At 35.6% G+C, this 60,948-nt stretch overlaps 8 protein-coding genes across 10 annotated transcripts in view; 5 read left to right on the top strand and 3 right to left on the bottom strand.

Moving 5' to 3' along the window:
• Positions 1-437: 437 nt before the first annotated feature.
• On the bottom strand, positions 438-1,823 carry LOC109175391. Its single transcript, XM_019324654.1, has one exon. The coding sequence runs from the start codon at positions 1,821-1,823 to the stop codon at positions 438-440; it is 1,386 nt and encodes a 461-aa protein (XP_019180199.1).
• A 16,577-nt stretch (positions 1,824-18,400) lies between these two features.
• LOC109175814 (pentatricopeptide repeat-containing protein At1g15510, chloroplastic) lies at positions 18,401-21,475 on the bottom strand. The gene is made up of 2 exons (XM_019325173.1): positions 18,701-21,475; positions 18,401-18,650 (listed from the first exon to the last, which is right to left on the bottom strand). The coding sequence occupies exon 1, from the start codon at positions 21,364-21,366 to the stop codon at positions 18,730-18,732; it is 2,637 nt and encodes an 878-aa protein (XP_019180718.1). The 5' UTR covers positions 21,367-21,475; the 3' UTR covers positions 18,401-18,650; positions 18,701-18,729.
• Positions 21,476-23,111: 1,636 nt separating this feature from the next.
• LOC109175821 (probable voltage-gated potassium channel subunit beta) lies at positions 23,112-25,842 on the top strand. 2 transcript variants are annotated; one of them, XM_019325180.1, is made up of 5 exons: positions 23,112-23,804; positions 24,508-24,651; positions 24,949-25,140; positions 25,368-25,478; positions 25,586-25,842. In XM_019325180.1, exons 1-4 carry the CDS (start codon positions 23,235-23,237, stop codon positions 25,476-25,478), a joined length of 1,017 nt encoding a protein of 338 aa, XP_019180725.1. In that variant the 5' UTR covers positions 23,112-23,234; the 3' UTR covers positions 25,586-25,842. The 2 variants fall into 2 exon arrangements, with proteins under 2 accessions (XP_019180725.1, XP_019180726.1); XM_019325181.1 differs by having other exon boundaries at positions 23,113-23,804; positions 24,976-25,140; positions 25,368-25,842.
• A 6,139-nt stretch (positions 25,843-31,981) lies between these two features.
• On the top strand, positions 31,982-36,261 carry LOC109175815 (3-ketoacyl-CoA thiolase 2, peroxisomal). Its single transcript, XM_019325174.1, has 14 exons — positions 31,982-32,171; positions 32,875-32,951; positions 33,172-33,256; positions 33,344-33,470; positions 33,556-33,654; positions 33,749-33,816; positions 33,926-34,033; positions 34,364-34,441; positions 34,541-34,673; positions 34,761-34,857; positions 34,968-35,091; positions 35,185-35,293; positions 35,671-35,754; positions 35,917-36,261. Exons 1-14 carry the CDS (start codon positions 32,076-32,078, stop codon positions 36,024-36,026), a joined length of 1,395 nt encoding a protein of 464 aa, XP_019180719.1. The 5' UTR covers positions 31,982-32,075; the 3' UTR covers positions 36,027-36,261.
• A 1,025-nt stretch (positions 36,262-37,286) lies between these two features.
• On the bottom strand, positions 37,287-41,485 carry LOC109175822 (sm-like protein LSM5). The gene is made up of 5 exons (XM_019325182.1): positions 41,383-41,485; positions 39,797-39,889; positions 39,585-39,708; positions 37,726-37,798; positions 37,287-37,624 (listed from the first exon to the last, which is right to left on the bottom strand). The coding sequence occupies exons 2-5, from the start codon at positions 39,831-39,833 to the stop codon at positions 37,592-37,594; spliced, it is 267 nt and encodes an 88-aa protein (XP_019180727.1). The 5' UTR covers positions 39,834-39,889; positions 41,383-41,485; the 3' UTR covers positions 37,287-37,591.
• Positions 41,486-43,816: 2,331 nt separating this feature from the next.
• LOC109175817 (salicylate carboxymethyltransferase-like) lies at positions 43,817-47,011 on the top strand. The gene is made up of 4 exons (XM_019325176.1): positions 43,817-43,936; positions 44,229-44,633; positions 46,233-46,490; positions 46,617-47,011. The coding sequence occupies exons 1-4, from the start codon at positions 43,862-43,864 to the stop codon at positions 46,941-46,943; spliced, it is 1,065 nt and encodes a 354-aa protein (XP_019180721.1). The 5' UTR covers positions 43,817-43,861; the 3' UTR covers positions 46,944-47,011.
• Positions 47,012-51,447: 4,436 nt separating this feature from the next.
• Positions 51,448-54,899, top strand: LOC109175816 (salicylate carboxymethyltransferase-like). Its single transcript, XM_019325175.1, has 4 exons — positions 51,448-51,580; positions 51,688-52,092; positions 53,348-53,605; positions 54,432-54,899. The coding sequence occupies exons 1-4, from the start codon at positions 51,506-51,508 to the stop codon at positions 54,756-54,758; spliced, it is 1,065 nt and encodes a 354-aa protein (XP_019180720.1). The 5' UTR covers positions 51,448-51,505; the 3' UTR covers positions 54,759-54,899.
• A 3,757-nt stretch (positions 54,900-58,656) lies between these two features.
• LOC109175819 (salicylate carboxymethyltransferase-like) overlaps positions 58,657-60,948 on the top strand; it is a 16,893-nt gene continuing 14,601 nt past the window's right edge. Inside the window, exon 1 of one of the 2 annotated variants that reach the window (XM_019325177.1) lies at positions 58,657-58,719. The gene's annotated coding sequence lies outside the window, so the exon portion shown is untranslated. The remainder of the gene's footprint in view (positions 58,720-60,948) is intronic. The other variant, XM_019325178.1, reaches the window with a different exon arrangement.

The raw sequence follows: 60,948 nt of genomic DNA, 5'->3' as shown, positions 1-60,948 counted from the left end.
ATGATATGTCTAACCCAGAGATTACTGAAACCTGCCTCTTGGAGGGTGTCGTGGATAAAACTCCATGATAACCTATCATAAGCCTTCTCAAGATCAATCTTTAGGAGCATTAGCCCTGTTTTCCCTTTTTTCCGGTTGGCTGTATTTAAGAGCTCTTGGTATGTGATTATATTGTCCACTATTTGACGCCCGGGGACGAAGCTTGACTGATTTTGTCCAATGAGTTTCTGGATGGCTAACTTCAGTCTAGTAGTAAGAGTCTTCGAAATAACCTTGTATGAAGTGTTGCATAAGCTGATGGGTCTAAGCTGCTTAGCATTTTCTGGATTCGGCACTTTTGGTATCAAAGTTATGATCGCATCATTACATCCTTCTGCAAGAACGCCAGTTTTGAAGTAATCCATTACAAAGGACACGAAGCTTTCTCCCACCACCGACTAGTTTTGTTGGAAAAAGCCAGCATGGTACCCATCGGGGCCGGGGGCTTTGAAGGGGGCCATATCGAAGCATGCCAGCTTGATTTCTGCGGGTGTGACAAGGGCGTTTACATAATCCCATACGGTTTTGTGCAAAGTTGGGAATGTCTTACTCCAGGTCGTGTGGACTATATTGCTGTCCTCTTCCGTATATAGCTCTCTGAAGAATTGAGTAATATGATCCAAAATGTCCTCATCTGAATCCAGCCAATCCCCTTGACAGTTCTTTAACCTGGTGATTTTCGAATATGCCTTTCTGACAGCTGTGGCAGCATGATAAAAACCTGTGTTCCGGTCCCCGGTTGCTATCCAGTCTTCCCGCGACCTCTGAAACCAATAGAGTTCTTCTTGATTAGGGATTTCATCTAGCTCCTTATGCAGTTTGTTATTCAGCTTGATCAAGTCAGTCCTTGGGTGACTATCAAGAGCTCTTTGTGTTCCTTTGATTCTTGCTAGGACTCTTCTTTTCCTTTGGAATATATTCCCAAAAGAGTTGCGGTTCCAACTTTGAAGCTTTGTTGCTAGGGCCTTTTTGGCTTGTTCAAGTGATTGGTCCGAGTTCCAATTGTTCTTGATGAAGTTGGGGAACTCCGGGTGTGACGCCCAGGTTGCATTGTACTTAAACTCCTTCGGACCAGACTGCTTATGGCTTAACATCGTGCTGATAAGGATGGGGGCATGGTCAGAGTTGACTATGGGCAAATGGTATACCCTTGCATCCAGGAAGTGTAATCTCCATTCAAGGTTGCTCAGAGCACGGTCCAGCCTGGCTGCCCTAAAAGAGGTTGCACTAAGACCTCTGCGCCATGTAAATTGAGGTCCCTCACAGCCTAGATCAATTAATCCCTCCTCAAAAATCCATCTCCTAAACCCTGCACATCGTGTAGAAGATAGATTAGTACTAGAAACCTCATTAATAGAAAGGACAGAATTATAGTCACCAACTGAGAGCCACGGTCCCTGCAAGTTAAGGCCTACTTGAGATAATTCCTCAAATAGGTATTGTCTGAGGGCGTGATCCGGGCTGCCATATACAAAGGAGAGATTCCAAGGTTGTGAATTTTCCTCTTTAATACTCAATAAAATGAACTGAGGGTTGGTCCTATGGGTCGCTACTTGGAGCACATCTTTCCAAAGGACCCATATACCACCCGAGAAGCCGAGGGCTTCGACTCTAAGCCATTGATCGAAACCAAGATCAAAGCAAATATCATTAGCTTGGTCTCCCGAAACTTTTGGTTCCAGGAGGCACAAAATACTGGGTTTATACTCATGCAAGAAAAATTTGAGGGTACGGCGAAATGTTCTTGATGCCGCCCCTTGGCAATTCCAAACTAAAACATTCATTTAAAAACAAATGGGGGAAAGAGGAGCAAGCTCAATTGAGCGTAGGGGGACCCAAAGCCAGGCTATGCCGACTTTCTGACAGATTCGCAGCATCCAAAGCCTCATTTGGCGTATCACAGTCAAAGAAATCAGCTCCCTCATCAGGAGCCATTTCGACATCAGCGCTTGGTGTATGGTGATCAGAGTCTATCCCGGGGTCAATCTGACGGTGGTTGACAGTAGTTCTTGATATTGGTTGTCCTCTCACCGACCCTCTCACAAGTGTGTGCTCATCAACCGCTGTTGCCCTTCGAGGGATAGACGGCCTTTCCCTTCTGTCCTGCTGGGAAGGTCCCGCCGTCCTAATTCCCGGTAGCCGGTTGGTAGGAGAAAGGAGATTGTTAGGATCCTCACTTCTCTGCTCAACCGATCTTGAAGATCCATCTGTCGGAGGCCTGACAGGACCTCTGTCAACTGGGGTAGTAGTATTCGTGGGGGGGCTTGGTGATTTCCTTCTTCCTTGATGAATGTGAGAGCTAGGCTGCTTAGTCCTCGTTCTTTGTTGGGAGGTGGAGGGATGGGTTGGATTCTGGGCAGCGGCCGGCGGGTCATCAATAGGTGCTTTACCCAGGTTCCTTTGAGTTATGATCTCTTCTCCCAACACTTCCTCTCCCAAGTTGTCGTCTTCCATGTTACTCAGTGGACCAAATCTGGATGCGTAATTATGCTGGTTGGAATTATTCTGGTTAATAGGGGCTTGAGTTCTTTCCTTCGTGTTCTGCCTCTGACCAGAACCTTGGTTGCTAAATTTTCTTGTTGCTCGCCGATCTTTCCTTGTTACTAGCATCCAAGGACCAAATCTCTCTTTGAGGTGGTTTTTGGATGGTTGTTCCTGGTGTCTCTCGTCCGGTACTTGGGGTGGAACACTATCCTTATCATTACATGCTTCCTCGCTCGTAGACTCTGGAATGGGGTCAAGTCGTGTAGGCATATTCAGGCCACAGACTTTCGATTTGTGTCCATACTTGCCACATTTGAAACAGATGAGATGAATCCCTTCATACTCTATCGGATACTCCTCATTTTCGATTGTGAATTTCGCAAGAAGTTGCTTCGTGATATCGATTTCTACACAGATGCGTGCGAACTCTCCTCGGGATGCCAGGCAAGTAGTATCGTCGATCTTGACCGTCTTCCCAATTTTATCTCCCAGTTTAATCAGTGTGTCTTCATCAAAATACTCAATTGGGATGTCAGGAAGTCGCACCCACACGCAGATTTTCTGGATCTTGTTTGTCTGTGGTCTAAAATTAGGCTTCCTTTGCTGGACAACCAAGTAGTGATCCTGGATTACCCACGGGCCCTCGCATCTTGCGATGTCATAGTCTCTCTGGAGCTCAAATCTGGCCAGGAAATAGTCGTGTTCAAGATCTATCAGTTCCATCTGACCTTCAGGTTTCCATAGCGAACGAAGCCGGCGGATTAAGAAGTTGTAGCCAATCGGTTTACCCATGAGCTGGATGATAAGGGTTCTCCTCCAAGGTTTCCTAATTCTGAGTTTCTCCTCCTTTGATAGTCTAATTCTTGGACATTCTGGGTCATCTTGTTCATCTGAACCTTCATCATCCGAAGTGTCGTCCTCGCAGCCCTCAAGGTCATCCTTCTTGTAAGTTATGAACTTCCGTAGGCTCAACTTGTAGCTAGCTGGTAAGGGTGGGGGTATGGGGGTCGATCGATTGCCTTCGGTCTCCGTATCTATAGATTCCGAGAATGCCTCTGTTGTTGAATTCACGTTCGTCGAGAAGGGGTCCTCTGTTGCACTGTCCATCGGTGGTGAGGTCATCGGCGATTCCACCTGATCTCGGGTTCTCTTGGACTTCTTAGATGATCTCTCGCGTAGTAGTGGTTCCTCCGGCGACCGATTGGTCGCCGCCGGTTCCGTCTCTTCAGAAGGTGTGTCCGTATTCATATCGCATTTCTTGGAGCTTTCTTGGGGCCTCTCATACCAAACTATAGTACATTAATGCACAATTGTCGGACCATTATTAGAGTTATGTTAGATTTAATTCCATTTTCGGTAGATTTGCACAAAAAAATGATAAGTTAACCCAATAATTATGAAACCGCAATGGAGAAGATTTATGTTAGATTTAATTCCATTTCCGGTGGTAGAAAAATTTTATTTTTAGTTTTTTTTTTGAAAAAAAAAAAAATCCTCTGTTGGTCCTACTATGCATTACTATTTTTTAATCCTCCGTTTACAAATATGTTTAAATAACGTTAAATACTATGATATTTTAGTCTTTTATACAATGTATAGTAGGTTTACACACTATATCTTTATTTTTATTGAAAAATCTCTAATTGACGGCTAGAGTCTCATGTCTTCTTCAATTGCAATTCACGCCTCCACAACAGAGTCTCTGCAACTTGAGCCTTCGCAGTAGTGGAACGACACATAAATCTAGGTCCAAAAAAGAAATTAACACTCCAAAAAAGAAATTAACACTTAGAACTGAATAGATTAAAATGCTCACATATTTATTAACGCCATTTAAATATATTTGTTGACAGAGACAAAAAATGGTCATGTCACAATAATACTAAGACCAACAGATAATATTTAAAAAAAAAAACTAAAAATAAAATGGCACCTGTAAATTTAAGACCGAAAATGATATGAAATTAACTCTTTATGTTACACTACAAAAAAAATACCGAAATAACGACGGATTTAGCGACGGACGCATTCTGTAGCTAAGTTAGCTACGCAATAACGACGGATTAGAGAGAGTATTTTTTTTTTTGGTTAAATGGATATATAGTGACGGACTAACGACAGATATTGTGACGGACTAATTCCGTCGTTAAATACGTAACTAATTTTAGCGGTAAATTTTAGCATAAATATTAGAGACGGATTTGCGACGGACTTGTGACGGAATTTTCGCGGATTTATTTCATTACTTTAATTGCAACGGACTAGCGATGGATATATGAATCCGTCGCTACATATTCAAGAACAATTTTGTTTGTGTGGATATTGTAGCGACGGATTATATGATCCGTCGCTAGAATTTTAAACGGGTTGTATTTAATTTCAACGTGTTAATTAGTAAGATCATACTTGTAGAGGGAAAAAAAAAAAAGAATTATTAGGATTAAATGCCTGAAGTGAACAAATATTGAAATATTTTGAATTGATTCTTGTATACTAAGGGGGGTGTATTCAATCATGACTTTCATAGAGTTTTAAAGATTTTTATGAACTTTAAAAGTTTGGAGGTATTCAATTCAAACTTTTAGAGAGTCTTTAAAAGTCGGGCGGTATTCAATCAAGATTTTTAAAGAGTCTTTAAAAGTCGTGTGGTATTCGATTAAGACTTTTAAAGAGTCTTTAAAAGTCATGTGGTATTCAAAAAGTTATGAACTTTTGTAGACTTTTTAATTTTAAGACTTTTGAAGACTTTTCCTTCTCAAATATAAATAGTTGAAATCCAACCATCAACCCCAAGATTTCAATTTTTCTTTCTAACAACTTTGAATGTTTTCTCTCTCTCTCTCTCTATTTAAACTCTATTTTTCTCCCTATTTAAACTCTATAAACCTATCTAAATTCAATAAAATTATTTTTTCTTCATTATCCTATATTTTCTTCATTATCAAGTCTTTTATTATAATTTTATTGTTCAATATTGTTATGAATTTCTAATGAAATAGTTTTTTTTTGTTGATGTTTATTAATAATATATATAAGCAATTAGCATATAAGTCTCAGCATATTATGAATAAAAATAATAATGTTGAGAATATTGATGTGGGTGAAGAACTATATAATAAGAAGAATTTTATGATATATTATAAATGTTTTGTAAGAAAATTGTAAATGATAAGAATTAAAATCATTGAAAGTTTGTAAGGGTGTATTCAATTTAGAATTTCAATGACTTTTGTAGACTTTTTAAAATAAAAAAGTTGATAAAAGTCTATGAATGTTTTTTATATAGACTTTTATAGAGTCTTATAAAGTTTTAAAAAGTTTTGAACGACTCTATGAAAGTCCATCAAAGTTTATTAAAATCTATCATTTTAAAAGTCGTTAAAAGTCTACAAAAGTCATGATTGAATACACCCCTAAAACTCTAATATTTTCCATTGTTTCAATCTATTAATGATGTTAGGAATTGATAATTAATTAAGATCCCTCTGGTCGATCTACTAGTTACGGAAGTAGTTATGAATTCCACCAAGAGAGAAAGCTAAGGTTGATGAGAATTTAAATCCCATGAAAGTGAGCTTTAACTCCAAGTTGCTTTATTTTGATAATTTTGAGTATTGAGATTTTTTTTTTTTTTTTTTTTTTTTTGGGTACTATAGACTCTGATCTGTTACAAGGTATTATATGTTCTATACTTTCTCAAACTATTACAGTTCAAAGAGACAAGAACCTACCACCGGGGTTCGGTCCTCTGACCTAGCTTCCCTCCAAAGGAGTCACAGAGGTGCCATCTAAGCACAAGGTACTTGGCAGTATCGAGATTTACTTGTCATGCATAATTGTGGATTCAAGTGGCATGACATGTTTAGAGTTAAATTGGTGAAATTTAATCCAAAATTGCTAATTAAGGTCGAAATTAATCCCCATTTTTCATTATTATATATATCAATAAGCTCTATGCAATTATTTGTTTGGAGCATTAAATAATGGTGTAATATATATTTAATTCTGGGCATCAAATACTTGTTGACCAATTATTTTTGGCAAATTTATGTATTCAAATTTATTGCAACCACCCTGTTGTTCCCATCATAACACCCATTTCATGGTAGCTTGAAATTAAAACACACACTCACACCATGCATGCATCAAAATTCAAAAGTTCACTTATACAAGAAGAACATGCACCATAATATACACATCATTATACCCATCTCATCCCAAATCACACTTGATTTCACACTAATTAGGTATTAATACTAACTACATTTATTATTTACACCGTAAGTTAATTTGATTCACAAAATGAATTTTGAAAGAATAAGAGTTGTTGGGGTGATACTAGTGACTGTGCGATCGGCCTGGAAGCGGTCCGTCGGTCGGTCCATGGTCTTAAAAACTGCTCGGACCATCTGCTCTCGACTATAACAAATTAGTGACATAGTTTGATTAACAGTTGTGTTGGTCAGTAGTGAATTAAACTACCCTTTACTTGTAAAACCTACAAGAGTACTATTCAATTTCTGACATATTCCATGAATCAATGCAAACGTGTTTTCGCTATCTGGCACAAGATAGCATTAGACTTTTGTTTCCCCATTCACAATGTTGAAGTCTTAAAGTGTAAAAGCAAGTAATGTTTGGCAGTGCAGTAGTAATATAGTTTGTTGGTTGTAGGTTTAAGCGGCTACCGCCATGGCTAACTCAATATAATGCATGATTGGTGAGATTATGGATGAAGGGTGGCCCCATGGCCATGGAGGGTTAGTTGTCAATTATATTACTGTCAAGCATTTTACCACTTTACACGCCTTGACAGCCTGCCCCACGAGTCGGGAGGGGGGCCTTAAATTCTACCTTTAGTTTTTTTTTTTTTTTTTTTTTTTTTTTTTTTTTTTTTTTTTAATTACTGTATTTTCTATATACAGAGGTTTTTGTTTTAAATTTTAGTTAAAGAATTGATTATATATTGTACTCAAATATGCTGTTTGTTTTCGATACACAATGGTACCATAAAATTTATTCCCAAAAGAATAATACAATTGTGTACCAATATGGTACATTGCAATTATTTGCAAATCATATATAGCATATATACACCAAAATGCATGCGTATGCAGGTTGGTTTATGAGTTATAAAGTAATACGGAGTAATAAATTAGCTCTTGAGTTACGTTATTAGTAAACTGATGTTTTCTATTATTCTATTAGTGATTTTGGTTTGTTAAAATTTATTGTTATTGTACATAAATCATAGTAATTCAATCAACTAGAGTTAATAATAAAATTTTATCTCTGATATTTTTTTTCATGACTTAGTGGTTAGAAACACAAAGGCCCTGTTTGGTAAAAACAGTCAAACACAAATAGTTTATAGGCTAATTTTGGCTTATTTGACCACTATTAGTTGTTTGACTTTGTTTAAAATCAATATTAAGTGTTTGAATTGGTTAATTAGCTTTTTGTATTTCAAAATGCTAAAATTTAAAAAGCTACTCGATGCAACTTTTTTAATTAGCTTTTTGAGAAAAGAAATTATATCAAACAGCTATCAACTAACAGCTAATTTACCAAATAGCTTTCTACAATCAAATAATGTTATCAATTAGTTATACCCTTTAAGTAACCCAATCAGCTAACAGTCATAATTTATCAAACTTGACCAAAATCTAGATGGACTTTGATATGTATTAAATTAATAGAAAATTTTTAAAAATCAATCTACTAGAGGTTAGTGGTCTAGTATTGATTTAACACATACCTTGACCTACAAGCAAATAAAAGAGCTAATAAAATAATAATATGAGTAAAAGTTTGCATGCAGCTGGGCTGGACAGTTTGTGACTTTGTTTAATTTCACTTTTTGTCAATCACAATTACTACATCTTTTATGCATAATGAAAAGTGAAAGGTGGATTATTGTGTAGGGCACGTTTGGATTGGTAACTATTTGGCTGCTCACCAACTTAAAAAATCTGCTTTTGTAAAAGCAAATCCATCCTGAATCAATAAAATTCGTATATATATATATATATATATATATATATATATATATATATATATATATATATATATATATATGCGCTAATCACTCAACATCATCTAAGTTCCGCTCCTCCTTCCTCGGTAAAGCAAAACCACTAGGACGGATCATATCGGAGATTCGGAGATAACAATATTATTTTGTTTTTATTTTACCTTCATGTCCCAACCAGATCGATGTGAATCCTAAAAACAAAAAGAATGCATGTATAATCAATGACGACAAAATAAGGAATTATAAATTGGGGACAAAGATTTTGATGTTACGAGCAAATCAATTTTAATTTAAGCTAGGTTTATTATTCCTTACGTCCCCCGGTTAACGAAATTTGACCAAAGTTATTTTTAATTCAATTCTTTTATAATATTAAGTTTATTATTAGTACACAAAATTTATATATTGAGAAATTACATTAAAGTACTATCAAACACAAAAAATTAGTCAATAATTTTGTGGTCTAGTGACACCAAGTTGTTCTTTCATATGGGAGGTTGTGGGTTTGAGTCTTAGTGGAGACCGTATTAAAGTAATTATAAACAGATATTATATTGTAACAGAGTCAGTTGTGGGTTCGAGCCTCGTTTTGGATACTTAAAAGATGGAAATTGGGATAACTCTTTTTGTTATCTAGTTTAAGGAGTTGTAAACGAATGCATGTAAGGAGGCCGTTGGAGGTCAATTTTAGGTAATTAAGAGGAGGCGTTAAGGCACGTATAACTCCAAAAATGCAAGTGCATCGGTTAAGGTAGACGTTTACAAACTGACAAAACATTACAACGTAAGACATGTGCAACAGAATACTTTCTTTGGCTAAGCTGATAGGGCTGAAAGGTCGCAATCCAATTTTTTTCCTTTCGTCTCCGATATATATACCGATGAGTATTAGCCGTTATCTATGTATCACATGCCGGAAATTCACACCTTGCATGCCACAGCCAAGGCCGGATTTTAGGCTGTGCAAGCTGGGCTACCGCACAGGGCCCCCAATTTTAGAAGGACCCCAAATTTTATAAGCCCAATATTTAATTATTACTTATCTAGTTTAGAAATAAAAATTAAAGATTTTTAAATAATCTTAAAAGGTTCTATGAAGAGATGGTAGAAATGTGTATTTATTGTATTTTAACTTAGATGTCAAAGGTTCAAAACTTGCATATGACAGTTTTAACAATTACAATTTTGGAGGGCCTCAGTTATTTACCAGAATAGGGCCACAAAATCCTAAAATCCGGCCCTGGCCACAGCTACGACACCATTCTGCTACGACGCAAGACCGTTATAAGGTTGCAAACGACAATGGATGCATATTATAAGATACAACCAAAAAAACGGAAAACAAGAGAATTTCTGTCCACTTTCACTTGTCCTACGCTAGTCGTAGTGACACTTCCACCAGAAAATTAAAAAATTCTCCAAAAACTTCACAACTTATACGATGTACTAAAATTACGGCTTAAAGTTTTTGACATTGTGAACAAGAAAATTTGAATATATATATATATATATATATATATATATATATATATATATATATATATATATATAGGGTCAGGTTCCTGTTGTGAATAATGTTGTGACTATTATTATTTATCTTATTATTATTTGTATTTAGTTTAGTTTAGTCTTCCCTGGTAACCCATTTAGATAGGAGTTATTTCAGCTTTCTATTTCCTATAGGAATGTAACTCTTATCTCTTCTGAACTAAATGAAACAATTACTCTCATATGGTATCAGTAAGTCAACGGTCCTTTTCCTATCTTTACTCTCCTTCCCAGATCGACTATGTCGACTAATTCTTCCGAGTGAACGGTGACTGCTGCCGCCGTTTCTACTCCGGCCACCACCCCAAACACTCTCTCTTCAGCCCATCATTTTGTATCCATCAAGCTCAACACCCGCAATTTCTTGTTCTAGAGAAAGCAGCTCGTTCCCTTTCTCAGAGGACAAGGATTGCTCGGGTTTGTGGATGGTGAAACCCCGTGTCCACCGCCCACGATCGCCATTCCTCCATCTTCCGGCGACTCCGGCACCACGACGACGCCCACTGCTGCCATCACCGGTCCCAACCCTGCGTTCCAAGCGTGGGTACAACAAGACAAATCCATCATGTCGCTCCTCATCTCCTCGCTGTCAGATGAAGTCATGTACCTGGCAGTTGGTCGGAGCACTTCCCGGGAGGTGTGGGAGTCAGTCACAATGGCGTTGGGGTCGTCTTCAAGGGCGAGATGCCTTAACCTGTTAGGTTAGTTTCAATCCTTGCACCAAGGTAATAGCTCTCCGGCGGAGTACCTCGGCAAAGCACAGCTGATCGTGGAGGCACTAGCACTGTAACTCTTATCTCTTCTGAACTGAATGAAACAATTACTCTCATCCCTATGAGGTCAAGTCTTCCAGTGCGGTCAGTGCGACATACACCATTAGGTATGCATAAATGCACCACACAGTGTTCGTAAATACACTATATGTGTGGTGTAATTTTTTTTTTTTTTTTTTGTGGTGCATTTTTGACATTTCATTCTAGTGTATTTTAGAACACTGTATGGTGCATTTATCCATACCTAATGGTGTATGCCGCACTGACCGCACGGGAAGACCTGACTATTGGAGCAGTTAGTTTATGTTATTTATTTTGTATTATGTTGATAAGTGAGTTTGTTTCAGGTTGTTAGAGTCGTGAGCTTTGGTCAGTACTGCTTCACCTTATGTGGTGCTTGAACCTGCTATATATATCTTTGTAATCTTCCGCTGCATAACATAGATATACAATCCAGAATTCTTCACTTCATTTGGTATCAGCCTAAACTTGGTCCTATGGCCAATCCACCTACCACCACCCTCCCAGCCGATGCTACCACCACGGCAGTTGATATCTCCAATTGCACAACCGACGTGGTGCCTCCTTCCGATCATCGGCCTACCAACGCACTTCAACAGGCGCATCATTATGTGTCCATTAAGCTGACAGCCACGAACTATTTGTTCTGGAGAGCGCAGCTAGTGCCGTTCTTGCGTGGGCAAAACCTATAAGGTTTTGTAGATGGGACCAATGCTTGTCCACCGGAGTTTCTCGCAGCCTCCGCATCGTCTTCATCTCCGACAGTTAACCCACTCCACGCCACCTGGATTCAACAAGATCAGTCGATCTTGAGTATGCTGATTTCGTCGTTAGCTGAAGAAGTGTTGTACTTAGCTATCAGCCATTCCACCTCCAGAGGCGTGTGGGTGGCGACAGAAACAGCCCTCGGCTCCACCTCCCGTTCTCGTACATTGAGTCTTCTCACTCAATTGCAGAGCCTTCAACAGGGAGATTCCTCGCCGTCTGACTACCTGGGACGTGCGCAAATCCTGGTGGAGCAACTAGCGCAAGCCGGCCGTCCAATCGGGCTCGACGAGCGGAACCTGCACATCTTCAGAGGTCTAAGACCGGATTACCGGTCATTGGTGGCGTCTCTCACCACCAAAGCTGCCCCGCTAACTATTCCAGAGGTTGCAGATCTTCTCAACACTCATCGTTACCTATTCCCCGAAGATACCATACCGCATGTTCAGCCTCCGCATGCTTCACCTCCGTCCGTAGCCATGGTCGCGCATCAATCCTCGTCGAACTCCAGGGGATACTCCGACGGCGGCCGTGGGCGTGGACGTATCCATCGGGGCCAGTGTGGGCGAGGCCAACGTGCTCGTGGTGGTATTCGCTGTTAGATATGTGATATCCCTGGTCACACGGCTCTCACCTGCTACAGGAGATTTGAAGACTTCGGCGGTCAACGTCTTCCCTCTTCGCAGCAACCAGTTCGGGTTGCGAATCAGCCTCAAGCGCATGTGGCGTATCAACTTCCTCAAAATGATCTCACCTCTGCACCTTTTTCAAATGTCTGGCTACCGGACACTGGTGACAATTCCCATGCAACTCCCCACGTTGACGGCTTAGGAGGTGTGGAGTCGAACTCGGGAGGTGAGACGCTGCAAGTCGGCGATGGTTCAGGTTTGGTCATACAAAACACTGGTTCTATTTCTCTTAATTCAAAGTCTCGGTCTCTGTTTCTAAAGCAAATATTGCATGTTCCACAATTGCGTGCATCTCTTCTTTCTGTACAAAAATTTACCCAAGATAATGACGTCTTTTTTGAGTTTCACCCGACTTATTTTGTTGTGAATGACCGTACCACCCACCAAACTCTGCTTAGAGGCCCTAGCACGCAAGGGATGTACTCGTTGAATCTGTCCAAACCAGTTGCATTCCTATCAGCCAAAGCACCTCCAGAAATATGGCATGAGCGCCTTGGACATCCACACTCCCGTGTTTTAAAACAAATTTTGTCTACGTGTCCAGTAGTAGGGTCATTTAATTCTTTAAATAAACTATGTACCGCGTGTCAGATGGGAAAGTCTGCGCGCTTCCCATTGTCACGAACTGAACGATCGAGTAAATCTATCCTAGATTTAGTTTTTTCAGATATTTGGGGTCCTTCTCCTGATCCGTCAATTGATGGGCATAAATATTTTGTGCTTTTCGTTGACGATTTTTCCAGGTTTATGTGGATTTACCCCATGAAGCTCAAGTCCGATCTTTATTCCATATTTGCTAGGTTCCGTGCGCTGTTGGAAAAGCAGTTCTCCACCTCGATTAAGAGTGTTCAAACAGATATGGGGGGTGAGTATCTCAAATTAGGTACGGTTTTTGCCACCGCAGGTATACAACACAGAAAATCCTGCCCCCACACACACGAACAAAATGGTCGTGTAGAGCGCCGAAATCGACACGTTGTCGAAACAGGCCTTACTCTGTTAGCCCGTGGTCAAATTCCCCAAAAATACTGGTTCTATGCTTTTGAGTCCGCTGTTCATCTTATAAATCGTATGCCTAACTCCATTTCTAATGGTACAAGTCCGTATTTTAAAGTCTATAATCAACAGCATTCCTATACAGTGTTGCGTGTGTTTGGTTGTGAGTGCTTCCCCTATTTACGCCCTTACAACACTCACAAAATGGACTACCGATCCATACCATGTGTTTTCCTCGGATATCCGGATTCTGTTTGTGGGTACAGGTGTCTGGATCGCACCTCGGGGCGGATATATATTGCACGCCATGTCCGCTTTAATGAAACAGTGTCCCCCTTTGCAAAGGCCCTCCCGGCCGCCACAGCTGACCAGCCAGATACTCAACCTTGGGCATGTGCTCAAATTCGACAACAATTGCATCAGCCCTCACCTCACCATACGGGCCGTGCAACCGGCGGCCAACAAGGTGACCACGCTGCCCCAACGTCGTCTTCCACAGCAGGTGCGGCTTCGTCATCCTTTCAGCCGTCCACCTCTTCCACGACGACAACCCGCCGACGACGTCAACCACGCCCGACAGTCCGCACGCATGTTATGCGCCTGCGTACCACCACTGATGCGCAACGGCGATGACTGGCGGCCTTAGTCGGGTCAGTCGACGACGATGAGCCCAGGTGTCATTCGCAAGCCGTCCGGCTCCCACATTGGCATGATGCTATGACTGTGGAATTCAACGCATTAATCCACAACCACACTTGGCGTCTGGTACCTCCCCGCCCTGGGATGAACATCATAGGAAGTAAGTGGGTGTTCCGCATCAAACGGAACTCCAATGGCACTATTGAACGTTATAAAGCCCGCTTGGTTGCCAAGGGGTTCAATCAAATTCCAGGCCAGGACTACATCGAGACATACAGTCTCGTGGTTAAGCCAACAACTATCTGAATCCTACTAGCCTATGCGGTTTCTAATTAGTGGACTATGCGTCAGCTTGATGTCCATAACGCATTCTTAAATGGCTATTTCACTGAGGATATCTACATGAGGCAGCCTCCCGGCTTTGTTAACCTAAATTGTCCGGATCATGTGTGTAAACTGCAACGGTCGTTGTATGGCTTAAAACAGGCCCCTCGGGCCTGGTTCACAAGACTGCACGACTACCTGGTTCAGATTGGGTTTCGTTCGTCCAAAATAGACATCTCTTTGTTTAATTTTGATTCAGGTCAAACTCGTGCCTATCTACTTGTGTATGTAGATGATATCCTCCTGATGGGAAACGATGCAGACATGATACAGGATGTACTCTCGAAGCTCTCAATTGTGTTTTGGATCCGTGATCTCGGCAAGCCGAAGTTCTTTTTAGGGATTGAAGCTGTCGATATGGCCGGTGGTATACTCCTTTCCCAGAAAAGATATATGACCGAGCTTCTTCGGAAAGCGGGTATGGATTCATGCAAACCTTTGGCAACGCCTATTGCTATGACGAGTCAGTCCGGGCCCTCAACTACAACCACTCTAGAGGATCCAACTCCGTACCGTCAGCTTGTGGGTTCGTTAATGTACCTGTTAATCACAAGGCCAGACCTATCCTTTGATGTCAACAGACTGTGTCAGTTCATGCACACCCCGACGGACGAACATTGGGCGGCATTGAAGAGGGTGCTTCGGTATGTCAAAGGCACTCTCGACCTCGGTCTTCGTCTTGCCCCTTCGACCACTCCGGTGATACATGCCTTCTCAGACTCGGACTGGGCAGGTTGCTCCATAGACCGGCGCTCAACAGGTGGTTACGCAGTTTTCCTAGGTCCCAATCCACTGTCTTGGGTTTCAAAGAAGCAACGCACGGTCGCTAGATCCTCTACAGAAGCCGAGTACAAGGCCCTGGCCGACATCGCTGCAGAAGTAACATGGATATAGTCGCTGTTACGTGAGCTCGGTCTGTTGCCGAAAACAGTTCCAGTACTTTGGTGTGATAACTTAGGAGCTACCTACTTGTGCTCTAATCCAGTTTTTCACGCTAGGACAAAAAACGTCGAAGTGGACTATCATTTTGTCCGGGACAAAGTAGCTTCTGGTGCACTCAAGGCTAATTTCGTGTCTACACACGATCAGCTGGCTAACATCTTTACTAAACCGTTGTCCGCTGCACGTTTTGATACGCTCTGGTGCAAGCTAGGCGTCGTACCCTGTCCCCCGCCTGCTTGAGGGGGAGTATCGGAGCAGTTAGTTTATGTTATTTATTTTGTATTACATTGATAAGTGAGTTTGTTTCAGGTTGTTAGAGTCTTGAGCTTTGGTCAGTACTGCTCCACCTTATGTGGTGCTTGAACCTGCTACATATATCTCTGTAATCTTCCGCTGCATAACATAGATATACAATCCAGAATTCTTCACTTCATTCTGACATCACAGGAACCAAAAAATAATAATAATAATAATAATAATAATAATAATAATAATAATAATAATAATAATAATAAATATATATATATATATATATATATATATATATATATATATATATATATATATATATATATATATATATATAAGGATGAGATCTGGTGCGAAGGACGTACCAAGTGAAACATGCGGTGAGATCTGAGTCGTTGATCAAATCTAGATCAACAACTCAAATCAATAAAAAAAAATTAAAAATGTGCATCCTAGAAGGTAGAAGCAAAGTGTTAAAAATGGCGCACTTAAGTGTTACAAAGACCCACCATAACGGTTAGAATGACGCACCTTAAGTATTAAAATTGCGCACTTTCAGTGTTAAAAATGTTGCATCTTAAGTCTTAAGTAGTAAAATTACACAGCTTAAGAGGGCGTTTGGTTCAGGTTATATTACATAACCAAGGAAATGTGACATTCCCGAGCTTACAGGTTATATTACATAACCAAGGGAATGTGACATTCCCGAGCTTACATTCCTATGTTTGGTTCATATTCTCTGAGGGAATAGAACATTCCATCCACATAGGATTTTGAAAGGAATGTGATTCCCTTCATTTTGTTAGGTTATGTAAGATAACCTTGGATATTTATAAATTTTGTCATTTTAATTTTAATTATTTAAAGATATATATTTTATGTTAGCTTATTTTTTATTATATATATATACAGGGGCGGACCCAGCATGGGGGCAGCTGCCCCCACTCACCCCACCCCCACCCCATATATAACCCTTGTATGTATATATGTATATATAGTACAAGTTTTAGTATAAGTATAATAAAAAGATAAAAATTAACAAAAGATGAGTAGATTAGGTGGTATGGTGCATGGTGGTATTATGAATATTTTTTATAAAGTTTTGATGTATTTTATTTTTCGTCCACATTCAACAATATTTATGGCTATAGTTTTAAGTGTTTTATTTTTTATCAAACTATCTATTTTATTTTAATGTGTTTCGACCCCACTGAAAAAGTTTTCTGGGTCCGCCACTATATATATATATATATATATATATATATATATATATATATATATATATATATATATATATATATATATATATGAGTTAATTACCGAAATGGTCCCTTGACTATAGTGAAATTATCAATTTAGTCCTTGACTATTTTTTTTTACCAATTAAGTCCTTCAACTTTAAAAATTTTAACCAATTTGTCCTCCGTTTGTTTGACCGTTAGTCAACCGTTAACTTGGGACCAAATTGGTAATTTGCTATAGTCAAGGGACCAATTTGGTAATTAACTTTAAGGATGGACAATTCGGTTCAGTTTTCTCGAACCGAACCGTACCAAACTAATTAGATTTGCCTCAACTTTAAAAATTTTAACCAATTTGTTCCTCCGTTTGTTTAACCGTTAGTCAACCGTTAACTTGGGACCAAATTGGTAATTTGCTATAGTCAAGGGACCAATTTGGTAATTAACTTTAAGGGTGGACAATTCGGTTCACTTTTCTCGAACCGAACCGTACCAAACTAGTTAGATTCGGTAATATACCAAACAACCGAACGGTAATAGATTCTACCGAACCGAATACCGTTAAGCGCGTATTCTTGTCCAACAATGTGCATGGGCGCACGAGAAGCTATATCCGCACATGAACCCTTCCCTATATATATTGGTCATTCTTTCCAAACTTCACCTCTATATTAGACTGCCAACTCACTTCACCTCTATAACCCCTTCCCTAAAGAGTCAATGCCGAGGCTCGAACCCACTCCTTTTCATATGGGAATGCAACCCGGGTGTCATTAAACCACAAGATCTTGGCATATATATATATATATATATATATATATATATATATATATATATATATATATATTCTAATCATTAAAAACATTAAAAAATAAAAATTATTTTAAATTATAAACACTAAAAAATTAATATTATTTAGGTTAAATTATTAGAATATAGAATAGTAGCATGATAATTTTTTTATAATTTAGAAGTCGGCCCACAGGTTGTTGACCTGTGGGGCCCACGAGCCTGCATGAAGCGGGTTAGGGTTGCATAATCCTAACCAGTGGGCTTCATGGGCTGGCCCACTATGGCCTACGAATAAAAAAGTCCGTATTGGAGCGGACTGACCCGCATTGACACCCCTACTCGGCAAGACAAAAATACAAGATAGTGGAAAAGCAGAAGACGAAAGATCTGTACCTGTCTGTGCTTCTGTTACTCAACAGCACCATCGTTTTATTTAGCATTTTAGGCATAGCAGCAATTGCACCACCAGGGAGGAAGTAAGGGCTCCTTCTCGGATCTGTAGTGAGAGATATTACATCAATCATAAATTTTACATTTTTGTTTGAGGCATTGCCATGAATTTGGAAGAATATGTATATATTTTTCTGCATGCCATTTTCTCATTTAAAACAAAACTAAAAGCAGTTTGAGGACCCAGACACCAGCAGGAGGATCACGGTAGCCAGTTAGAAGAGCAAAAACATAACTCCTAACATTTTCTTTGCGAGTCATATGCAATATAACCACTTATTGTTAGATACTTCTTGCATTATAGCAGCACCATCAAGCATATTAAAAAAGTAATGAAATCATTCAAACAAGATGAAAATAAAGTTCAGAAAGCATTTCCTTGATTAATTTGTGTTTCTGAAACGCTACGATATTTTGTACATAGAAGTATAGAACTACGGCTATATATGATAAGATAGAAGCAGAATAAAGTAACTAAACCTAAGTTACAACTACTTAGCTGAGTTATGTTTCTATATCCTTAGCTATGATAATTGTTATATGAAGATGAAACAGTTCTGACCAGCTCTTTTTCATGTGTGACAGGGAAGGTATTTACGTCTAAATGGATACAACAATGCTCCCTAGATGCGTCGCTCATTCATTGGCGATTAAATTGGTGGAAGGGGTAGAGAGAAATTCATCTAAGATTTCCCCCAAAACCCATTATCCCCACAAGAGCACCTTCCATCCTTGAAATGGTGAAAACCTTCGCAATCTCTGACAGAGATTTCTCTCCGAATTGCCATAGAGATAAATTTGACAAGGTTATGACAGCTCTGGCACATGTAAAGGTTTTTAGTTACTGAAATAGGCATCCCGGGAACGCTATTTAGCAGCCCAAATGCAATAGCCGACCTCTCACTGTGCCCACAAAAAATCTCAGCTTTTGAAGCTTCAACTTCATCTACAACACTTCTTTCTGGTTCATCAAGGCCAGCTGCTTTCATTTTATCGAAAAATCCTTTTAGAACTCCATTTATTTGCTTTATTTCAGGGTGGAAATTATCGCCACTAAGGAATGCATGAACTTTGCCTTTTACTTCTATCCAGCAGCACCCGGGATCAATATCTAGCCCCTTTACTCTCATCAATTTTTTGAGTCTAGCGACTTCATCCCACTTTTCACAATCAAAGTACAGGTTGAATACGAGGGTATAATACCCCAGATTTATTTCATCCATTTCAAGAATGTGTCTAGCAGCAAGTTCCCCGAGTTCAAGATTCCTGTAGATCCTACATGAATTCAACAAGGCTCCCCAAATAGCTGTGTCAGGTTTTATCGCCATTTTCTGTATAAAGTCATAAGCGTCTTCCAGTTGCCCAGCTCGGCCCAGTAGATCAACCACACAAGCATAATGCTTCAGATTTGGTTTGATAAAAAACTTAGATTCCATAATGTCAAAATACTCGAGGCCTTGATTCACCATCCCGGACTTACTACAGGCACATAATAGAGATATAAAAGTAATCTCACTTGGCTTTAAGTTCGAATTTATCATTCTATCAAATAACTCTATCGCAAGTTCACCTTGCCCCCGCTGGGCATAGCCTGTAAGCATAATGTTCCAAGCTGCCACGTCTTGCTGCTGCGTATTAAATAGATTCAACGCAGGGCCCATTTTTCCACACCTAACATACAAATCAAGAAGAGCATTGGGCAAAAATCCGTCAAAAGCCATCCCATTTCTCAGCACATATGCATGTATCTCTTTACCACACATTAAAGCTCCTATCCTAGCACACGCAGAAAGAGAAGAGATCAAGGTAATTGAATTTGGATCCATAGTGAACGTCATTTTCCGGAAAAAAATCAAAGCTTCATAACTTCGATTGTTAATCCGAAGACCAAGTATAATAGATGTCCAGGATATCACATCCTTTCTGGGGATCTCATAAAAGACTTCCAAAGCCTTATCGATACAACCACATTTGGAATATAAATCAATGAGTGTGTTTGCAACGATTATATATGCTACAAATCCCATCCTTTTGGCAAGCTCATGAAGCTTAATCCCCATATCTAGAAATCCCATAGAAGCACATGCAGATATAACGGAAGCAATGGCTATCTCATCCGGCTTGACACCCACCATCTCCATTGTTTTATATGTTTCCACTGCCTTTTCAGGCAAATCGTTATTCTGGTAAGCTGAAATCATTGCAGTCCATGACACCACATCTTTGCACTCAATCCTCGAAAAAACTTTTTGCACTTCCCCCAAATTCCCAACAGCAGAGTACAACTGAATTAGTGAATTACCCAACGAAACATCATCCCCGTATTCCATTTTAGCCACATAGCCATGTAAAGCTCTCCCTAACCTCTCATCACAAAGAACCTCACATGCAGAGATCACACTCGTCATGGTCATTAAATTCGGATGATCACCAAACTCTCTCATCAAGAAGAACAAGCTCAAACCTTCCAAATAGTCACCATTCTCAAAATACCCAGATATCATGGCATTCCATGAGATCGTATCCCTCCTAGGCATTCCATCAAACACCTTCCTGGCACTAACAATGTCACCGCATTTCATGTACATAGTCATCATTGCATTAACAACATCAATATCACACCCAAACCCAAACCTAACTACATGAACATGAATCTCTCTACCTATTTTCCAATCAGGTATTCCGCCACAAGTCCTCAACACGCAAGTGAAAGTATAAACATCAGGCCTATATCCCACCCACAACATACGATGATACAAATCCAAAGCCTCATCAAAGTAGCCATTTTTGGCGTACCCGCCAATCAAAACATTCCAAGAGAACACATCTCTCTCCGTCATTTTCCCAAACACATACCAAGCATCTCCCAAATTCCCCAACTTGACAAGCATAGCCAGCAAAGAATTCCCGAGCCTCAAGCTCAACTGGGACATCGAATTCAGTACAAAAGAACATATCATACCCCCTTCTTTCGACGCTCGTTTGAATTCGCAAAGCCTAATCAAATAAACAAACGTTTCTTCGTCAATATTACTGCAAAGGTCTTGTCTCGAGTTCAAGAAACTTACGGCTTGGTCTAGCTGGCTTTGGAGGCATAGTCGAGTGAGGTGAGAGTTGGGGTCAGCAGAGGAGGGAGTGGAAGTAGAGCAGAGGGTAGAATTCTGCTGGGTTTTTAACAGATAAAACTTGTGGGGCTTACTGAAAATCTTGGAAAAGCTCAGTTCTTTGGTGATATGAAGCTTGGAGAAGTGAGGGTTGAGGGTGGTTGGGGTTTTAGCTGTTGCAACCACCGTCTTCCAAGACACCGAGGAAGGAAACATTACCTCGCCGGAGGCGAACTCGGCGAACGCGTTTTTCCTGCAGTAATCAGTACCTAAACTGGGACCAAAGTGCCAATAATTTCCATTCTTGATGTATGGATCCTTAATTGTAAAGGAAAATGATAGAACAACTAATATGATAGCCTTAATTAATTACGTTATTATGAAATTTGACAGTTTTCTTCTTTGGACAAATGATGCATTATCCGCCATGTAGCAACTTGCTAATTATGAAGATCATTTAAATTTATGTTAATCTCAATAAAAAGCATCAAAATTATTCATGTGGTAGAGTACGTATGAAATCAAACTTATTCATGATTACAAAAATCAGTCTAAGTGTCCGCCTAGACGCTAGGCGTCTCTAAAGTGTGATTATTTTTTCTTAGACGATCGTTTAGCGCCTAATTCGGCCAACTTGACCGCTTAATAACCGTCTAGCACGGAACTCGATCGAATATCGAATGCTCTCTTTATATAAAAGAGAGCATTCAGGTGCGAACTACGCGTTCAGGATAGAACTGCGAACTCTCCAGCTCACGTCACGTATTCAGATCTAGGTGCACTTACAGGGCGTTTGGTTGGAGGGATTTTAAATTCCCTTCCTACTTAATTCCCACCTAATTCCAAAGGCCATTAAATTCCGTAGTTTGGTTGGAGGGAATTGCAATTCCATGGAATTGCAATTTCCCAATTTTCATGGAATTAAAATCCCATGTCCCCCCTGGTATTTTAATTCCTGGGAAAAAAAGATAGTGATGAGTCAAAATTACCCCTTCCTTTTTTAACCTAAAATTAATGTCTAACAACAATAATGGACATTTTTTACTTTATACTACTTATTCCCTTTCAATTCCCATGTATACCAAACATTGGAATTGAAATTCCCAGTAATTCTATTCCTGTCAACCAAACACTGGAATTTAAATTACCACTTTATTCCCAGTAATTCAACTCCCATGGAATTACAATTCCTTTCCCACATAATTCCCCCCCTCCAACCAAACGCCCTGTTATAGTTATAAGTAGGTACACTTGTATGTGAAAGTAGGTACACATATAGTTATAAGTAGGTGCACTTGTATGTGAAAGTAAGTGCACCCGATCAATGAATGTTAACAATGCAAAATTACATGTACTTGTAGGTGAAAATATGTGCACTTGTAAGTAATTTTACCTTCACTTTTTTCTTGTATAGGTGCACCAACTACTTGCACATATAACACATTTACATGCACCAAAGGACACATAGGGTGCGCTGGTTGGTTCGCAATTCTTTCTTGGGCGACCAACTATGCTTATTCATACTTGTCCTTAATGAAAAAAAAAATGACAGGTGTTAATTAAACATATTATGTGCGTATGAAGACTAGAGTCTAACCAATAAACTGGTTACGTGATTTACGATTTATCTTTACTGTGACTCTAAGAAAGGAATTTGATAAGTTTAAGATTAATTCGAAGGAGTTGAAGAGTTCTACTACATAGACTCTAAATCATACTTTTTAAACTTTATTTCTTATGTGACGGACACTGATTGACTACTTTTTGTTACGTGAGCATTAATACAAGTGTCTATGTCAAAAATTTGTATGTGGGAGTAAAAATTAGGAATAGAAAATGAGAGTACATGTACTACTTTCTGAGCTGAAATCACTTAAATATTAAAAAAATAATAATAATACTCGCCCTTATCATTTTATTACGTTACTTGAGTTATAACGTAGAATCTGTATTCACCACGTTTGCTGATTATTATTTAGTGGGTTTTCCTAAAATATCAATCACGCTCTGGGCGGTTCTTCACTCGGACAGTCACACTCTTCTTATCGGCGGCGACTGGAGAGCCAAAATCGAATCCTAGAAGAATGCAGATGCAGTACAAGAATCTGGGCAGATCCGGGCTGAAAGTTTCCCAGCTCTCTTTTGGCGCCTGGGTTACTTTCGGCAACCAGCTGGACGTGAAGGAGGCGAAGTCCATCCTGCAGTGCTGCCGCGACCACGGCGTGAATTTCTTCGACAACGCCGAGGTGTACGCCAATGGCCGCGCCGAGGAGATCATGGGCCAGGCCATCCGGGAGCTGGGGTGGAAGCGCTCCGACATCGTCGTCTCCACCAAGATCTTCTGGGGCGGCCCCGGACCCAATGACAAGGGCTTGTCCCGGAAACACATCGTGGAGGGCACCAAGGCCTCCCTCAAGAGGCTCGATATGGATTATGTGGACTTGATCTACTGCCACCGCCCCGATACCAGTACCCCCATTGAGGAGACGGTTAGGGCTATGAACTATGTGATCGATAAGGGTTGGGCTTTTTACTGGGGAACTAGCGAGTGGTCGGCGCAGCAGATCACTGAGGCTTGGAGTGTGGCTCAGCGATTGGATCTCGTTGGACCCATTGTTGAACAGCCCGAGTATAATCTCCTCTCTCGCCATAAGGTATTATTATTCTCTTTTACTTCAAATCTTTCTTAAAATTGTGCTATTTTCTGGATTTTTAAGAAAATCTTTGTGTACTATCATATATGGATGGGGCCAGGGACTATTTCTATCCTGAGCCTTTACCCTGAGTTAAATTTAGGTCTTCAGTTAATGCATTCAATCAAATTGGAACTCTAGCAAGTTGTTTTTTTTTTACTGTATGTGACTTTATTGTTGAGCCTGGGAATTAATTTATGAAGTCAAATCTGTAGGACCATTTTATGACAGTTGCAGTGAGAATATTACATATTGGGGATTGGAACATGTTGTGCTATTCATTTCTGTGTTTTCCTTTTACCCCTTCTGTTTCAGTTATTTCTGATCTTGCTGGCTCATTTGGATCTGAACAATAAAGTTTGGATCTTGGGCAGGGGCTCTGGGGCTTAGGATTAGTCTGGCGAACTTATAGATTGTTAAATGAGCTTGATTGAATGCAATGGATGGTCCAAAGTTTTCTGTATTTTAAGATGCTATAATCTTATTAAATGAGCTTGATTGAACGCAATGGATGCAGGATGGATTGTTAATCCTAGTCTTTTTCTACGGTTTTCTCTATTTACTGCGCCAGTATTGTAATTGCTGTTGATAGATATGAATATGAATTTGCCTGATATTTACTACGTGAAGTGTATTGAGATAAAGAATGGTCTGATTCTTGCAGGTTGAAGCTGAGTACCTCCCTCTGTATAGTAATTACGGTATTGGTCTCACTACATGGAGTCCACTTGCTTCTGGAGTGCTGACCGGAAAGTATACCTCTGGAAACATTCCACCTGATAGTAGGTTTGCTCTGGAAAATTACAAGGTAATTCCTCGATTTAAAAAAAAAAAAAAAAGCTATGGTTTTTGTTTCACTCTTTTCTTGTTGGACATGGCACTCTTGAGGTACACTTGATTGATGAGTTAGAAAGCTTCTTTTTCCTTGTATATGCATAATATTGGGGTGAAATTGTGAAAAGCATGCTTATCCTATTTTGAGTTAAATGCATTTGTATTTGTACGTGTCCATATTTGTGTATGTTCATTATATTTCTTTGTTCAATTGTCACTAATTTACCACAATTGAGCAATAATTAATTCTCCTCTGATTCATCAAGAAAAGAGTAAACCCTCTCGGAGTGTCTTGCAGAATCTTGCTAGTAGGTCATTGGTGGATGACGTGTTGAAGAAAGTGAACGGATTGAAACCAATTGCTGATGAGTTGGGTGTGACTTTGGCACAACTCGCAATTGCGTGGTGTGCTACGAATCCCAATGTTTCATCTGTTATTACTGGCGCCACCAAAGAGTCTCAGGTCTGCCCACTCTTTTCCTTAAACATTTTAGTGATTGAATAATGAATAAAATCAAGAACCGACGTCTTTCTATGTGCCAAATCAAGAACACCGATTTTAATTGAAATAGCTTATTTTGCAAAAAACCTTTTTACAAGCTAGCACCTGTGATGGATAATCTGATCTCTATGTTCATCTGTTTGAAGTAGCATTGCTATAATCTGATCTTTCATTGCTAATATATGCAGATTAAAGAGAACATGAAAGCTATTGAAGCCATTCCCAAGCTAGCACCCGTGATGGATAAAATTGAAGCTGCAGTTCAAACGAAACCAAAGCGCCCAGATTCTTATCGCTAGGTGCGCTGCTACATACACGAAGTCCTTAGTTCTAATATACATCGCTACACAGCCATTGATTTTCATTCCTGGCTTTCTTTGTACCTTTTGGTTTATTTCTGCAACAGAACTTTGTCGAGAACAGCATGCTATGCTGCTTTTGGTATTTTCATTTCAGTGGGTGCAATTGTGTTTGATGGTGGACATATTTGTTGAAAACTGCATAAAGTTGGGTTGTACATTGTTGGTTTAATGGCTTCTGGTTTATATTACTCCATATTGTTTTTAATCTAGTTTGTATTTGTCTCCATGTACTACTGGAAAACAAACAATTTGGCAGTTGCCTGGATCTTGGAAATGGTTGTTTCCCAGAAGCTTAAAACTAGTTTGCTAAGGCTTTAATTTGGCACACTTGAGTTTGTTTGTTTGTTTTTGTTTTTTTAAGGAATAAGGTTCAAATAAAAGTGCAATTAGCCTCTAAATGTATGCAATTTCACCTGATAGCAGATTACCATCAATTATCATCAATTTTAGTAGGTTACTTGCTTACGTGACAGCTGAGTTGGCGTTTTTAATAATTTTTAAATAAATTTTAATAATAATTTTTAAAAAAGAAAAATATTAAAATGCCGACTCAGCTGTCACGTAAGTAGATAACTTGCTAAAATTGATGGTAACCTACTATCTGGTGAAATTGCATATATTTGGAGTGTTCAGTGCCTAACTGCACGTAGTGGCCTAATTGTATTTTTAGGTTTGGTCAATTTGAACCTTATTCATTTTTTTTAATAGCTTATTTTAAAGAATTTTTTTAAAGCAAATAGCTTATTTTTAAAAGTAACTTTTAAAAGAATATCTAACTAGCGGACAAAATCTAGAACAAAATTAATAATCAAGAGATTAATTATGAACAAATTGAAAGTCGAATATAAAAATTAATAAATATCAATAATCAATCGATTATTCTTGGAATTAAATCTAAATTAAATTAATTAAGAAAATTGACATTAAAAAATAAAACTAATAAACTATATTTCGAAGTAACTTTTTTTTTTTTTGTTTTTTTTTTTTTTTTTGTTTTCAAGTTTGAGCCTTTAAGCTTCATTTATCCATTATAAACTGCTATACTTATTAACATATTGAGATGTTGGGCAAAAAGGTCATATTTGATAAATTCAATAACATTTTATCCTTTTATTACCAAAAATGTCTTTTAAATGAGAAGGGAAAATGGCACTTTTCCCCCCTGAGTTATATACATATAGCATTTTTTCCTCCTAAATGATTGAAGTGGCTGTTTTTCCCCCTGAAATGTTAATTGGACATATTTACCCTTAAACTAAATATTTAATTTATTTTTTTTCTCCAACAAATTATGACCATAATTTGGTTCAAACTAAACAAACACTATAGCAACCAAACCGAAATATTCCAATTACAATTTAGAATCGAAATTCGATATTTAGAGTTTGTTAAAATCGTGAACCGGAACGGACGGTTCATGTTCCGAACTGAAGAAATAAAATACATTTATTGTTGAATTTAGACTATTTTAAAATAAAAAATATAATTTTAAAATAAAGACGGTTCAAAATCGCGAATCAGATCCGGAACCGCCGATTCACGGTTCAAGATTCAATTTTTTTGATACATAATTTTAATAAATTGACATTTAAATATTGGGTTCTAGATCTGAATTATAACCGTAAACTATTAATTCGATTGCTTTAGTATCCGGTTCAATTCAAACCGAACCGTGGTCATCCCTACGTATACGCAATAATTTGTTGGAGTAGTAAAATAAATAAAATGTTTACTTTAAGGGTATAAATGTCAATTTAATATATCAGGGGGGAAAAAACACCACTTTTAGAATAATTGAGGGGGCTAATGTGCTTACCTAAATAATTGAGGGGGGAAAAAGTGCTATAACTATATAACTCAGGGGTAAAAAGTGCCATTTTCCCAAATGAGAATTTGAAATAAAATATCCATAAATTCAATAGTCTATTTATGTGTGATAAGTGAATGTCGTTCTCTTAAAAGACACTTTGAATTAGTGTCCTCCTGGTTTGTCCATAGGTCAACAAACAAGTTTGTTCATGTTTTGGCTAAAATTGCTAGTTCTCAGTCTGATCCAATTATTTGATTATCTACTGTTCCTTCTTGTATTGAACACCTGATTAATGAAGTTTAATGTTTTTCTTAAAAAAAAAAAATCAGATCGCTGCACACTATAAGTCTATAACAAATGACAAATTAAGCAAATTAAGTAAAGTGACAAACTGGTCTTTAGTATATTCAAATTACTACTCACAGTACAGATAGAGTTCAGTGAAGTGACAAACTGGTCTTTAGTATATTCAAATTACTACTCACAGTATAGATAGAGTTAAGGACAAACTAATCCAATTAAGTAAAATGACAGAGTCTAATAAACTACTCATATTAAGCTAAAAAAATTTAAAAAAATCATTTCAGTAATTACACTATCGTAATTATAAAAATATCATCACATTTTTTCTTTAATTTGTAGCCCTTAATCAACTTAGATCAACTATATAGGTTTCACTTTGCAGGTGAGAATCTGTGGACAAATTCAAATCATTGATCTGTAAGATATGATTAATAGGAAATTAAGTAAAAATTAAACGAGTCATTTTTATAAATATTATAAACTTTTAAAATTTGTAGGTATTTATGAAAATGATTTTTTTTTTTAATATTTCCAATTGTTAGATCTACTAGATCAATGGTTTGGATTTGTCCATAAATTCTCATCGATTAATATCTGTTTAATATTGCCAAGTACCTTGTGCTCAGATGGTATGTAGTGACCTTTTCTATGTGGATGGGAGGTCATGAGATCTAGTCTCAGTGGAGACAGTGTTTGGTATATATATATGAGTAAATACCAGCGGAGGTCCTCTGACTTTGGTGGCACTGCCACTTTTAATCCTCAACTTTCAAATCAATCATTCTTAGTCCTCTTACTTTTTGTTTCTAGCCATCTATGGTCCTTCCGTTAAACTTGACCATCTAATGCCGTTTTCTCAAGGGTAATTCAGTCCTTTCATAATTAATTTATTAATTATTATGTTTGCCGAGTCATACCGAGATATCCCGACGTCGTTTTGACACAACCTTCGTACCAGCTTTTGTAAGCCATTTTGATTCACAAGCTGGTTTTGTACACGTTCATAGATGGGGAAACCATTGTTTGACTATTCTGATGAGGAAATTAAACATAATAATTAATAAATTAATTATGAAAGGACTAAATTATCTTTTAGAAAACGGCATTAGATGGTCAAGTTTAACGAAAGGACCATAGATGGCTAGAAACAAAAAGTACGAGGACTAAAAGTGGTTGATTTAAAAGTTGAGGACTAAAAGTGGCAGTGCCACCAAAGTCGGAGGACCTCCGCTGATATTTACTCTATATATATATATATATATATATATATATATATATATATATATATATATATATATATATATTAATGGCGCACATTAAGTATTAACTTCACCTTAAGCACATGCATATTAAGTATAAAACTCACACACCTAAAGTTTCAACAACTACTCATATTAAGCACCTCACGCACCTTAAATTTTAACAACTACTCACATTAAGCACAAATCATACGCACCTTAAATTTACCTAGATGCAAAAATGATCAAATTGCCATTGTATTTTTTCTTTTTAATTTTAATAATCTTGGACGTTAATCTAAGCAAGATTAATGACTCATATTTAACCGCACAACACCGCACCTGGTGCTGTCAATCGCGCCAGAACCTAATTCTATATATATATATATATGAAAATGAAATAAATAGTCAAATCAAAATGTCACTTATAATTTTAAAATGAATCCAAAAACGACAAAAGGAAAGAAAATAAATAATTTTTCAAGAAAAGAAAGAAAATGAATTTTATCTTGCAGCCTTGCTTCACGCAAGTAACACAATCGAACGGAGGGAATTATGTGATGCATTCGCACGTTTGTTTTCTTTCACACACGTAGCATCGTGGCCGTCGAAAACTACAGATTAGGGCCCATTTCATTACCGCTAACGTTATTTGTTGGCACGCTTTCCAATTTGTTTGGTTGGATTTCCACTTCTCACACTAAAGCGCGTGTAGGTGAGTTTTTTTTCTTGAATATATTAGGTTTATAATTTACACCAAAATAATAATTTTAAGCTTCCATAACTCGTGCTCAAGAGTCACACTCTTTTGTTTGCACGGGTTTAACTCACTGGTTCAGTAAATAGTATATGAGAGAAGAGACCAATGTTCAAATCTTAACCGCGGTAGTGTAAAAATTATGTTAAAAGTTGACAGATTCCTTGTGCGAACATGCACTTGACATTGTTTGTGAGTCATTAAGTAATCATGATTTAAATCTTTCCGATGCTCTGTTGGACAGGGTTGTGGGGCCCTTGGAGATTCAACCTTTTAGAAGAAGAGGCACACTCTCTGGACCAGGGGCTTGCCCGGAACAAGCAACAATCTAATCCTAGGTCATAATTGCACTTATAATGTAATGATGTATTATGACATCCTCAATAGTTGGGTTTTTTCTCTATTTTTTTGTAGGTCCCAACATCCACTATCTCAACTCAAACACAACAACTTTTCTTCCTATTAGTTTTAAGTTTTTTCTCAATTTTTTGTGGACCCACCATTTTACCTTCACTATATTTTAATTTTTATTATTATTTATTTGATTTATAAATTTATAATTATAAAATAAACATAAATAATTAACATACTTAACATATATACACCTAAAATTACAAGCTTTCATTTGTTGAAAAAATAATTAAAATATTATTATAAAAAATTTTATTACAATTTTTATTTTTATTATATTTAAGTTACACATAGCAAAATACAAATAAAATTATAATTATAAACTTTTCAAATTTTTTTATATTATAATTTTAGCATATAAAAAAATTGTTTTTTTACAAACAATATCATATAAAATTTAATAATAAAATTCAACAATTTAAAAAAAAAAAAGAACAAAGAAAACAAAACAACAAAATATATATATATATATAAACAAATTTCAAGCTGAGAGTTGGCGGCCACTCTCAGCCGCCCGCTGAGCCGCAGGGGTGAGATGGTGAGACGTACCTGCGCGTCTCACCTTTTATTTATTATTATTTAAAAAAAAAAAAACTAACAAAACTTTGGTTTCTTGCAGGAGAAAGAAACCTCCAAAATCTCCAACCTCCATTCGTCAAAAGCTGAGAAAAAAACATTTTATTGTTCTAAAATCCATGAATGAACCCTGAGGTTGCTCTTAGAATCATAATAATGACACTCCCAAAATCAACCTCTTCTAAGGGTATCTCCAACAATGATTTTTTGATGATTTTTGTCAGATAAAAAACTTTGAAAGATGATTTTTTTTTATGTGAACAATGAATTTTGAGGTGATTTTTATTCTTGCAAGAACAAATTTTTTGTGGGTCCCAAATGAGAGGGAGATGGTAGAAGTGCAGAAGGCTATTGCCTTTGTGCGTGTTGGGGACACATTCAGCGCCCACTACACGCGTCGTAAGCTTTGTTTTGTTTTTTTTTTTTTTTTTCCTATTCTCTTTCTCTCATCTCTCTCCTAATGGGCACATTAAAAAAAAAAACATACTATTGGAGATGCTCTACTATGTGTTATTGGTAATATAAATATTCTATGCATTTAAGGTGAATCCCATATGTGGGTTTTTAGTGGTTTTTTGTAACTTTTGTGTACATGTGTAAATGTGTAATATATATTATTTTTCTTCTTTGTCTACTTCGTAAATACTGCTTAACATTGATAAATTTAATCATATAACTAAATGTTTTCAAAATAATTAAGCGAAGCTAAGAAAAGATGAATAATAAAGTAAAAAAGACAATATTTATAATTTTACTCATTCGTTAACATTAAATTCACACACAAGATGAAAATGACTACCAATCAATTCATGGGCTAAATGGGGTCATGTTTTAATTAAAAAATAAATAAATTTACCATTATGACACAACTGAAGAATTAAAAATGTCATTTTATAGTTTAGTTTTAATATTATACATATTACTTCAATTATACTTGTACACAGAGTCAACAATAAAAACTGACTATAAGATAACCTGGATAACTTGTAATTCGTTTTTGTTAGAATTAGGACAACTTGTGATTCGTTTTTGTTAGAATTAGAACAATTTGTAATTTACATCTTCTAACAATCACTAATGAGTAATGACTAATGTATAAAAAAAAAACAATAGAAAGCGTTAAAAAGCTGTGGTAGTGTAGAATACAAGCGCTAAACTGCAGCGTAGTCTCACAAAACTAAGGTGTAAAATGATATTATAGGAAATAATGAAGAAAAATAGGGAAAAAAAAAAAAAAAAAAAACAGATCTTGCATCTCTATCCGACTCCATGGCTGACCCATCGGCCCATCTCTTCGTTCCGGATAAACTCTCACGTTTCCTTCCCTTTCGCAAATCCCAATGCTTAACCACATACTATTTATATAAAGACACGCACACGTTTGAATTCGATACACACTTCTGTTAGAGAGAGAGAAAGAGAAAGAGAGAGAGAGAGATATGGAGAAGGCAATTGAGAGACAAAGGGTTCTGCTTCAGCACCTACGACCAACTAACGCTGCCTCTTCCCTCGATTCCATCGAATCCTCTGTTTCTGTGAGTCTATCTCGCGCAAGTGATCTTGATTTTCGTTTCCTTGTTGCGGGATCTCTTCATGTTTGATCCGGATTTATTATCTGCTTGTGGCGGGTTTATAATTTCGTCTGAATTAGCTGTTTAGCTCCTTTTGAATTCGATCTTACTGTTGCTGAAATTTTAATGTCCGTTGGCTCGGTTTTCCGATATTGTTGCGCTGTTTAATTGGTGTGATAGATTGATTTGTGTTAATCACTAAATAATTCATTTTTTTTTTTTTTTTAGTATTTGTTTATACCCAGATTTACCCTTTTTGTGCTGACGTATCCTTAAACGAAAAAAGATGTAAACTTTGATTCAGGACTCAGGACTAGTGTTGATGACTAAAAAAAGATGTAAACTTTGATTCAGGACTCAGGACTAGTGTTGATGACTAAAAAAGCGGAGGAAGGTAAAAGGAGTAAGTGAGAACAAAGAGGAAAATCAATTTTTAGACAATCAACCTTAGTATTTCGGATATATATACTTAATTAATAACTTATAATTATACTTTCTGTGATGTATTGACGTGTCTCTTTGTATCTTTTATATGTCACTGCATAAGTATTTTACTACTGTGAGGAGCATACTGTACACTGAAGTAGATTTGCAAGCAAAATGGTACACATGCCACACACATGTTATGTCTGAGTATCTAACTTTTTGTCTTCAATCTATCAACTAGGCATCTGTATGTGCTGCTGGGGATAGTGCTGCATATCAGAGGAATTCTGTTTATGGAGATGATATAGTCATTGTTGCGTAAGCGTTTGTTTCTTCAATTTGCTTTTGCTTTAATTCACTCTTTAACACTTCAAAAAGTTTTGAGATTCAGAGAAGTAAATTGCTGATTGACTCATTGATCAGTGTTTCCATAAAATGATTTTTAAAAAAATTTATTATCAGATGTTCAGATTGTAGTTTGTTGTTTTTATCATGTGATTTTCCAATCCTAAGTATCTGTAATTCTTGATCTATACAGTGCATATAGGACACCTCTTTGCAAATCAAAGAGGGGTGGCTTCAAAGATACTTACCCAGATGATTTACTTGCCTCTGTGCTAAAGGTTTGTTCTTGTTGCTTTGTTCTACTGAAAGTTGTAATCTTCTAACTCTTCTGGTTTCTTTTTTTCTAAAATAAATATTTTTTACAGGCATTGATTGAGAAAACTAATTTGAACCCTAGTGAAGTTGGGGATATAATTGTGGGTACAGTCTTGGCACCTGGATCTATAAGGGCAAGTGAGTGCAGGATGGCTGCTTTTTATGCTGGATTTCCTGGTATGTCTGTACATTCTTGGTGTGTAAAAACTCTGTTCTGTTGGTAAAAAATAATTGATGTTAATATGGTTTTGGCTCTGTGCAGAAACTGTTCCAGTTAGAACTGTGAACAGGCAATGCTCTTCTGGTCTCCAAGCAGTTGCAGATGTTGCTGCAGCTATCAAAGCTGGATTTTATGACATAGGTAGACTGTTGTCTGTTATAAATGTTACTTTCAGTTAAACCCACACAATGAGGACTTCAATATTTACCGATGTAAATTTAATTTCCTGAATTAGGCATTGGGGCTGGCTTGGAGTCTATGACTGTAAACACCATGGCATGGGAAGGCTCAGTCAATCCTAGAGTATGTTTCCTTTTGTCATGAATATTTATTCTTGGGTTTCTTTTGAATTGAAAATGAATAAATAATATCCATTGTTGAAGTATGCTGATCTAGATTCATATTGAAACAGGCTAGTACATTACAGCAAGCTCAAAACTGTCTTCTTCCCATGGGTATTACTTCTGAAAATGTTGCACATCGCTTTGGTGTGACAAGGCAAGAACAAGATCAGGCAGCTGTAAGTTGGTATCTATTCATTTACATCTTCATCAATTAATAATTGTTGAGCATATAGCCATTAATGTGCAATCCAACTATCAGCTCAGGTTAGTTGAGATGGAGCACATGCTTCAATTTGGTATCAGAGCCAGACCAAAGGTCATGAGTTCGAATCTCAGCACCACCCACGTGTTGCTTGGAACCCACCGCACACGTGAGGGGACGTGTTGAGCATATAGCCATTAATGTGCAATCCAACTATCTGCTTAGGCTTTTAGTTGAGATGGAGCACATGCTTCAATTGTAATGTTATTGATTAATGTCCTTCCTTTTGTGGTATATTTGTTAGGTTGAGTCACATAGGAAGGCTGCTGCTGCAACTGCTGCTGGAAAGTTCAAAGATGAAATAATACCTGTGACAACAAAGGTAATAGATTCTCTTAAATTGTTGTGTATATGTTTTTAGCATACTAATTATTCTTCTGATTTCCTGTTTTGGAACTAACCAATTATTTTGTTAATTAAGATTGTTAACCCAAAAACTGGAGATGAGACTACCGTGACAATCTCTGTTGATGATGGGATTCGTCCAAATGCAAGTATTGGAGACCTGGCAAAGTTGAAACCTGTGTTCAAGAAAGATGGGACCACCACTGCTGGTAATTAGAAATTCACTTGAAATTTACTGGGATAAATTATGTAGGAATATATCATTTTGATTTTCTTTTTTATTTGATGAATTATAGGAAACTCTAGTCAAGTTACTGATGGGGCTGGTGCTGTACTGCTTATGAAGAGGAGTCTTGCAATCCAGAAAGGACTTCCAATCCTTGGTGTATTCAGGTTTTATTCTTGTCAATAGCATTGTAAAATGTATTTCCAATGAATTACGAGATTTGGGTCCTCCAATTAAGTTGTCATAGTTCTCAAGTAGTAGATGGTCTGTGTTGCAGGACTTTTGCTGCGGTTGGTGTAGATCCTGCTGTAATGGGCATTGGTCCAGCCGTGGCAATTCCGGCAGCTGTTAAATCTGCTGGACTTGAACTGGATGATATCGATCTTTTTGAGATCAATGAAGTGAGTTGATTTGACGTTTCTTTTCTTTCTGTTTTATGCATTTTGAGTTACTTCTCAATTCGAAGTGATTGTAATATTGTTGCTCTCCTGCAGGCATTTGCATCACAGTATTTATACTGCCAAAAGAAGCTGGGACTTGATCCAGAGAAGATCAATGTAAATGGAGGTGCCATGGCTATTGGTCATCCTTTGGGTGCAACAGGTACATGTTCTCAAAAGTAGATAAATCTTGTTCGATCTTACACATTTTGGTGTGATCTGCTTTTGCTACAATCAATAGCACACTTTAACCCAACATGGTAGCTCAAGTGGCAAATGAGCTCTCTTTGTGGGGGAGAATTCTGGGATAACCCGGGTTCGATTCCCACAAGTGACGATTCCCTTTGGGCCAGCTTCTGTGTCTCTCGGAGCGAACCGGGTGGACCTGGACCGTTAAACGGACAGAGAAAGACTCGGACCACAGTGTGGTTTACACCAAAAAAAAAAAAAATAGCACACTTTACAGAATTACGGGGTGACTTACTGGTGAATGACAATTGCTTGACTTGCTTTTATTATTCTGTAATTTGCATTCTTAAGGAGCTCGGTGTGTTGCAACTTTGTTGCATGAGATGAAGCGTCGTGGCAAAGACTGCCGCTATGGTGTGGTTTCCATGTGCATAGGTACATTCTTTCTTCTGTTCTTTAACCTTTAAGAGGGAAAGAAAAATCCAAAAACAAATGGGAACATCGACATTATTCGTTTTCATTTTCATTTTTGCGAGCATTCTTGTTTCCAGATTAGTACATGTGAGCGTGTTTTCTCTCTCTAATGTTATCGAACAGGCACGGGAATGGGTGCTGCGGGTGTTTTTGAGAGAGGCGATGCTTGTGATGAGCTCAGCAATGCCCGAAAAGTCGAAACTCATGGCTACTTGTCTAAGGATGCTCGGTAGACCTCTCATGGTGTATAAATCTCTTGGTTTCATCAATAATTTATGAAGTGGGAAGCAGTGACATCAATAAGTTAAATTTTTAAGGGTAGTAGGGAAGTTTTTACTGTGGCACTTCAATTGTATGATTGGATTACAAATTCCCAGACTTTAATTAATATCAAGTAATTGTAGCAGCATAATAATCAATGAGAACTTGTGTAATCCTGAGTGTTGAAATATATTTATAATTAGTTTATTACAATTACATAGTTTTCTTCTTAATTTTTAAATATTACAAAGTACTGTTTAAACAATTATTGATAGTGACACAAAATCCCATCCAGTGTTATATTTTCCTTGCTAAATGTATTACAGTAGTATTTTATAATATGACTTTGTCTATAATAAAAAGTGAAAAAAGATTTTGCTTTTAGTATGAAGTATTAATTAATAAAATGATTGTTCCTTTCAAAAATCATTACTATCAACTACTCAAAATGATTTTTAAACACCATCTTTTACTATAAATAAAAGGGAAAATGGTCAAATAGGTCATTGAATTTTATTTGAAAGTGTAATTAATTCTCTGAACTTCAAAAAAGGTGCAATTAAACACTCAAACTTATCATTTAAACCCATTAACCGGTAATTTACATGAAGTAACCCACGACTCTTTGATTTAAAAAAAAAAATAAAAAATTTAACGACTTTAGTCGTTTCTTCACCGGAGAAAACGACCACACCAGTCAACTGTTAGTTGCCATCTACACCCGAGAAGACGACAAGTCGATCGTCGCCGATCATCTGGTGAAGAAAACCAAAGATGGCTACTGGTAATTTATTTTTATTTTATTTTTCTAATCGTGAACAATGGTTAATGACTCATTTTGAGTGTTCAATTGTACTTTTTTGCAGTTTAAAGATCTAATTGCACTTTCGAGTAAAGTTTAAAGACCTATTTGATCATTTTTCCTAAATAAAATAGTAGAAAATTGAAAAAAAAAATAAATCCTTAAGAGATTCCATACATGAAAAGGGGTAGCGGGGTAATCCAATATTAACCATTTTTTTAATGATCCACAATTAGTGTATACAAGACTTGTACATTAACACTTCTACATCAATGATGATAAATCAAATATGTTGTCATAATTTATTTATTACTTGGAGATCAACCTCCTAAGTCCTAACATGAGGTTAGGGGTAGCTTTAAGCTTATAGTGAAAGAGCTAAATAAAACCATAGTCCATAGATGAGTAGATGTAAGACTTAACAAAACTATTTAGGCCACTGACAAGAAGTTATTATGGTTGGTTTGGTATATGGTGCTAATACAGTTTTTTGACTTGACAACTCACAGTTAGTTCTGGAATGGCTTTTTGTAATGAAGCAAAGCCATAACTCATGCATAAGCAAGTTTAAAATCCTACTACAAATACTGGACATAACCAACTGCCAGTTAGTTATAGTTCATCAAGTTCAAGGTCTACCAACAATTGTAATTAACCAGTGACAGTAAGCCTACAGACACGAAATAAATTGTTCTTATATCTACCAACTTCTTAGGCTGTAGTCAAATCCAAACCTCATTCAGTGTCAGGTGAGCCTCCCGGAACAAGCTGCATTTCACAAAAAGGCATAATGATACCTAACGGATTAAAGTAAAGGAGCGACGATAGCAGAAACAGCAGGCTAAATCATTATTATAACAAAAACTCACAATGGCAATGTTGTTTCCATTGAGCAAGATCTGATCAAGCTTTGTTATTCGCCGTCCTTCAGAGGTGATCTCACTGCAATATATTGAACAAAGAAATAATCTTTGAGTGATCAATTATGTTAAAGTATGGACAATGGACAACTTGACATGGTCAATAAAAATGATAAATGAAAAAGTATAGGCCCTGTTTGGTAAAAAATTGGCCTATAGGCCAATTTTGGCTTATTTGACCACTATTAATTTTAATTGTTTGATTTAGTTAAAATATCAATATAAATGTTTGGTTAATTAGCTTTTTGCAACTCCAAAAGGCTAAAATTCAAAAAGCTACTCCAAGCAACTTTTTCAATTAGCTTTTTTAGAAAACAAATTATACCAAACAGCTATCAACTAACAGCTAATTTACCAAACACTTTTCTACAATCAGCTAATGTTATCAACTATTTATACCCTCTAATTAACACAATCAGCTAACAGCCATTTTACCAAACAGGGCCATAAAATTCATGACTATAGCTAAATGTTCAGAAATTCACATGACAAGCATTTAATATGAAAACAATAGTAACAAATGGCAGATTAAAATACTAAATTGCCACAGTTCTTTTATTCTGCAATACATAATCATTTAAGTGCTTGGTCCTGCTTCAAATGCTTTACCACATTACTGTGGCTAGTTTGCCAAATAAAATGAAAAGTGGTTATGTGTAAGGGCTATACACACACACATACATATAAACAATGTGCTTGTAAACTCACTGCATCCTTTTCTTCAAGTAAAATAATGAGAGACTATATTAAGTAAAAAAGCTGAGTATTCAACTAATAGAAGAGATGATTATATGCTTTGGATGTGAAGCTGCCCTTGTTTATTAACTAATCTTTAGGATATCTGCATAAACATAGTTTCCCAGCAACATGAGTTTAGGATATCAGCTCCAGTTTTCTACTTGAGAGACCGGTAGAATGGTAGATATCTCTAATTTTACATTGTGCCACCGATGACAAACTTGAGTTCAAGGAAGTCCCCTATTTTCCTTCGTTTTCACCAAAAGATCCAAGTGTCAAATGCTAAAACAGCAAGGCAGCAAGCACCAGAACCTTAAAGAAGTTGAATTTAGGGTGCCTTAGTATGAGAATTCAGATGCATTTCGGGAAATTGGGGATTTCTATCCCTCAGTCAACCACAAGTTCAATTCTCTACTAGAATGCCAGAAAGGGTATTACCATGAGCTTCTTCAAATTATTCTCTTTTTCTTTCTCTTTCTTTATCATAGGCAAATGATCTGTGTTTGGATAAACCCTTGGAATGTCTCCAAATTCTTTTTCCACTAAATCACATCCTAAAAGCCAGATATATAGTTTGTCCACTATCTTGATTCATCTGACTGCTGTCAAACTCAAACATGGGCTAAGATTGTTTCTTTTTGTTAGGTACATTGGCTAAGATTCTCTCTGTATTTTACATGAGCCAGGAGTTCAAGATATACTTAGTGCACATGAAACTTGAAATGAAACTCTAGCCATTGGATTTAGTACGCCAATGTACCTAAGTATATCTTGAACATAGCCTGTATTTTACATGAGCCAGGAGTTCAAGACATAAAATGTCCTCGAAGATGTTTATTCTGATTGGCATGTTAAACAGAGCTCAATTAGTAAACATTTATAACTGGAATATCTCAAACATAAACTAAACCACCCAAAAACATAATAATTATCACAACATAACAAAAAATGCAAATAAAATTTAATTTTACCTTAGTAATTCCTATTTTAATTATTGGCTTCAGAGAAAATAATTGAAAATGCAATAACCCTTAAATTGAAGCAACCCTAATTTCAATAGAGGAACGTACTATTCAGTGACATCTTCGAGGACCATGTTAACATAAACATCAAATCCTCTAAGTGTTCCAACAAGCTCCTTATCCCCTTTCATTATGACCCAGATTTTGGACCCAATGCAGCGATCAATTAGCTCTGCAAATAAAAAATTAAAAAATATCTTCAAAAATTTATATCCTGCGGAAAAAATAAGAAAAATAAAAAAGAGTACAAGGCAACATACCAGATGGAAGCAGCTGAGATGGATTGTTCGAAGACATGGTGATGTGAGAAACAGAGGGATTTCTGCTTTCTCTCTGCTGGTACAATAGCTACTCTGCAGTTAGTAATTTAGGGCACTCTGAGTTTCTTAAGCCTTTAACACAAAGGACATATTTAAAAATGTATAAATTTTAATTAAAAACCAAATTTATACAACCTACCAGATTACTTTCAAATGTACAAAACCGGTTAAAATGTCAATTTGAGCACTATGATTTACACAATTTCAGAATATTTTCTATCGCTTTTCTTTTTTCCAGTAATTTCTACTTGAGTTTATCTGCTTGCATGAAAGCAGGCAAAGTGGAATGCCATAATCCACAAATTGTTGAAACTAGCTTGGCTTTTCTAGCTCAAGAATCAGCCCACTCTTGCTATTGGCATTACATAGTTGAGACAGCTGTGCACTTGATAAATAGACTGCCATCACCACTAATAAACAATAATACTCCCTTTGGGCTGCTCTATAACAAACCACCTAATTATAGTTTTGGGTGGCTTTGCTTTCCATTGTTATGACCACTATATAATGCTTCCCATTGTTATGACCATATAATCACTATATAACATTTTCGGTTTACTACATGTGTCTTTATTGGTTATCATACATCTTTCCACAGTTATCATTGTCCTGATCCTAGCATTGGGAAGAAATCCATTGCTCGCCATGTCCATTTTGAGAAAACTAATCTTTCATTAGTGAAGTTTTTGCATAATCAAGTTTCCAAGTCAAAGCAACCAGTTAATTCTCAGTAGACTATTTTTGTTCCCATGCAGTCTATAGAAACAATTAAACATAGTGCATCATCTACGGCATAGTAACAAGCAACAGCAGTAGCTTGTAGCTTGAAGAGCTATTCATGGCTTGGGTTTCTCAGTTGGTTGAGAATTATCTCAGTGTCACCAACACCACTTTCACAATATTCCTCAAGCCCATTGCTAAAGAACCTACCATACCCCATGCCTCTTTGGTGGATAATTCTCTAAGTTTGAAGATCTATTCAAGTCATTAGTGCTAATAACTCATAGTCCAAACTCCAAAGTTCCAAACTTAAAAGCTCAAAATTTAAAGACAACCCCAATAACTCATAATAAAATACAAACTTAAAGTCTGAACAATGCCTTCAAATGCAAATGCAAACTTAGACTGATAGGTATTCACAAATAACATCCCTGGGAAAAAGTCTTCCATCTTCATCAATTAGTCACTTAAAATCAAAAGCAAAACTTCTTCCTTGGTTTAGAGTAATACTTCTGATCTTCTAGGAAGGAATGGGTCAACAGCTTTTCAGTTTTCTTTCAAACTCAGATATCAAATCTGCTATAATAACAGGGATAATTGCATAACTACAACATATGCAACCAGTAAAATCACATAATACAGATTCTTCGTACAAAATACTCTACCCAATCAAAAGGGAAGGGGATTCCATGCCCTGATTGATATTAATAAAATAATACTTAAAAAGAAATTTGAAGTACACAGTCTCAGAAACAAAGGAAACCACAGAGAGTAAATAAACCAGATTAAAAGAAGAGGAAATAAACCTAAGCCGCGAGAACGACAGCTGCTAGAAGCGTAGAATCTTGCAATTAGGAAGGCAGAGAGGCTAAACCTAAGGCTCGAGTTCTAGTGTTCTACTATGGACGCTCTGTCACTGTGTAGGGTTTTATTTTTACTTCTTTTTTGGTTAGTGGTTTAAGGCTAGCACGGGAAGGTGGAAATGATAATTTTCAAAGTGTAAGAACTCAAATATGTAAATATAATAAATATATAATTGAGATAAGGGTGAAATTCACATCCAACATATTTGGATAATCTAATTCGCGGACCAGAGTTTATCTTGCGAGGTAGATCATAATTTTAAAGTGTGTATTTCTAATATTAGAATTGTAAACTTTTATAATATAGATTGTATTTATAAATTTTGAGAATTTATAAATACAATATAGGGTCATCACAAATGGTAAATTTTTTAAAAGTAAATTGTGAACATTATTTAATATGTAAATTGTGTATTTTTGGAATCGGGTTCATCTTGTAAGGTGGACTCGGGTCCACATAATAATTTGCCTGCAATTGGATGGATTGCTATGACCGCATCTTGTATATCTTGGCTATAGTAGACCAAGAGTTGTGGTCTGGGTGTAAAAAGCACTCGCAGTTGTCTCTTGTAGCTCGACTTATGAGCTTGAAATCAGAGAATCACATATCAAAAAAATGTTTCAATCAAATCACTGAATTTATGAAAGAAGCTTGTTCCGGAAGATAATCTAATTCCTGACAACTTCTACGAAACCAAAAAGTTATTACGGGGTATGAGGTTACCAGTTCAGAAGATTGATTGTTGCAATATTGGGACTCAGATTTAGATTGTATATCAAATATGTTGTCATAATTTATTACTTGGAGATCAACCTCCTAACATGAGGAGCTTTAATTTTAGTGAAAGGGCCATAGATGAGTAGATGTAAGGCTTCACAACAAAAATGTTTAGGCCACTTAAAAGAAGTTATTATGGTTGGTTTGGGGTATGGTGCTAATATGTACAGTTTTTTGAGTTGACAACTCCTTAGCTTGGTCCTATTTGTTGGTCCACCTGGTTCGATTATGGCTTTTTGTAATGAAGCAAACCATAATTCATGCATAAGCAAATTTAAAAGCATACTACAAACAAATACTGGACATATTGGCAGTCACAAAAAGAATGCCAACTGTCAGTTAGTTGGCAAAATTATGCAAGGTAGACACCGTTTCAAAATTGTCGTAATTGTAAATATAGAGTTCAAAAATTATGAACATAGAGTTCTATAATTATGAACATATAGTTCTGTAATTGTGAATATAGAGTTCAATAATTATAAATATGAAGTTCAAAAATTATGAACATAGATCAGAGTTCAGTAATTGTGAATATAGAGTTCAATAATTGTGAATATGAAGTTCAAAAATTATGAACATAGAGTTTTATAATTATGAACATAGAATTTAATAATTATGAACATAAAACTGTGTCCACATTGCAAGGTGAACACAGTTCCATGGCATAACAATTGCAGTTAGACGACAATTGATCAAGTTCAAGGTCTACCTACAATTGGCATGATAACTATCTATTGTCCTTAATTTGAACTGATCAACTTAGATGGATTATTTCATTATGTCCTTTAAACGTTATTTGTTATAGACTAAATTAATTAACAACATTTTGAACAAATGGAAGTCAAATTTATTCAAATTAAAATATTCAGAGTAAGTATCAAACTTTTTAATGAGTAATAATTAAGGACCAAAACTACGGCTCTGTTTGGCAAACCTAGCTGAAAAACTATAAGCTAGGAGTTGAAAGCTGAAAAGTTATAAGCTCGGAGCTGAAAACTGAAGACCTGTTAAACTAGGTAGCGTTCCAAAATAAGCTCTTATTTTAAGCTAGGAGCTTATTTTGGGAGCATTATCAAACAGAGCTTATAGCTTATTAGTAGCTTAAAATAAGCTATAAGCTCCTAAATAAGCTCTGTCGAACAGAGCCTACAATTACCTCAACTACGATACTCTATTCGTCTTATTTAAAACAATTCAATTCTTGGAATATTTAATTTAGAATTATATTATTGTATAGTATATACACACACACGTACAAATCACGTTAAAAAAATTTATTAAACACAAAAAGTCAAATTAAATACAACATAGTATAGACAATGATATGCATTGCGAGATAGACCATTGGTACATGTTTATTTTTTAGTATTCTAAATGTTCATTTTTAATATATTGTAAGTTCATTTATTTTAAGTAGCAGTACACTAAAAAAATATGTATTAAATTAAAAATTAATTTTTAATATACTAAAAATAAACTTGTATGTCTTGATGATGATTATAATTCTATATTTTGTACTAGTGATATTATACCAATAAATAATTCATCACCATCATCTATAAATACTAGAGAAATGTAGAAGGCAACACATGTGCAAACACATACACACGAGATAGAGATAGAGATATTGAGAGAGAGAGAGAGATGGAAATTGTAGAAGTGCTTCACATGAACGAAGGAAATGGAGACACCAGTTATGCTAACAACTCATTGATTCAGGTGCCTGCGTTTTGCATTCAAATTGGTTTTTTCGTTACGTTGCAATTGCTATACCATGTAATAGGATCCAACTTGCATTATATTATGGATCTAATCCAAAACGATATTTAAATTATGTGTTTTCAGTTAATCTTTTATCTAGCTGAATGTCATAATATGAATGTCATTTTGGACCAAGATTCACAATGTAATGTGGATTTTAGTTATGGTATAATTTGCTATAATTTCCGGAACAAATAAATTTAATTCTTGGTAACTGGTAAGTGCATGTTTTTATGGTTTGTATGAACAGAAAAATATGATACTTTGTATAAAGCCGACAAGAGAAGAAGCCATAACAGATGTGTATAACAGCCTTTGCCCAGAAACCATATCCATTGCAGACTTGGGATGTTCCTCCGGACCAAACACTTTTCTGGTAGTGTTCGACATCATCAGAGCGGTTGAAAAACTGCGAAAAATGACCGGAACCCACTCGCCGGAATATGTCATTCACTTCAGCGACCTTCCCAGCAATGATTTCAACTCCATTTTCCGGTCACTGCCCCGATATGTAGAGGATTTCAAGAAAGAGATGGGAGATGGGTTTGGGCATTGCTTCTTCGCAGGAGTGGGTGGTTCATTTTATGGAAGGCTTTTCCCCTCTAAAACTCTCCATTTTGTTCATTCCTCAAGCAGTCTCCATTGGCTTTCTCAGGTGTGCTTTATAATTATACACTCTTTTGCCTTCACTTTATTATAGGATTCTCCAAGTTTTTTCTTTTCTTTTCTTTTTTCCACAACCCATATTTAAAACTAAACAATAAATACTAACCACATCATCTTTTAATAGTACTGTCAAAGCGAGCCAGCCCCACCGCGGGCCTAAATTCTAGCGGGCTTTTGCAGGCTGGCCCGCTAGCTAGGGTTCATGCAATCCTAACCCGCTCTATGCGTGTTAATTCAAAATTAAAAAAAAAAAAAAAAGAGTAAAATCTACAAATACTAACCTTGCGAATTTGCAATCCAACTTTATAGTGTAACAAAAAGTAATATTGACCTATGGGCTAACCCACATTTTCGCGAGCCTATTTTTCCATGACCCTAACCCGTCTCACCGTGAGGCGAGTGCAGATCAGCCCGCAGATTTCAGCCCATTTTGACAGTACTATCTTTTAACTAAAAAAATCCACTTTGTTAACCCAATATATACAAACCCATTAATGGGACGTTTAAAGTGGTAATTTCGAGATATAATTTTAAGTGGGGTTAAGTTTTAATTTGAATGGTATCAAAATGTATTCAGGTTCTCGTAAGTGAGAGATTGACTTAATTTAATATATTATATATTTAAAATGAATAATTGGTGAATAAGAAATTGATTTTCAAAGTGTACCAATTGAGTTGAGAACAATAGAGTTTGATAAGGCTTTTTTTAGTAACTTTTGTCAAACATTAAAAATAGATGTGAGTTTGCATAGTTTAAATACAATTCAACCTTTTAAAAAGTTTAAATTATATAGCATAAAGTCTTTTTCTCACATATAACCTTGGGCGGTATAAAATGTTTTTACGTTTAAAGAAGCACATGCACACCTTGAATTTGAGCAACTCAAAACTCTTGGTCTTTAGAGAAAGAAGAGGGGAGGGACCCTCTCTTCTTTGTTATTAGTTTCATACATTTTGTTTGGAAAAATTTTAAGTTAGACCGAGTTACCACTTTATGGTATACATTATAAATATATTATAAATAAGGAAAAATGACACATTTGTTATTGAATTATATAGGGAAAAGGGTCAAATAGGTCCTCAAACTTTAGCTTAAAAGTCAATTAGGCTCCTAAACTTTTAAAAGGTGCAATTACACCTATCAACAATTCATTTAGGTGTAATGAAGCCCAAAAACAAGTTAATGACCTGCTATCATAGGTCATTAGGGTTCAGGCCACCTTCCGGCAATTTTCTGACAAAAAAAAATGTGACCAGCAACCGACCCAGATTTGCCGAAAATTTCGTTGGTCACTTTTTTTTTTTTTTTTGCCAAAAAATTCGTCGGAAGGTGATCTGAACCCTAATGACCTATGATAGCAGGTCATTAATTTGTTTTTGGGCTTCATTGCACTTAAATGAATTGTTGATGAGTGTAATTGCACCTTTAAAAAGTTTAGGGGCCTAATTGACTTTTAAACTAAAGTTCAAGGGCATATTTAACCATTTTCCCAATTATATATGAAAATAGAATCTTATATTTGAATTATACAAGCTAGCCTTGGTCTCATTAGGTCATCTAATTCTTTCTCTTTCTATTTCTTATCAGATACCAAAAGGATTGGAGGAGAACAAAGGTAATATTCGTATCGCAGCTTCAAGCCCACCTAGTGTGATAAAGGCATATTACGACCAATTTGAAAGAGATTTCTCAACCTTTTTCAAGTGTCGCTCAGAAGAATTAGTGATGGGTGGACGAATGATATTATCTTTTACGGGAAGAAAGAGTGAAAGCCACAATCCCAGTCATGATGTTCTTAACATTTGGACACTTTTAGCCAATTGCCTCAAAGATCTAGTTACAAAGGTAATTAAATATCCACGTCTCGTAATTAAAGATCGTTTCAATACTTTAAAATTAGAGTCTTTAAACGTATAATATGCGAGATCGAGTAACACACATTTATATGATTTTATAAATGCATGCATGCAGGGATTAGTAGAAGAGGAGAAACTAAACTCCTTCCATCTTCCCATGTACGAACCATCTCTAAAAGAAGTGAAAATGGTTGTTGAAAAGGAGGGCTCATTCTCAATTAATGTTTTGGAGGGTTACACACATGATTTTGGTGAATCTGTGAAGGATGGAGCAATTATCAACACAGTGAGAGCCGTGGTTGAGCCGTTGGTTGTTAGCCATTTTGGAGGGGGAATTATTGACCAAGTTTTTAATAAGTATGAAGAAATGATTGGTGAATGCCGCATGACCGAATTTGTGAAGGATAATTTCATCATTATTGTCTCCCTCACTAAAATTTAAAAGGAATTACTAACTCAAAGTTGTGCACTTGATCTATTCCATATATGTACTAGTACTGAAAATAAGGATCGGTGCTAAAATAATTCTTCTATTATATTTTTATATTCCTGCGAAAAGGAAAATTAAAATACACATATTTCCAACTTCATTTTATTATGTTGCATATTCACTACAACTAAATATTATGTTGATTTGTCAGCTATAATATATTATGATGGTATCCCGGTTACCATAGACGATTATTTGGATGGTCTTATTTGGATGGTCACGACTCACGAGTTACTGTGACATCCATTTGATGAATCACAATATTGTACAACTAACATTCAAGTCTTTTCGGACTCATTTTGGAATTTGATTTGCACCCTTATGCGTGGGAAAAAGTCTCTAAACTATACAGTTCAAACTACATCTTAAAAGGTATTGTATATATACTAGTGCAAACCTACTTTTCTTTCTAATGCGGGACAAATGCTTTTTTCAAGCCTTTCAATCTTCATTTTTCAACTCAAATGGGTCTACTTTGATAATATAATCAATTTCTCATTTATCCATTATCCGTTTTGAGCGTACAATATATCGATTTCTTTTTTTCACTACGAAGAACCAGAATCCATTTTGACACAATTCAAATCTGAAATGGACCCACATAAAAAGTTACTCTTCAGGGCATCACCAATCCTTCTCCTTTATCTCCTCATTGTGTAGGCTCATTTCCTCCACATCACCATATAATCTCCTCTCATATTTTCTTCAAAACCCTTTTCAGCTTCTCCCTTTCTTCTCCTTTTTTATGTGAGACCATCTTCTAAATATCACCTATTATTTTATTCACTTATCTATAAATAATAATTTCAAAGTTTGATTTTAAATAAAAATAAATTTAAATAAAGAATGAACAAATTTAGAATCAAATTTTAAACACTATATATACCAACAATTAATAAAATTTAAAATTTTAAAAATAAAATAACAAATAAAAAACAAAAAATTAATTATATTTTTCTAATATATAAAATAGAGGGTGGGGAACAACTGTTCCCCCTTTGCGAGTGAATGTGGCATGTGGCCACCACGCACCACATGGTTGGCTCATGTTGATTATGCGCCTCGCGCTTGGATGTGCTTTCTCCAAAGAGACAGTTCTAGCTCTCTGGAGAAAGTAAAATCTCCCTTAACTTTTGCCCCTCTAGCCCTTCTCTCTCCCCCCATCCCCTCCTCCCTCTCCCCTTGCCTTCTACCGTTCTTCCTCCCCCTTAAAGTTGTGCATTTAAAATGCCCATAGGGGATCTCCAACCATGGAGATAAGAGGGGAGAAAATGATTAGAAGAGAGCAAAGATTAATCTTTGGAGATAACTTTTTGTCCGCAGATTAATTGTTACAGTGCATGATGCGTGTCACTCTATATATGACGTGCAGTTATTCCCTACCATCTGCTGTATATTAAAAAAAAATTGTTTTGTTTAATTAAAATCAAGCATTTTTTTTTTATAATTTGTTATTTTATTTTATAAATTTATAAATTAAAATTTATTTTTAAAATTTTTAATTTTATTAATTTTTAGTATTATATAGTATTTAAAATTTGTTTCTGATTTTTAATTTTATTAATTTGGTATCTTCCCTACTTTTAATTTTATTAATATTTCATTATTTATATTTATTTTTATTTATAATCAAAATTTTGAAATATTAATCATAGAGAAGTGAATAAAATAATAGATGTTGAGTGTGAAAGAGTAGGACCCACAAAATGGGAAGAAAATGAGAGAAGAATTGAAGAGAAAATTAGAGAGGAGATTATAATAATGTGATGTGGAAAAGTTGAGCTCACAGTTTGAGAAGAAAAGAGAGAACCATTGTGAATGCCCTTAAAGCAAATTCAAATGATTCAATGTTGTTGGTGTTTTTTTTTTTTTTTTTTTTTTTTTTTAAGTTTCTCTCAAGTGCTCATCAAGCACATAAAGAACGCGCGACGTGCCTACTGGCACTATGTAGGCTAGCAAATTGCTCGATTTTTTTTTTTCTCTTCCACAGATAAAATTCCCAACTTAGTAGATGAACTCTTCTCTTCTCTCTCCTTTAACATGGCCAAGCTCTCTTTCTTCTAAGTTAGCCAAAATCACCAAAAAATCTCGGGAGATGCTCTAAAAGAAATAAAAAGTAAATTAGAAAATTAAGAGTTAATGGTGTTTGGCATTCAAAAAAAAAAAAAGAGTTAATGGTGTTTGAATTAAATTAGGAGAATGAACATTATCTAAAGAAGAATTAAAAGAAATTTAAAAAAATATGACGAATAAAATAGACTGGATGGAATAATTAACTAACAATATATATTTTGACTGAAGAATTTTCTCCAAAGAAATATCAAATCCTTAATTAAATTTAAAGTCGTCTTAATGTCAAACAACTTGCCCACTGCCTCAAACTTATGTAATTCAAGTTCAATATGTCGAAAACATCTCCGTAACAGACGTATTGTTCTTTTGTTTGACTGCGAAGTTTGAAATGTCACATATGTATCTCATATATATCTCATACATTATTCACTGTTTGCTACCTTTTTTCCTTTCCATAAATGCAGAAAACTTTCAACATGACGACGTTCACAGTTACGTTATCCATAAATCCATTAATATACTTGACATTTAGATTGTAGTTGTCAAAACGAACCAATTTATCGGGATGGGCCGGTTTAGTCCGATTTTTAGATAAGTTGAGTTGAAATTTTTTTCAATTTGACCTGTGTAGCTTGTTAGATTACACGAGTTAACTCGTATAACTCGCGAGCCAACCTGTTCAGAAGACTTGAATTCTTAACCATTTAATTAATCAAACCTTAATAAGTCAATTATGCTAAGGGCACTTGTTGAACTTTTTAAAAAAAAAATATATAATTATATATATTTATCTAACCAAGACTATGTGGTCTAATGGTACCCGGGTTGGACTTCCATTTGGAAGGTTACAAGTTCGAGCCTCGGTGGAGGCGTTATTGGTTTTTTGTGTTTCAGTAGGTTGAGAAAGTATATGAACAGATACTACAATGTAATAGGGCCAGTAACATTCCAAAATATATATATATATATATATATATATATATTTATCTAAATCATTCATTAACATTATATATTTATATAAGGTAAAAATGCATTTTCAGTCTCTCAATTGTTCCTTGCTAGCCATTTTAGTCCCTAATGTTTTACTGTTGCAATATACATCTTTAACTCTTAAAAAAAAGTTGTAATATTAACCACTGGATCAACAAAACTATTAAATTCTATTAAATATGACTTAATACATGAATATTTTAGTACTTTGTAATTTTTTTCTTTAATTATAATCTTCTTTAGTCTCAAATTTTCATTTGTAAAAAAAAAAAAAAAAAAAAAAGGAATGACGTACACAATTGAAGAAGAAATTTTAGGCATGCAAGAAGGTTGTCAATTCTCTATTTTGCAATGAAATAACAAAATTGAAATAATACAACTACAAAAAATAAATATAATAAAATTTTAAAATACACATGTACTGTAGTAATATTTTAATAGCGTTTAATAATTTTATTAATCTAAGATTAAAATTGTAACTTTTTGAAGAGTTAAGGATGTATATTACAATGATAAAAAGTTGGGGACTAAAAAGGCTAGAAATGAAAAATTGAAGAATTAAAATGCATTTTCTTCTTATAGTACAATTCTTATAACATAATGTATATTTTTTTTTTAAAAAAAATAGACATAAATCATGATATAACCTAAATCAAGACTTTATTATGTTTCTAGATTAGGATTACATTTCCTTTAGCTGTGATTCAACTTACATACCGTTTCCAATTTGGCTTTTAGACTTGTCAAAATCCTACCTCAAACTATTCAAATTTATGATACTCTATTCTTCTTGCTTTTAGTTTGTCTTGTTGGAATAAAAATATTAAACATAAGTTTTTTACAATTCAGTTCTTTTTTTTTTTTTTTCTTGAAAGGAACAACAACTCAGTTCTTGTAACATTTAGTTTAGAATTATTGTGTAATATATATATATATATATATATATATATACATATATATATATATATATATATACTAATTACATTAAAAAGTTTATTAACACAAAAGGTCAAATTGAATAAGCAAATTATACCATACATCGTAATCTATATTGTAAGATGGTTTAGTAATATAGATTCATTTTAAATATTGTAAATTCATTTTAGGTAGTACATACACTAAAAATGAACTTGCAATACTAAAAATGACCATGTAGATCAGTGATAAATTTTACAATGTGAATCATGGTTCACGATATAACGATTATATTGATTGAATACGTACTCTATATTAAATGTATGATAAAATAAAATAAATGGAACAATATAATGTATATTAATGAGTCCAATGATGATTATAATTTTATATCATATTATACCAAAAAAATAATTCATCGTCATCATCTATAAATACCAGAGAAATGCATGTAAGTGATGTAACTAGATAAACACACATACAAAATATACACACGAGATAGAGATATTGAGAGAGAGAGAGAGAGAGAGAGAGAGATGGAAGTTGTAGAAGTGTTTCACATGAACGAAGGAAATGGAGACACCAGTTATGCTAACAACTCCGTGGGTCAGGTACCTGCGTTTTGCATTCAAAATTCAATTAGTTTTTATCGTTAATTTTTGGGAAAAAATAAAGTACGTTAATTCTTCCTAAGTGCATGTTTTGTTTGAATGAACAGAAAAATGTGATACTTCGTACAAAGCCCACAACAGAAGAAGCCATAACAGATCTGTATAACAGTCTTTGCCCAGAAACCATATCCATTGCAGACTTGGGATGTTCCTCCGGACCAAACACTTTTCTGGTAGTGTTCGACATCATCAGAGCGGTTGAAAAACTGCGAAAAATCACCGGAACCCACTCGCCGGAATATGTCGTCCACTTGAGCGACCTTCCCAGCAATGATTTCAACTCCATTTTCCGGTCACTGCCCCGATATGTAGAGGATTTCAAGAAAGAGATGGGAGATGGGTTTGGGGATTGCTTCTTCGCAGGAGTGGGTGGTTCATTTTATGGAAGGCTTTTCCCCTCTAAAACTCTCCATTTTGTTCATTCCTCAAACAGTCTCCATTGGCTTTCTCAGGTGTGCTTTATAATTATACACTCTTTTGCCTTCACTTTATTATAGAATTCTCCAAAGTTTTTTCTTTTCTTCTCTTTTTTCCACAACCCATATTTAAAACTAAACAATAAATACTAAGCACCAGGACCGGAGCCAGAAATTGGATTGAGGAGGGCGAAGAAGTAGGACGGATTCAGAATTTTTTTTTTCAGTAAAAGCGAAACATTAAAACAAAAAAGATCATTTAAAACAAATAAATAAATTACCTAAGATTTTTTTTTTTTATAACCATTACTTAAGAAATGTAGTTGTAAATATTGTTGGATATGTGTGAAAATGAAACAGATCAAAACTTTATAAAAATATTCATAACAAAATATGAAACATAATTAATTTGATAAAATAATTTGGATAGAAAACACATTATAAATATTAAAAAAAAAAACACATTATAAATATTAAAAAAGTGACTGTGTTGAAGTCATAGGGGAAAGAGTCAAAATTTGTAAAACTATGTTAAGCAAAGAATATTTGAACCCAAGACCTATTCTATTAACAAACACATGTTCTACCAACTAATCTAACTCTTTACTGGTTGACATTTACTAGTTTTATTATACTATACTAAAACCTATACTATATATACATATATTCATACAAAAATTATATATAGGGTGGGGGTGGGGGTGGAGTGAGGGGGCAGCTGACCCCCTGCCCCCTTTGGCTCCGTCCCTGCTAAGCACATAATCTTTTAACAAAAAAAAAAAAAAACCCACTTTGTAAACCCAATATACACAAACCCATTAAAGGGACCAAAAAAGTCTTGTCCTTCTTTAAAGGGGAAAGACAAAAGCATTGTTTGATAACATAGTTAGCTTGTCATTCAATTTTGGTTTGTTTGATCACTATTAGCTGTTTGATTTGATTAAACAGCCAATATGAGAAAATAAATTATCAGTTAATTTATCAAATATCTTTCTACAATCAACTAATAAGGTTATCAACTATTTAATTTATTACAAGAATGACTTAAATAAATGAATAATAATACAAGAATGTTTACACAGTGTAATTAGCAGCCAAGGACCTTGTGGTCCAATGGCACCAAGTTGTTTTCTCATAGGAGAGGTTGAGGTGATATTGGCTATTTGTTAGAAAAATGCTCATCCGACTGGTCAAAACCTCAGGTTAAACGGGTCCAACCCACCGGGTTCAACCCGTTTTGACGGCTCTAGTCCATATTCATCTAATTCTTTCTCTTTCTATTTCTTATCAGATACCAAAGGGATTGGAGGAGAACAAAGGTAATATTCGTATCGCAACTTCAAGCCCACCTAGTGTGATAAAGGCATATTACGAGCAATTTGAAAGAGATTTTTTAACCTTTCTCAAGGCTCGCTCAGAAGAATTAGTGACGGGTGGACGAATGGTATTATATTTTTCGGGAAGAAAGAGTGAAATCCATAATCCCATTCATGATGTTCTTAACATTTGGACACTTTTAGCCAAATGCCTCAAAGATCTAGTTACAAAGGTAATTAAATATCCATGTCTCGTATTGTTAATTTTAAGAAATAAGAGTCAAATTGGTCATCCAACTACACAGCAAAGTACAATAATTGGGTCATCGAACGCAAAAAAACTACAATTAATTTCCCAAACAATACAAAATAATGCAATTCAATCTAAAATGACTTGTTGACCTAGTAACATGATGACGTGGTGGTTACCAAATTTAAAATATTTTTTTAAAAATTTTTTATTTTAATAAATTTAAATAAAATAATTAATTAAAAAAAAACACGCCTTCTCCGGTGAGAAGGCAAGGACGCCTTCTCATTGGAGAAGGTGACACCTACTCACCGGAGAAGGCAACTTGGTTCCCTTCCCTTCAACGGAGAAGGCAATTCAGCTTGCCTTCTCATAGGAGAAGGTGACCCAGGCCATTTGCCTTCTCTGGTGAGAAAGCAACCTCACCTTCTCATCGGAGAAGGAGACCCAGTTGCCGACTTTGGTGAGAAGGCGGGCCCCTTTTTTAAAAAAATAATAATTATTTTATTTAAATTTATTATAATAAAAATGTAAAAAATATTTTTAAATTTGGTAACTGCCCCTAGTTAACATGTCATTTTAGATTGAATTTCATTATTTTGCATTGTTCGGGGACCTAATTGTAGTTTTTTATTTTTATTTTTTTTATTTTTATTTTTTTTAATATGTAGTTGGATGGCTAATATGACCCTTATTCCTTATTTTAAATGTATAAGGTTAAAAAATTATCTTCCTTCAATACTTTAAAAATTAAAGTGTTTGATATGCCAGATTGAGTAACACACATTTATATGATTTTATAAATGCAGGGATTAGTAGAAGAGGAGAAACTAAACTCCTTCAATATTCCCATCTACGCAGCATCTCTAAAAGAAGTGAAAATGGTTGTTGAAAAGGAGGGCTCATTCTCAATTAATGTTTTGGAGGGTTTCACATATGATTTTAGTGAATCTGTGAAGGATGGAAAGGCAATTACCAACTCAGTGAGAGCCCTGGTTGAGTCCTTGGTTGTTAACCATTTTGGACGAGGAGTTATTGACCAAGTTTTTAATAAGTATGAAGAAATGATCGGCGAATGCATGGCCGAATTTGTGAAGGAGGAGTTCATCAATATTGTCTCCCTCACTAAAATTTAAAAGGAATTACTTATTCAAAGTTGTGCACCCGATCCATTCCATATATATACTAGTACTGAAAATAAGGACCGGTGCTAAATTAATTTTTCTATGATTCATGTGAAAAGGAAAATAAAAATACACATATTTCCAACTTCATTTTATTATTATGTTGCATATTCACTACAACTAAATATTATGTTGATTTGTCAATTACTTCATGTCATTTCAGTCTTGCATCTAAGCTATACAATATAATTAAAATCTCCTCTTAAAAGATGTTGTATATATATACTCGTGCAAATTCACTTTTCTTTTCAATGTTGGACAAAAGGCTTTTTTTCAAGCCTTTTAACCTTAATTCTCGAACTCAAATGGGTCTATTTTGAGAATATAATCAATTTCTCATTTACCCATTATTCATTTTGAGCGTACAATTTATTCAATTTTTTTGTTTCACTACGAAGAACCCAAATTCAGTTTTACACAATTCAAATGTGAAATGGACCTACATATATTTATACCACAAAATAGCACTTAAAATGTTATTTCACTACTGGAAATTATTGAATTTCTGACCACCTGAAAGTGATTTTAAATCAAGTTCAAAGCAAAAAGTGGTCGGAAATAGCAATAAGGGTTTTTCCGGATACCAAAAGTGGTCGGAACAAGGCTTTCGACTTGATTTAAAATCACTTTCAGGTGGTCGAAAATTTTAGAATTTCTAGTAGTGTTTTATGATATTTTCTCAACATTTACAACTCGAAGATGATTAGTTAAAATCCAAGTATTATTACCAATTATGAAATCCATTTCATATTGAATTTCTTATTTTCAAAAAGTAACATAGTATCCTTAGTCTTCATAGCATCATAAAAAATCTTAGCTAGCTAGGAAACTCCTACCATCCATATTAAATATAATGAAAAGGTCTCCAAAGACTCCATTGACCTCTCCCTAAAATACGTACATTTGAAATTCAAGACAATTTTATTTCTTCTTCTTCTTTCTAGCTTGTTTGCTTCAACTAAGCTGGCGCTCATCAGCTAGGAGGTAAATCCTTAATTCTAGTGATTGATGAAAATCTATTTTCATAAAAAAAGAAATTACATCTCTCTACTCTATAATAGTATTAACTTAAATAAAGTCATTCAAAGAACACATTCAAAGAAGGGTTCCTAACATTTTCCATTCGTGTTTGTAAGTTAATGAACTCGCACGGGCTTAGTTCAATGGTTTAGTGGGTAGTATTTGGGAGAAGAGACCAAGGTTTGAATCTTGGCGGCGGCAGTGCGAGAATTATGTCCAAAGTGGGGAGATTCCTTGTGTGTACCGGCATTTTGGCCCTATCACTGTGATTTACAACCTCTCACATGCTCTGTCAGGTCGGATTGAGGATTCAACCTTTTTTTTTTTAGAGAAGTTTAAATCAAATGAGACCAACCTTAATGGGCTAATCATTATAAAAAGTTACTCTTAAGGGCATCACCAATCATTCTCCATTATCTCCCCATTTTGTAGGCTCATCTCCTCTCATATTTTCACTACAATCCTTCTTCCTTTCTTCTCCTTATCTTTGTGGGACCATCTTCTAAACATCACCGGCCTATTATTTTATTCACTTTTCTATAATTAATAATTTCAAAATTTTATTTTAAATAAAAATAAATTTAAATAAAGAAATAAAAAATTTAGAATCAAATTTTAATACTATATATAAATAGAGTATGGGGAAAAACTGTTCTCCATCCTTTGCGAGTGAATGTGGCGTGTGCCACCACGCGCCACATAATTGGCTCATGTTGGCTATGCGTCTCGCGCTTGACTGTGCTTTATCTGAAGAGACAGTTCTCTCTAGAGAAAGCAAAATCTCCCTTTTTCCCCTCCTCCCCCCACCCCCCTATCCTTCTTTCTCCTCTCAAAGTTGTGCATTGGAAATGCCCTTAGGGGGTCTCCAACCATGGAGATAAGATGTGAGAAAATGATTAGAGGGGAGTAAAGATTAATCTTTGGATATAACTATTCTTCGCAGATTAACTGTAGTAGTGCATGGCGTGTGTCACTCACATGCCACATATGGCGTGCAACTGTCCCCCTACATTTGTTGTATATTTTAAAAAAATTATTTTATTTAGTTCAAATCAAGCCTTTTCAACGGCTTGATTTCCTTTTTTTTTTTTTAAAAAATTGTTATTTTATTTTGTAAATTTATAAATTAAAATTTATTTTTAAAATTTTAAATTTTATTAATTTTTAGTATATATAGTATTTAAAATTTGTTTCTGATTTTTAATCTTATTAATTTGGTATCTCCCCACTTTTAATTTTATTAATATTTCATTATTTATATTTATATTTACTTTTATTAATATTTCATTATTTATATTTATATTTACTTTTATATAAAATCCAAATTTTGAAATATTAATCATAGAGAAGTAAATAAAATACTAAATGATGAGTGTAAAAGTATAGGGCCCACACAAAATGGGAAGAAAAGGAGAGAAGAATTGAAGAGAAAATAGAAAAAGAGATTATAATGGCCATGTTTGGTTGTTGGCAGATTGGCCATTTTTTGACAAATCCGTTATTTTTGGCAATTTGACTATGTCAAACCGTAAAAAAAAAAAAAAAAACATTTGGTTAAGCAACAGTTTGGAGCAGCGGTTTGCTCCAAATTACTGCTGTGCAGCATTTACAGTTGGCATTTTGAAAAAAATTTAATTTTTCCTAAAAAGTCCCTATATATTTAAAAAAAAAAAAAAAACTAAACTTATAGTTGAGGAGCCGGTCTCAATGTTGCCCATCTGGGATGGGCAAAGAATTAGTGGAGCCTTGAGGCTCCTTAAATAGGAGCCTTAAGGCTCCATTCCCACTTTTCCCACCGATGTGGGACGGTGGGAAAAGCGGGAATACAAGAGGGGAGAAGCTTGCGCTGCTCCCTTCTTTTTTTTTTTTTTTTTTTTTTGTTTTTTAAAAATTATTATTATTATAAATTATAAATTATAAATTATAAATTATAATGTATACTTTTATGGTCATTTTACATATTAACCGCTAATCTAAACAGATAATTTTACCAAACGTTTTTTTACAAACCGCTAATACAATCTGCTGGTCAAACCCGCTAATACAATCCGCTATCTGATAACCGCTAACACAATCCGCTACCGCTAACCTCTAACCGCTGATAACCAAACAAGCCCAATATGATATGGAAGAGTTGAGCCTACAATTTGAGAAGAAAAGGGGAACAATTGTGAATGTCCTTAAACCACTTCCAATGTTGATTTTTTTTTTTTTTTTTTTTTTTTTCTTTCAAGTATCACTCAAGTTCTCATCAAGCACATAAAGAACACGTGACATGCCTACTAGTACCATGTAGACTAGCGAATTGTTGGATTTTTTTTTTCTCTTCCACAGACAAAAATTTCAACTTAGTAGGTAAACTCTTCTCTTCTCTCTCCTCTAACATGGCCAAGCTCTCTTTCTTCAAAGTCAGCTAAAAATATGACTAATAAAATAGAATGGATGGAATAATTAACTAACATTATCTTTTTTGACTCAGAATTTTCTCCAAAGAAATATCAAATCCTTAATTAAATTTAAAGACGTCTTAATGTCAAACAACGTAACTTGCCCACTGCCTCAAACTTATGTACTTTAATTTCAATATGTCGAAAACATCTCCGTCACACTGTTCTTTTGTTTGACTGCGAAGTTTGAAATGTCACATATGTATCTCAATCTCATACATTATTCACTGTATTCTTTTCCATAAATGCAGCAAATTTCAACATGACGACGTTCGCAGTTATGTTATCCATAAATCATTCATTTTTTAATATAACTATATATATTATTATCTAAATCATTCATTAACATTATATATTTATATAAAGTAAAAAAGGATTTTTAGTCTCTCAATATACACACATACAAATTATACACACGAGATAGAGATATTGAGAGAGAGATGGAAGTTGTAGAAGTCACTACTGAAAATTATAAAATTTCCGACCACCTGAAAGTGATTTTAAATTAAGTGGAAAGTCTTGCTCCGACCATTTTTGGTATCCGGATAAACTTTTGTTGTTATTTTTGACCACTTTTTGCTTTGAACTTGATTTAATATCACTTAATTTTCAGTAGTGAGTGTTTCACAAGAACGAAGGAAATGGAGACACCAGTTATGCCAACAACTCCTTGGCTCAGGTGCCTGCGTTTTACATTCAAAATTCAATAAGTTTTTATCGTTAATTTTGGGAAAAAATAAAGTACGTTAATTCTTTCTAAGTGCATATTTTTATTTGAATGAACAGAAAAATGTGATACTTCGTACAAAGCCCACAACAGAAGAAGCCATAACAGATGTGTATAACAGCCTTTGCCCAGAAACCATATCCATTGCAGACTTGGGATGTTCCTCCGGACCAAACACTTTTCTGGCAGTGTTCGACATCATCAGAGCGGTTGAAAAACTACGAAAAATGACCGGAACCCACTCGCCGGAATATGTCGTCCACTTGAGCGACCTTCCCGGCAACGATTTCAACTCCATTTTCCGGTCACTGCCCCGATGTGTAGAGGATTTCAAGAAAGAGATGGGAGATGGGTTTGGGCATTGCTTCTTCGCGGGAGTAGCAGCTTCATTTTATGGAAGGCTTTTCCCCTCTAACACTCTCCATTTTGTTCATTCCTCAAACAGTCTCCATTGGCTTTCTCAGGTGTGCTTTAATTTATACACTCTTCTGCCTTCACTTTATTAGGATTCTCCAAAGTTTTTTTCTTATCTTTTTTCCACAACCCATATTTAAAACTAAACAATAAATACTAAGCACATCATCTTTTAATAGTACTATCAAAGCGGGCCGTTTTGCAGGTCGGCCGCTGGCTAGGGTTCATGCAACCCTAGCCTGTCCCGTGCGTGTTGGTGGGTCTCGTGAGGGGTTTTTTTTTTTATTCAAAATTTAAAAAAAAAATCAAATAAAATCTACAAATACTATCCTTGCGAATTTGCAATCCCACTTTATACTCTAACAAAAAATTAATATTAACTCAAAGTTCAAAAATATAAATAAAGTCTATAAATAATAATAATTTTTTCATGTTTAAAAATTTTAAAATTACATTTTTAAAATGTTATATATATATATATATATATATATATATAATGTTACACAGCAATGCAACACGCTATGTGATAAGGGTGAAATTCACATCCAACATATTTAGATAATGCAATTGACCAAGGACGGAGCCAGAAATTCGGTTGAGCGGGGCGAAGAAATAGGGACGGATTCAAAAAAAAATTCGGCGAAACATAAAAAAAATAAATAATATATATATATATATATATATATATATATATATATATATATATATATATATATATATATATATATATATATATATAATTTAAAAAAAAAATTACCTAAGAAATATAGTTGTAAATATTGTTTGATATGGGCGAAAAATAAAACACATCAAAACTTTATAAAAATATTCATAACAAAATATGAAATTAATATATGTGTGTGTGCGTGCGTGCGTGTGCTGGAGTTGTTCCCCGTCCTCCACCTCCTCGAGAGCGACAACAGTTGACTTATGGGCAGCCTCGACCAACACCGGTTCAACAGGCAAATCCGAGAGCAACCACGAAGCGCCAACTGGCTGCGATTGGCGTCTGCCACCAGCCCTTAACCAGCCTCCATACGGATAGTCCTTGGGAGTCAATCCTTCGGCGAATGCTTTTCTGCAAAACTTATCTGAGTGGCCAAGAAGGCCACAACAGAAACAGAACGTGTTTAAATGTTCGTACCTGAAATTGATCCATAGGTACGTCCCATCCCTTCTACGCATTTTCATTCTCCTCCGCAGCGGGACATCCACTTTGAGCGACACCCGCACGCGCTTAAAGCCACGCCAATTGCCGTCGAAGTTATGTAGATCAACACTTACAAAACGTCCAATGTAGTTTCCAACCTGCTCAACATACTAGGCCGTTGCATGGATCGCTGGGAGATCATGTATTTGCACCCAGAACTCCACCTCATGAGGTCTACCTCCTCAGGCCTTACATCCCTAGTGATCTCCTTGCATACCAACGTGTGGTTCTCGAAGGACCACGGACCATCATTCATAATGCGCTGCCTGTCCTTATCATGCGGTAACTGAAATAGGAACAAATTGTCATTGATCGGCAACACCC

This window comes from Ipomoea nil, unplaced genomic scaffold, assembly GCF_001879475.1.
Source record: "Ipomoea nil cultivar Tokyo-kokei standard unplaced genomic scaffold, Asagao_1.1 scaffold0688, whole genome shotgun sequence".
NCBI lineage: Eukaryota > Viridiplantae > Streptophyta > Magnoliopsida > Solanales > Convolvulaceae > Ipomoea > Ipomoea nil.
This window is presented reverse-complemented; position numbering and strand designations above follow the sequence as displayed.

What these genes read in the sequence shown, in the direction of transcription:
- LOC109175391 (XM_019324654.1), bottom strand. Translation starts at nt 1,823, where the DNA reads ATGAATGTTTTAGTTTGGAATTGCCAAGGGGCGGCATCAAGAACATTT.
- LOC109175814 (XM_019325173.1), bottom strand. Translation starts at nt 21,366, where the DNA reads ATGTTTCCTTCCTCGGTGTCTTGGAAGACGGTGGTTGCAACAGCTAAA.
- LOC109175822 (XM_019325182.1), bottom strand. Translation starts at nt 39,833, where the DNA reads ATGTCTTCGAACAATCCATCTCAGCTGCTTCCATCTG. An exon ending in CTCGAAGATGTCACTGAATA is followed by an intron (nt 37,799 to 39,584) that starts GTACGTTCCTCT and finishes AATATATTGCAG; the next exon opens with TGAGATCACCTCTGAAGGAC. An exon ending in ATGGAAACAACATTGCCATT is followed by an intron (nt 37,625 to 37,725) that starts GTGAGTTTTTGT and finishes TGTGAAATGCAG; the next exon opens with CTTGTTCCGGGAGGCTCACC.
- LOC109175817 (XM_019325176.1), top strand. Translation starts at nt 43,862, where the DNA reads ATGGAAATTGTAGAAGTGCTTCACATGAACGAAGGAAATGGAGACACC. An exon ending in CTAACAACTCATTGATTCAG is followed by an intron (nt 43,937 to 44,228) that starts GTGCCTGCGTTT and finishes TTGTATGAACAG; the next exon opens with AAAAATATGATACTTTGTAT. An exon ending in TCAAAGATCTAGTTACAAAG is followed by an intron (nt 46,491 to 46,616) that starts GTAATTAAATAT and finishes GCATGCATGCAG; the next exon opens with GGATTAGTAGAAGAGGAGAA.
- LOC109175816 (XM_019325175.1), top strand. Translation starts at nt 51,506, where the DNA reads ATGGAAGTTGTAGAAGTGTTTCACATGAACGAAGGAAATGGAGACACC. An exon ending in GTCTCCATTGGCTTTCTCAG is followed by an intron (nt 52,093 to 53,347) that starts GTGTGCTTTATA and finishes ATTTCTTATCAG; the next exon opens with ATACCAAAGGGATTGGAGGA. An exon ending in TCAAAGATCTAGTTACAAAG is followed by an intron (nt 53,606 to 54,431) that starts GTAATTAAATAT and finishes TTATAAATGCAG; the next exon opens with GGATTAGTAGAAGAGGAGAA.
- LOC109175815 (XM_019325174.1), top strand. Translation starts at nt 32,076, where the DNA reads ATGGAGAAGGCAATTGAGAGACAAAGGGTTCTGCTTCAGCACCTACGA. An exon ending in AGATGGGACCACCACTGCTG is followed by an intron (nt 34,674 to 34,760) that starts GTAATTAGAAAT and finishes GATGAATTATAG; the next exon opens with GAAACTCTAGTCAAGTTACT. An exon ending in TCATCCTTTGGGTGCAACAG is followed by an intron (nt 35,294 to 35,670) that starts GTACATGTTCTC and finishes TGCATTCTTAAG; the next exon opens with GAGCTCGGTGTGTTGCAACT.
- LOC109175821 (XM_019325180.1), top strand. Translation starts at nt 23,235, where the DNA reads ATGCAGATGCAGTACAAGAATCTGGGCAGATCCGGGCTGAAAGTTTCC. An exon ending in TTGCTCTGGAAAATTACAAG is followed by an intron (nt 24,652 to 24,948) that starts GTAATTCCTCGA and finishes CATCAAGAAAAG; the next exon opens with AGTAAACCCTCTCGGAGTGT. An exon ending in GCGCCACCAAAGAGTCTCAG is followed by an intron (nt 25,141 to 25,367) that starts GTCTGCCCACTC and finishes TAATATATGCAG; the next exon opens with ATTAAAGAGAACATGAAAGC.